The 72,089-nt window shown below is 41.1% G+C and overlaps 4 protein-coding genes across 4 annotated transcripts; 2 read left to right on the top strand and 2 right to left on the bottom strand.

Annotated features, from left to right (window-relative positions):
• The first annotated feature begins 12,671 nt into the window (after positions 1–12,671).
• atf3 (activating transcription factor 3) lies at positions 12,672–18,880 on the top strand. The gene is made up of 4 exons (XM_039782573.1): positions 12,672–12,818; positions 14,815–15,073; positions 15,411–15,518; positions 15,975–18,880. Exons 2-4 carry the CDS (start codon positions 14,816–14,818, stop codon positions 16,284–16,286), a joined length of 678 nt encoding a protein of 225 aa, XP_039638507.1. The 5' UTR covers positions 12,672–12,818; position 14,815; the 3' UTR covers positions 16,287–18,880.
• Positions 18,881–37,595: 18,715 nt separating this feature from the next.
• On the bottom strand, positions 37,596–41,071 carry batf3 (basic leucine zipper transcription factor, ATF-like 3). Its single transcript, XM_039782500.1, has 4 exons — positions 40,939–41,071; positions 39,980–40,081; positions 39,108–39,152; positions 37,596–37,840 (listed from the first exon to the last, which is right to left on the bottom strand). The coding sequence occupies exons 1-4, from the start codon at positions 41,020–41,022 to the stop codon at positions 37,685–37,687; spliced, it is 387 nt and encodes a 128-aa protein (XP_039638434.1). The 5' UTR covers positions 41,023–41,071; the 3' UTR covers positions 37,596–37,684.
• A 3,109-nt stretch (positions 41,072–44,180) lies between these two features.
• Positions 44,181–52,526, bottom strand: nsl1 (NSL1 component of MIS12 kinetochore complex). The gene is made up of 6 exons (XM_039782277.1): positions 52,213–52,526; positions 51,017–51,089; positions 50,723–50,856; positions 46,711–46,765; positions 45,331–45,398; positions 44,181–44,826 (listed from the first exon to the last, which is right to left on the bottom strand). The coding sequence occupies exons 1-6, from the start codon at positions 52,399–52,401 to the stop codon at positions 44,587–44,589; spliced, it is 759 nt and encodes a 252-aa protein (XP_039638211.1). The 5' UTR covers positions 52,402–52,526; the 3' UTR covers positions 44,181–44,586.
• A 44-nt stretch (positions 52,527–52,570) lies between these two features.
• On the top strand, positions 52,571–65,886 carry tatdn3 (TatD DNase domain containing 3). Its single transcript, XM_039782278.1, is given in 12 exon segments — positions 52,571–52,701; positions 53,135–53,167; positions 53,611–53,684; positions 55,541–55,625; positions 57,106–57,168; positions 59,293–59,402; positions 62,870–62,925; positions 63,010–63,122; positions 64,203–64,283; positions 64,722–64,779; positions 65,600–65,732; positions 65,734–65,886. Coding segments are annotated over 12 exon segments (909 nt in total). The 5' UTR covers positions 52,571–52,644; the 3' UTR covers positions 65,780–65,886.
• The last annotated feature ends 6,203 nt before the right edge of the window (positions 65,887–72,089 follow it).

Genomic DNA, 72,089 nt, shown 5'->3' with positions numbered 1-72,089 from the left:
ATATGGAATGTTTTTCAAGCCATTTGATAATAAAATGCCTAAAAATATGTACCCCATTTGGGAAAGACATGAACGTTGCCAAGGAAAACAATCATCTTGTAGAGCCGACATCCTATTTTCTATCTGACTGTTCACCAACTGTCTTCGTCATCCTGAAACCAAAACACAACTAATGTAGAGGATGACTTAATTTCATTCCTGCTACCTAAAAACAGCCCAACATTGACTGATGTTACTACTTTTAAGTTACATAACATAGGGTAGGATTTGGCCGGCTTTGATCTGCTGCTCTAGTCACAGAGACTGAGGGGGAATGACACAAAGTTAAACTTATTTTATTATTATTTTATTCAGGGATTTTGAGCAGTATTCAGGTCCTGGTTTAAACCCTTGTGTTGTCTTCCCGTAGACCATGAACTTGTTGTCCTTCTGGGTCAAAATTGAAAAATGAACTTTTGTTGGCGCTTTTTCCGACGTTTTTTCGCTGCTTTTGACACATTTTAAAATGTTTTTGTGACTTTTTTCCGTTTCTTTTTTTTATTCATGGTCAGTGAACCTAATTTAAATGATTATCAATTATTTTGACTAATAATTAAGATCAGAGGATGTTGAATGGATCACAGTTTATGTCAAAACCATTTCATTTTTTTCTTTAAATGCTATAAAATGTAATAAAGCACCCCAAATTCAATGGAATTAAATCATTCATTTTACCTGTGAAGAATGTTTTATGGCTTCCATACAATGTACATCCATGCATCCATGTAATTTTTGGCAATATGGATGAAAGAAACCCATATTTCTGATATAAAAATCTTTGAAAATGGGTCAAAGTTGTCCCGAGGACAACACAAGGGTTAAGGTTTCATCGAGCACACAGAGGCTTATTGCTAATGCAGTGAGGCCATCAGACACGAGGAGATGTGAACACAGCTGACCGTTGACTGTATTCTCTGAAAGCTGTCGTGTTCTCAGCTCTTCTCGGTGTTACGGTCGGTCCTCAGCTCGCCTTGCAGCTCCGTTTCAGCAACGCAGAGAGTTACCGGGAAGCTGTGAATCACTCAGATCGAAAATGCAAATGATCCCGGCCGGCTGCGTTTACCACATTAACATGAGCTGCGATGCAATGCATTATCCATCCATCCATCCATCCATCCATCCATCCATCCATCCATCCATCCACCCATCCATCCACCCATCCATCCATCCATCCACCCGCCTCTTCTCAGTGGCATGATGCTGGGGGAGGGAGAGAGGGAATGAGAGGGAATGAGAGAGGGAGGGAGGGAGGGAGAAGAGGGGGATTTCCCGGACCCCCCGTGACAAGAAGAAGAGGAGAAGGAGGAGGAGGAGGAGGAGGAGGAGGAGGAAGAGCTTCCCGGAAAGAATGACGCAACCTGGACCTAAAGGAAAAGAGGGGGAGGGGGACACTTACAACCCAAATAATAGAAAGTAAAATGAAAGAAAATATTTCAAAAAAGAAAAAAAAAAGTGATATAAAAGAGTCCTCATTTCATTTCGGTGTGTTATTGTTTTAGATCTGAATGTATTTATTAAAATGTGATCAAATCTAACTACTATTACAGATTAGTAATTAATATTCACAGTTGAATTAGAAGTACTCCATTTATAATACCTATGAATACTATTTTATTTATTTATATATATATATATATATATATATATATATAATGAATTATGCATATCCTACACATATTATAACTAATGCTAAATCTATATTATGGGCTATATTTGATTTTATATCATATTTGATTTATAAAATAATGAATTAATTGCCTCATATTTTTGTAACTTTGCAGCATAAATATATAGATTATCGTGTTGATGTCTCCTCCTCCTCCTCCTCCTCCTCTTTTATTCTCAGCAGGAGCGGATTACATCACCCTCTTCCTTTCCGGGAAATAATGCCCTTCATCCTCTCAGTGGCTTTACCGGGCAACCAGCAGGGAACCAGGAAAACAGACACCGGGTTAGGGTGTACGGGAAGCGTCCTCTCCTCATCCTCCTCTTCACCAACAACACTTCTCATCATCACCATCAGCCCTTTTATTTCATCATCCGAACATTTCAAAACTGCAGTCTCAGGAAACAACCGTAGAACAGCCAATCCTTTGTTTCCTGGACTCTGTGGCTGGAGGGCTGGATGAGTCCACAACAGCAGAGATCTTCAACAGGGGGTCCGGGACCCCTAGGGCAGGGGTGTCAAACTTGATTTCATGAAGGGCCACACTGGAAAATGAGAATCACATCCAGGGCCAGCCATGTAAAGTTTATTGATATGGGCCGGAACCGCGACGGAGGTGATAAAAAAAAAAAAGGACCTGTTGGCAGTTACCGGGGACTTTTTTTCATAATGGAAAACCAAAAAAAGGCGAGTAGAGTCGAGCCGAGTCGAGCAGGTACCATGTGATGGAAAAACGCCAAAAGGTAGCCATCCACAGGTCCAGTTAATCCTAAGGATTCACTCAGCCACATGTTTAACAATTAAACATGATCTATTAAAGGTGCCATCAACAACTTCTTAGTGCCTCCCCCCTTTTCCGCTAAAGCCCAAAAATGATCTCCTAAGCCCCTCCCCCCACAAGGGAGAATGAATGCATGTATATGAGCAGTGATTGACACACAGTTAGACACCCCTACTGCATCTTTAAATCATGGCAACAATCATTTTAAAAGCTTAGTATTATATGCATTAAAAATGTATGGCTTTAGGACACCCACATATTATTGTAGGCCCAGTTGAATTTGCAACTTAATTGTATAAAACATAGGAGGTCCCTGCTCCATCTCTCTTTCAGTTAAGGCACATGTGTCAAACTCAAGGCCCACGGGCCAAATCTGGCCCCTCGCAGATTATGATCTGGCCCCATATCAATTTAGGTTCACAATATATTTTGGCCCACCTAGTTTTTGTCACTTTTTCTAACGTTTTTCTCACTTTTGCCGAAGTTTTTGTAATTTTTTCTGACGTTTTTGCCACTTTTTACGCCGTTTTTGGGCCCTTCTTTTCTATAATGGTTGAGGAACTTTTTCCTGACTTCTTTAGGACTTTATGTGGACCAAACTGTAAGTGAGAAGACCATATGACACATTGATGTGATTCTCATTTTCCAGTGTGGCCCTTAGTGAAGTTGAGTTTGACACCCCTGAGTTAAGGGGTCCTTGGGTTAAATTTTTTTTAAAACCAGTGCACTATAGCAACCTGCAAACACATTACAAAACCAATTTGGTTTAAATAGCTGACACATTATCGTGTGTGGGCTGTCTCTGTAGAAATCAAATAAAAAAGGGACAGTTGAGACATTCAGAAAGATGTCGAAGAAAGAAACCACATGCACACACTGCTTCCAAACTAGCTACGGCGACTTAATGAGGGCATAACGTTTGAACAACAAAGCTATATAAAATGTCAACTATCAATGTGATATGTCCTCATAAAGATAAGATAAGATAAGATAAGATATACTTTATTAATCCCACACTGGGGAAGTTCTTGTGCTACAGCAGCTCAATTTTTTTTTCACAAGCAATAATAATAATAACACAAATACATATTAAGTAGACATAGGAGAAACAATATACATAAAGTATAAGAAATAGAAAATATAGAATTAGTTATAATAATAATAGTAATAAAACACCCTTATATATTAACAGACAGTATATAAACACAGATATACAGATGAGTAAGGTGCAGATGAATAGAAATGACATATTGCACAGTTGGCGGTAACACAGAGTGATAAATAAATAAATATGTATAGTGCAGAATATTGTCCAGTGATGGCTCATATTGATAAAAAAATCACACCGACTACCCGGCTCCTTTTTCCTTTCACTTTCTCTTCTTCTTTCTTTATAAGAAACTCCCTGATATCCCGATTCTGTTCCCTCATAGTGAAACTTAACTGCTCTGATATCATCTGTGGACTGAAAGTCCACAAATCAAAAAACACACTCTGCAGTCCATGAAGAGAAATAACAGCTGGCAGCAGGTGAAAGTGAGAGTACGTTGGTGGTTAGCCTAGTGTGGTTTTCTTTTTTTTTGGCCTGCGGTCTCCTCCAAGTTTGAATTGAATGTGTTTATTTAAGACTCAAGGTTCCCAGCTGATAGAAAAAAAAAAAAAACGTTTTCTTTTTCCTTGTCCCGAGGGAAACACAACTTTAAAAGATAAAAATAGAACCAGTGAGAAAACCGCAGACTCAACTCCAGTGGTTAAAAACAGGCCTTTGATTGTTTCTGGTAGTGTTTGTCTCTTACATTTGGCTAATGAGATGACTTTATGTTGCTTCTTACAGTTTATTCAGCATTGTGTGATTTACTGAACATTAGGCAACACTGACATAGCTTGAAAATGATTTTTACATCTTCTTATATTTTCCTTTTAACGGTATCTCCATATGACTGATCCCCATGTGTCGCATATCAAAATGTTCAGAACAAACTCAGCTTTCTGTGGAGTGACGCGCAAATGTGTCCTAGAGCAGTGTGTTAAGAGATCATTTAGCCCTAAAGCTGAAAAGTTGAAGTTCGCTTTCTGAAATTCCTCAAATCTCGTGAAGGTGGAAACATGTAAAAATGTTGCTGTGGTGCCTGGAATGACTTTACAAAAGTGTTAGGTTTTACAAAAGTAGTGTGATGTATGAATAAAATAATAAATACATGTATAGTAAATATCTAAAACTATATTTTGTAACATAGCTTTTTGAGTGTTGTCTCTTAATACTATTGATAATCTGTGCAATTCCACTACTGTGCAATACCTGTATACTGTGCAATATCATTACTGTCATTGTCCAATATCTATTACTCATTGAATATGATCACCACTATTGGACAATATTCAAATAATGTGCAATAACCCACACTGCATATCACAGTGTATATAAACCATACTTATTTTTTAATATGTATATAGTGTCCCAACAGTGCACCTTACCCCCCTTTTTTTGCACCACATATTTTATTCCATGTTATGTTTTTTACATACATGTTGGCACTGGAAAAGGAGTTGCTTTTAATCTCATTGCACATGTGTATGGTGACGATAAAAGGCATTCTATTCTGTTCTATCCCTACATAAATAATGTCAAAATAATATGACAACCATCTGTTTTGAGTTTTTTTAAATCTTGGCAAACAAACACAGGAGTTTGTTGGGTGTGAACACACAGAGCTCGCTAAGAAACCCTTCAAATATAAAAATAGAGAATGTGATATTTAGCCGGCGGGTTAGCGCTCCGATCATACGGTATTAATAGTCAACAGGGTCAGCGATGACTTCACGTCGCAGCATCAATCTGGATACCACACTGACCTCTTAAACCTTTCAACACTGTCTGCCTGCTGAGAGAGAGAGAGAGAGAGAGAGAGAGAGTTCTGTATTCTGTTGTCATTTCCATGGTAAATGTTTTTTAATTGGTGTATTCTATAATTTGTAATCTGTTTTTATCCGTTCATCTTTTTTTTGTCTGCCACATTTCGTGCTGATGTCTTTGACAAGGCCTCTGTTGCAAAAGAGCTTTCCAGCCTCCAGGCACTTAGACTATGGCTACATTTACATTGCTACGTTTTGATTTAAAAATGAATATCTTTTTGCTATGTTTAGACCTCGCATTCCCCCTGCTCTGGCGTTTCTGAGCCCCTAAAACCGGAGACATTTGAAAACACTTCTCACCCCGTTTTGGTTTGGAATCTGCGGGGGTTGTTGTTGCGGTCTCAAACGGAGACCTTTGGCAACACCGACGCTGACGCCAATGTTTTGCCGCTTGATTGGGTCTTATCTAGCCTGGATGCCAGCCGAACTTAGCCCCGCCCACAACATCTGAGGTCGGGAAGTTCGGTCTGGACTTGATCCGTTGTGGAGCAACTATGCTCCAACCAGAGGTGTTCGGACCAATCGAAATGTCAGGGGGCGGGCGTTATACGATGACGGACAGATGATCGACAGTAACGTAATCAACCACGTCACCAAAAGAGTGCTCGGGTTGAATTCGTTTACAACAAAGATGGCTGCCGCTGGAGAATTGAGATGTGCAGATTCCGCCATCGCGTCTCTTCCAGAAGATATCGACAGCGCATTCATTTTAAAAAGAGGATCAGAGAACCGTGTATACACATCGCCACACCTGTCCGCACGACACGGAAACTGCCGCCTCTGCCTTTGCTCTGTCGAAGCCTGCCTTTGACTCGCAGCTTCTGTGACGTCTGTCTCCGTTGCTCTGATTGGTTGGAGGTCTATCCAATTGAGTGCAGAGGCGTTTTCTCTCCTGGTTCGGTTGGAGCACGCCCCATAATCACAACCCAATGGAGCGGCATCAGACTCATGTTCTGACTAGAATCGGAGTATGACCACGTCAGGCTACTTCTGACCTCGTTTTGGTTTGGAATCTGCGGGGGTTGTTGTTGAAAACGGAGACCTTTGGCAACACCGACACTGACGCCAATGTTTTGCCCCCTGATTGGGTCTTATGGGTCACGACGTCTCGTTCTCTGAGACTAACTACCAGCAACGGGCGGAGCATACACGCTGCCTCCTGTTGATGCCCAGTATACCAGACTGTTGATGAGATGTGCGATTTGGGGCGTGTTAGTTTAAACGGACATTAGTTCTTCTACTGGAGCTAAAAGTACTTGTGTGCACAGAGATGGGTTTTGGCTCAAAACTCTGTTTAATAACCAAAACGTAGCGATGTAAATGCAGCCTTATTTCAACACAACTACCATTTCCGTTTTTAAAACACATAACTTTAGCGTCCACACTCGTCTGGGGTTTTGAAACTCCTAAAATGGAGACTTTTGAAGCAGGTGCTGCCGTTTTAACTTTTAGAACTCTGGGATTGCGTTTTAGTCTGGACGGGCAGAAACGGATAATTTTGAAAACGATGACACAGACACGCTGATGATCCAACTAATGTAACTTTAAGTTTACTTAGCTCAACCCTTTCCTCCGAAGTAGCCTATTACATTCTCATACAACTAAACTGCATTCTCAATTACGTTTTGAAGTAAACGTATTTCCTCCCGGGTTATTTTTGGTTTAACACATCCTGCTCGTAATTGACAAAGCCGTTTAGTTGTATGAGAACATAGCTTTTAAGAGACAGGGCTGCTTAGCTGAGTCTTTAATTTCCCCCACTAAACTGCTAATAACAAAACCAGTATGACTTTGTATCCAGCCTGGTCTCACAGAATTCCGTGAAATGATCACGAATTGTTAACAGCTGATTACGTGGTGGTGGCACGGCAGACAATGCCAATGTAAAGTCAATGAGAAGATGACGTAGCATTAGGAGCGACTACGGAAAGCCCGAAAATCCACGTAGGGAGGTTGGTTGGGGGTGGATGGGTCAAACAACACAGGACTTACACCCAGGAGACCGGGGATCGTGTCCCGCGTGTCACGCCCACCCACGACCTTCTCCTTAACTTACGGGGCCGTGTTTATTTCACAGAATTCTTCCGTGGGCCCATCGCGATTTTTGAGTAAAAGGGCAGTGTTCATTTCACGGAATTCTGTGAGATCCGGTTGTTATATCCGTCAATACTCTACATCATTTCCCACACACACACGCGCCTGACGCTGTCACCGCAGTTTCACATGAATCAAAAGCAGAAGAAAATCAGAACTGAAAACATGAAGTGGAGCTCCTGCTCTGTGAGCTCTGACATACTGTCACATATGCATATGTTGTGAACATATTTAGCAGACGCAGATAGAAAGTGACGTGTGAATCAATGGTTGTTAATACATGTCGTTCGCCAGCAACTGCTTTGACTGAGGCTCAGACACATGACACCTGCAACGTATGGTGTCTAGTTAATTATAAAATGTTTGCGTGCCTAAAATTCCAAAAGGTCTTTTTCATCTTTTGAATGATGTTATTTCCGCATAACTATGCCTTACAATTGCGCCTTAAAAACACCCCAGTTAAACTGTTGTTGGCTTCACAATCACAGTTTGAGGTTAAAGGGCTGAGGGCAGAGAGATAAGATGAAATCTGGGTCTGGGATCCTCCCTTAGGTTGAGTTACACAAACGAAAATGGAAACAATCTCATATTTTGTGTTTGCGTAAGGGTTTCCACTGTATAAGGCCGGCTGTATATTTCAGCAGGGGAACACTGTTTGTTTAAATATTAACTGTTTTATGGCTTTTTACTGCAGGCTCCTAAGCACCATGGCATCACAGTTACACAAACACACACACACACACACACACACACACACACACACACACACATACACACACACACACACAATGCGAAGGCTTTCCATAATGGGAAAATATCATGGAGGTGTTTTCAGAACTTAGTCAAGGCTTCTCCGGAAACAAGGCATGGTCCAGGGTGGGTAAAAACACACAGACACAGACAGACGCACACACACACACACACACATGCACACGTACACACACACACACACACGCACACACAACGCGAAGGCTTTCCATAATGGGAAGATATCATGGAGGTGTTTTCAGAACTTAGTCAAGGCTTCTCTGGAAACAAGGCATGGTCCAGGGTGGGTAAAAAAACACAGAGACACACACACAACTACACACACACACACACACACACGCACATACGCATACACCACATAGATAGCTGGAAGTTTCTACATCAGTCCTGCTACAAGTCATATTTCCTCTTGTGCAATTCATTTCAAGTAAAGCCATGACCCCTCATTACACCACCGTGTGGAGGGTTGATTTTGACATTTCACAATTCCTACCCAACTCCTTATGCAACTTTGCTACTGAGAAAGACTGGATTTAGCGAAAGTGAAAGTTGAACCTTTTTGGTTGTAGACAGACGAAACTGGAAGTTTCGAGATTACCACAGCCGAAGGCTTTTGAGCGGGAAATGACAGGAAATGGATGACGAGGAAGGAAAAGAAAGAAAGAAGGGGATGGCAGAGGAGGAAAGAGCTCAATGTACTCATAAAATATCGTAATAATAATACCAGCCGGTGGTTTACTAGTTCTTTTGAAGCTGGAAGAGTGGTCAAGAGTTTGTAGCTTGTTTGTTCAAAAAGAACAGAAAAGAGACGGTGCGGTCGCAGATTTTGGAGCATATTTTAGGCATATTTTGGTTAAACAAAATGTTTATCGTAACATATTCATGAGTTTTTTCCCCGCGGGTGAAAACGGTTTGAATTCTGTAACCGACATATAAATTCAAGTTAAGCGAAGTTGCTGTTCTATATGAAGGATAAAACCACTTTTTTTTTTCTGTCAACAAAAGATTATTCTTTCGGCAGTTTATATTTCATAAGACCAGTCCAGATGTACTTTTGTAAACATGTTTTTTTTTCCTGATAAATCACATCCGCACAAGCACTGTTTAAAGAATCCCAAAGCGAATGCAAAAAACCACATTGAAGCGCTGTCAAGAGCATGCCAAACAGACAAAAATATTAATAACTCTGAAGCCATATTGTCAAAGAAGAAGATAATGGCCAACCATGCAGAAGCCTGGAAAACCCAGAAGCCTACCAGCTGCAATGAGGGATTTAACCCATAGGCTTAATTCACGGGGGGGATGGGGGTGTTACAATCCCCCTCAATAATCCATTCTGGGGGTTTTCTGTTGCTTTTTTGGACATTTTGTTGCATTTTCAATGTTTTTCTTGCATTTTTCGAGGGATTTTTGGGACTATTTTTTCGACATCTTTGTTGCCTTTTAAGAGTTTTTTTTTTGTTCAACGTTTTTTCCCCCCCCCCAAGGTTTTTGTCTCTTTTTTTTTTTAGTTTATTTAAAACAATCTTTTCAATGTTTTTTCATCGCTTTTCTCAATACGTGCATATACCTGTCCCGGGACCTCCCTAGATAGTTAGAGATCTCAACCCCCCCCCCCCAAATTACCTGATATCCAATCGGTACATAAACTCCAGTACTTTCCAATACTGATACCAGCATTTTAGGCAGTATCGGAGGCTTTTTACATTACATTATTACATTTCATGTCATCTAGCTAATGCTTTTATCCAAAGTGACTTATAATTGCTGTATATGTCAGAGGTCACACACCTCTGGAGCAAATAGGGGTTAAGTGTCTCAGGGACACACTGGTTGATGTATCACAGTGGGAATTGAACCCAGATCTCCCACACCAAAGGCACAGGTCATATCCACTGCGCCATCACAACCACGCTTTGCCGATACTGGTATCGGTATCGGAACATCTGTAATATTTTCGGTTAGAAACTACTCACTGCCCCTCTCAGAAAATCCACCATCTTTCTCAGCAGGTGAGTAAACAAGATCAACAAATGAAGACCAATTAAGACACAAAGAGGAGCTGTAGATCACAGTGAAGCCATCGGGCTGCGACAACATGCTTCAAACCACGCCAGATCCTGAGCATCTTGCGTCCAGTGAATTAAACGTATACCTACCTGCCAGCTGATCTTCAGGATCACTTCGCTCCTTTGGAGGGATCATGTCACCGCTGATGAACTAAATTGACTTTATGAAATCAGCTGAAGGAAGGAAAAAGAGCCGATCACACGTCTCTCTGTCCAACCTCCCAGTTTTATAGCTCGGCCGATGCGATGTCACCACAGAATAGATAACCGATGGGTGTCACTCTGCTCGGACAGCGTTTTTCACCCGTTGGTGTGGAATGACTGGAATGGAAGTCCACGTCAGTGTCAAAACGCAGAGAGCAACAGGAAGAGGGAGAAGAGTTAGTACTTGTTTATGCACTAACCATTCAGCCTCTTTTTTCCTTCTTTATGTTAAATAGATATATGTATGTGTGTGTGTGTTTGTTTGTGTGTATGTATGTGTGTGTGTATGTGTGTGTTTGTGGATGTAGGTGTGTGTATGTATGTGTGTATGTGTGTGTATATATGTATGTGTGTGTATGTGTGTGTATATATGTATGTGTGTGTATATATGTATGTATGTATGTACTATGTATGAGTGTGTATGGATGTATATGTATGTATGTGTGTATGTATGTATGTATGTATATATATGTATGTATGTATGTGTGTGTATGTATGTATGTATGTATGTATGAGTGTGTATGTATGTATATGTATGTGTGTGTGTATGTATGTATATGTGTGTGTGTGTGTATGTATGTATGGATGTATGTATGTGTGCGTGTGTGTATGTATGTATATGTGTGTGTATGTATGTGTGTGTATGAGTGTGTGTGTTCATTAGTTTTATTCACCTTTTTGAATGTTGTTCATAAGAAGAACTTTATTCCTCTGAAGTTTTAGGGAGAAGAGGGGAGGAAAGAGAGGATGGAGTGAGGAAGAAATACTGAGATACTGCGAGAGAAAGAAGAGGGATGAGAAGGGGAGGAGGAAAGATGGAGGAGAGGAACGGAAAAGAAAGAAACTTCGGAGAGGAAGACGATTGGGGAGAGAGAAAAAATACGAGCTGAGAAAGGGGGAGAGGGACGGACATGAAAGGAAGACAGAGGAAGGAAGAGATAGAAGAGGGGGTGAAATGAATGAATGAAAGAAAAAATAGGAAGAGGGAAAGAGAGCAAGTGGCCTGATGGAGAGATGGAAGGAAAGGTGTAAAAGTTATAAGACAGTGAGGGAGTAAGGAAAGGAGCAGAGAGAGAATGAAAGGGGTGGGAATGGGGGAGGATGAAAAAAGAAAGGAGGAGGAAGGGATGGAAAGGGAGGAAGAAGGAGGAGAGATGAGTAACAGAAAAATGATGTAGAGGCAAAGAGAATAACAGTGGTGAGACAATGATGGAATGGATGTTTCTAGAATGATGGAGGGATGGAAAGAAGGATGGAAAAGGAGAGGTGGGGACGAGGGACTGTATGGGATGGGGGGAGGAGTTGGGAAAGGGGGAGGGAATAACAAGGAAGAAGGATACAAGGATGGATGGTAAAGGAAATAAAGAGAGGGGAAGGAAGAGGAAACTAAAGAAATGAAAGGGAAAAATAAAAGGGAGGGGGGTCAAGGGATGGAAAGAAAGAGGGAAAGGAGACAAGGGGGTATATAGGGTAGAACTGGAAAATAATGGGGTAGAGAGAGAGAAAAAGAAAGGAGGAAGAGGATGAAATGAAAGAAACAAAAGTGAAAGAAGGGGCATGGCAATGATGGAGGGATCTAAGTAGAAGAGGAAGAACCTGGGAGATGAAAAGAATAAAAGACTGCGAGGAAAAGAGGAAAAGAGAATGAGATGGAGGAAAGAAGGAAGGAAGGAAAAGAGAGAAAGAAGAGTGGGGGGGGGAGAAAAACGTGGACAACAATGAGGAAAAGAGAGAAAAAAAGAAAATGTAAATGACAGAGAAAGAGGGTGAAACTAAATAAACGGAACAGAAAGAAGGGGCATGGCAATGATGCCGGGATCTAAAAAGAAAGGAGTGAGGAAAAGAATGTGAGGAGATGGAGGAAGGAAGGAAGGAAGGAAGGAAATAAGGAAAAAAAAGAGAGAAAAAAAGGGAGGGGGCGGGGGAAGCCTGCCCTGTTATGGCAGAGCAGCTCGGAGGTTGCTCGATTGCATCATTGCAGGATAATCTTTCTATAAATAGGATGACGTCACCCCTGTGCTCTCCCTCCCTCCTTCCTCCCTCCCTTCTCTAGTAACATTCCTGCTTGCGTCACCACGCCACGCCTCCGTCCATGCCGTCCAGCCGCCATATAAGCGGGTGATGCAACGCAGCGGGCCACAAGCGCAACTTTATCATTACGCAGCAACAAGGAAGCGAGAGGCACACACCACACACACACACAGAGAAGAGTGAAGCGACTATAAGAGGTTGTTTTCTCTGCGCGCCTACTTCATCTGAACCCTGTCACCCGAAGCTTCAACAGGTTGGTTGGACTTTTATTCCTTTTTGGGGAGTTTTTTTTCTTCTTCTTTGAGTGGGAGAAGAGCGCTGTTGTTGACGGTCGTTGCTCCGGTTTGTAGAGCAGAGAAGTCCCGGCGCTGTCCCGGGACTGTTTACAACTTCTAAACGGGCTTCTAGGCTATTACACACATTGACTTATGAATTACTAATGTATATTTTGGCTTAAATTTCAGCAATGATTTGTGATTATAAAGCTGTTTTTATTTTTATTATTTTTATTATTATTATTATTATTATTATTATTATTATATATAACACTTTTGAGAGATTTTACTCTGATGTGGTTTCTTCTGCTCGGTCATTGTTTAAGCAATATAATAACTTAGAAAACATGAAGATCTATTCCTATCTATTTAAGATCGATTTTTTTCAGGATGTAGGTTTTCACAAATTTTCTAAATGATAGCCTAAACCACAAATATATATCAGAACCTGAGACATATTAAGGAAAATAACTGACAACTGTGAATCAGCATGGTGAGACCCTTTTGGAGATATTATAGGGAGAATAACTTTTATTTGAATGACACACTTTGCCGTTCTATATGAATGCGTTTGTTTTGGTCTCAAAGAGCTGATAAGACCATAATTATTTTATCAAGCTGTAAGTCAATGATTCTCTATGAGTCACTCCTCTGATTAGATAACCCATTCACACCTACAGTATTAATGACTCTCTTTAATTGTTTATGGCGGTTTTGACAAAAGGCAAATATTTGTTCATGTTCAGGGTGATTCTCCACTAAAGCACATTGGCCTCTGTGGCCATAAATGATTGCTTCAGATCTGCATGCTATCTTGGCATTTAAATACACGCAACAACTTTTTGTTTGTATAATTTTTTAGATCAGTATTACTCTGCAAGAAAAAAAAAACCTCTCTCTAATCTCTCCATGGTTTCTTAATGACTTCTCCCAGTTCTTAATAAGTTGATAGTACCATGCTTTCATGTATTTTAAATCACCTATAATAGGCTATAAGTAACTTAGTGTGAGTTTGTGCTATACTTCATATTAAGCAAAAAACTGACTTGTTTTATTGTTTTTAATCCTTTATGTTATCACTATAATATCTTTATAGACACTAGACTTTTCATTGTACTTTTTCATAAAGCAATCTTGTATTATTATTTTTTTTACATTATATGTTTGTAAATTGTATTATTTGTAGCTGTAGTATTTATATATATATATATATATATATATATATATATATATATATATATATATATATATATATATATATATATATATATATATATATCTTCTTTTTAAATGTCTACCTAGAGCACACTGACAAGACCTGGGTGACAGCCACTGACATGATAATAATTCATTCATTCAACCTTTATTTATGCCATCGAGTCAAATTACAAAAGACGACAGCAAAACAACAACACAGAAAAGAATACAGCATCTTAAAGATTTTATTATTATGTCTACCTACTTCAACAGGGGGGTCCAGGACCCCTATAGGGGGTCCTCAGAGTCTCTGCAGGGGGAGCCTCGAAATTATTGTTAATCTTTGACAATTTAAAAAAAATAAAATAAAATGTCATATCATATTATTAGCAAATCTAAATCCCCACTGATGATAGGCTTACTGACCTATAGGTAAGGTAGTCTCTAAAGTAGCCATCCACAGATACAGTTCATCGTGAGGATTCACTGAGCCACATACACAAGTATGTAACTTATAAAATCATACCGACAATTATTATTTTAATAGCTTAGTATTCTATGCACTAAAAAGGTATATAAAGGCCTTAGACTGCCCTATACTTAATTGTATGCCCAGTTTAATATGCAACTTCATTTTATACAATATATGTAGTAGGGGGTGCCTGCTCTGTCTCTCTTTCAGTTAAGGAGTCCTTGTCTTAAACGTTGAAGACCCCTGACTTAGAACACACTGACAAGATCTGCCATGCTGATAATCTCTGACTCTTGTGTTTCCAGAATGATGCTGCAGCACTCGGGTCCCTCGCTGGCTGACATCAGCTGCTCGGCTATGGTGCCCTGCCTGTCGCCGCCAGGCACGCTCACCCTGGACGACTTCACCAACTTCACCCCGCTGGTGAAAGAAGAGCTGCGGCTGGCCATCCAGACCAAGCGTCAGTCCAACGGGCTCAGCGCAGACATCAGCTCAGACGGCGCCAGCTCCAGCTCGGACCGAGCCTCGGAGCACCACGCCTGCGGATCTGGAGTCAGGAGAGAGGTGAGGCAGAGGGAAACTACAGCTGTTTTGTTTTTTAGCTTTTAGAAATGTTCTGATACCGAAGCCTCCGATACTGCCTAAAATGCTGGTATCGGTAGATAGTACTGGAGTTTATGCACCGATCCGATACCACGTCATTTAGCCCCGAAGAAAAATCTACTTTAAAGTAGTTTATTGTTTATGTTCTTTTTCCGTTATGACTGACTGTCAAACTGGAGAATAAAATAAAGTTCTGGCATTCATTGTTTGTGTTTGTCAAAGAGTTTCACCTGAGCCAGGCCATACAACAAAAATACTGGTGAAATACTGACAGTTTATATTTCTCTCTGGTTCTCAGATCACACCTCAGGAGCACGAAAGGAGGAAGAGACGGAGAGAGAGGAACAAGATCGCGGCTGCCAAATGCCGCAACAAGAAGAAGGAGAAGACTGAGACTCTGCAGCAGGTAATTTTCAACCTCCATCAATTTAATCATCATCAAATACTTGTTTAAAAAAAAGATATCCTACAGAATGAAGAAAAAAATCTGAGTTTTAAAAAGTTTGGTTCAGACCCTCGCAAAAATGACACTATAATCTTTTTCGAATGATACGAAAATGATAATTCCCTCCAATATCGTGAGTTATATCGCAATCACAATATCAGTCAAAATTATCACAATTAGATATTTTCATCATCGTGCAGCCCTGATGTAGAACTCATCTATGGCTTATTTAAGTTTACCTTTTTTTTATCTTTTCTAAGGCACTTTGCTGCTCCTGTACAGAGATGCTTCTATATGTTTTGCTCTTGCTGTACAATTTGTGGTGGTTTTTAACATATCTGGCTAAAGTACAAAGCTTTCACATCCAACATAAAAGAGCAGCATGAATTGATTCTTCCTTCTCTCTTTGTTCTGCAGGAGTCTGAGAAACTGGAGACCGTCAACGCCGACCTGAAGGCTCAGATCGAGGAGCTGAAGCAGCAGAAGCAGCAGCTGGTCTACATGCTCAACCTGCACCGGCCGACCTGCATCGTCCGAGCCCAAAACGGCCAAACGCCCGAGGACGAGAGGAACCTCTTCATCCAACACATCAAGGAGAGCACCTTACAACTGCACGACCTCACCACCTCCATCACATCCGCCTCCTCGTCTTCATCCGTCTCCACGTTGGCGCCTCTGGACGGAGGGCGTCTGACCCTCGACCACATTCACTGTCCCGGTCACCTATGAGCCACCTGTTGTGTCTCTGCTACTTTTCAAAGACTTGCGATGCCTCCATCCTGCTTCCACCTGTTTTCGAGAGGCTGGTTGGAGCCTCAGCATAGACGAGCTAAGAATGACAGAATGACATATCGTAAACGCCATTCGGATGACTCCTCAGTCTCATTCACTGTCCACAAAGCTGCTAGAGAGAGAGAGAGAGAGAGAGAGAGAGAGAGAGAGAGAGAGAGAGTGGCACAAAGTGACCTCATCACCTCCCTCTCCATGAAACCGTAGCTGCTGATTGGACACAAAGTACACGACAGCACCTTGACATGCATTATGTTTATTTTATATTTTTTGAACATTACAAACCGTCGAACGGCCAAGGACAGATGCCAAAGCACTAAAACACAAAACAGACCCTTTTTTTTTTATTTACTGATATTTTTTGAATAGATGAAAGTCCAGTTTTTGTACCAAAGCAGAGCGTGATTTCAAGGTGATCAAGGCACATAATTTAAAAGTTCACCCTCAAAGAAAGTAGACGCAGATTGACCGTGTGAGTGTGTACCGAGTGTGTTTGAGACACTGACTTTAAAAAGAAGACATTGTTTGTGCTCAGTGTATAAAAAAAGTATATTTATTAAATAACAACTGTATGATTTGTCATTGCCGTTTCAACCCTGTCTGCTTGTACAACAAAAACTAGGGCTGGGTGATATGGAGAAAATCAAATATCCCAAAATGTTTGACCCCGTACCTCGATATCGATATTGCAGGGTTGACAAAATATTTACACAGAGATTTGTGAAAAATAGTCATCAGTAATGTGCATATAATGACCACGTGGTTAAAGGCAAATAAAAGAACAGTTAGTACAGTCTGGTAAGTGCAGAAAATGACATCACTTTACTGTAATGCAGCCTTCAAAACCAGGAAAAGAAAATACTTTTGTCATATTACGATCTTACAATTACCAAATCTAACAACCTATCTAGTCTCATATCATGATATTGATATAATATCGATATATTGCCCAGCCCTAACATGAATTTGCTGCTACTACTAACCACTCAGGACCTATGCTTGCTGTAGAAGTGTTTTTTTTTTGTTTTTTTTGTAATGGCCTCATATTTAAGAGCTAATCTTTAAGAGCTAACATCTCAGAAAAGTCAGGTTGTCTGCTATTAGGGCAGAAGTAGTGGTTACAAAAGGGAAATGTACTTTGCAGGCAGGGTTTATAATTCTGCACTTATGAAAAAGCTTAGTAAAAAAATACAATATACGCATATATGCAGATGATACCTTACTATTCTTAACAATTTGAAATTTGATGTCAAGCAAAATTGACCCCAGAAAAAAAATAATTTATATAATTTCACACTTACTTATCTTTCACTTACGTATTTATCATTGCGTTCCATCTTAAGGTAAACATAGCTAGTGTTGCTTTTATACATCTTCTGTGACGGTGAAGCTCCACAAGTATGAGTGTTTGTTTTCTACTTAAAATCTCGTATATTCTTATCGGCTGCGCATTAACTCTGTGCTACTGTATGTAAACACCAGATGCCTCCTTTGGTCTTGGACAGGGCAAAACAAAGATTGTTATTTTATAAAAAAAAAAAAAAGAAATTGTATTTTTATTATTAAGATTAGGTTTGGAAGTTGTGTTCACTAGATATCATTAGCTAGGTATCAGAAGTGTTGCGTCAGCTTTCGGCTGGTCCTTTAACGCGCCTGACTCTGAAGTTATGCAAGATGATGTAATGTTATACTGTGTTATGAACTTTATAAGTATCCAGACTTCAACTCACTGCCAAATATTTCTTCCTTCTTCCACTCCCCCCTTTTGCCTCTCTGTGGCCTGTTCACTTCAGAGTGAAATCATCTTTCGAGAGAAGTGTGGTGTATTGCACACTTCTCATTTCTTGTCAATAACTAATCGAAGCATCAATCTAAAGTGTCCATCAACAGCCAATCATCTGCGAGCAAGACACTGAAACTCTCTTCTCCCTCAGTCATTGCAATTCAGCAGCACATCAAAAGGGAAACTCAGCTCATCAGTATTTCAATAAAACATAATATAGAAAACATAATGTTAGCATCTTTATCTCAAAGGTTTTTGTCGCTAATAGGAAATGTTTTCAGTTCACAACGGAAGAGTAATAATTTATGTATGAACAGCACATCACGGTCACAACGAGGACTGGAGTTTTACATATTATGTTTGCATGGTAGAAGAAGGTTTTAATATTATTTGTCGTGTGTCTTATGAAAGCAAAGAACTTGAGAGTCACACGGTTAAAGGGACGCAGGCGTCTGCGTGTGTTCATGTGTTGTTTTTTGTGGTTGTTCATTGTCCCGTTGCTGGTCATGGCTAGATAGCTTTTAAGCACTGAGTTCTATATTCTATCGTGCCTACTTCTAGTGGGGGCAGTTTTTGTTTTGTTTTTCTCTGTAGCTGCTCGACTGTTGGAGCATCATATAGCCCGGATGAATAAACCGTAGGCTGTAAGGTACAACTGCACTGCTGCCACCAATGTGTACTTCCATCTTTGTGATCGGTCAACTTTTGTTTTTGATACTTCATCAATTAAAAATATGTATTGCCAATGTAACCGCTCATGGTGTCGTCGTTTTCTTTCTTTTTTTTTTAAATAGTCTGGTAACACTTTGCTTTTAGGACCTAGGACCCTATCCCCATTGGATTCATTATAATAATGTTTAGTGCTAAATAATGCTGTTAAACTAGAGGTTCTGATGTAATTCATATCTCCCCCCCCTTTCCTGTCTACAGCTGTCCTGTCTATTAAAGGCTAAAATGGCCAAAGAATTATAAAAAAAAAAAAAAGAGTTTGTTCTTAAGATGACAGGCTTAAATAATTACTTAGCCTCTCTGCAGCTGTTGGCTTCAGTTTTTTGTTTTTAATACACAGAAGTCTGGTGGGACTGGGATGAAATAATTCTTGTCTCTAATACAGATGATGCTGAGTCATTAATAAATTAGTCATGAAAAAAAAGATGTATTTTTTCACGAGTCCACTATGTTAGCAGTCATGTAGTTACTTGAGCTTGTTTGTTAGCTTGATGGATAGTTAATTACCTTGCTTGCTAATTCCACCCAACATGCTATCATGCTACACAGTGGTTACTGAAAATGAACCGAACATACTAATATGGCGAGAGCGCAGTGCTTTTCTAAACTGTGATAAGAGTGTGTAAATGAAACATTAAGTTGTTAACTTCACTAATTTAGTGGCCAGCTGGCTTGCTAGTTAGCTAGCTTGCTCGCTAGGAGGCTCAGTTCTCATCTGTATTAGAGAAAAGAATCACATCATCCGATGTTTAAAGTAAATAAAATAGCTTTGCCATCCTAGATATGTATGAGGAAAAACACAATATTTCCTCAGAATATACTAATTTTAAAAATGCATTCCCAGATAAATACAAGGAAGATATGTTATGGGAAATAAACTTTTATTTTGGTGGGTCATCCCTTCAGGCATGCCTTTTTCACAAGTAGAAAACCTACATAATGTGAGTTCACCTACAAATGTCCTGCATGTTAACTGTTAACATGTTAAGAGCAGCTGTGTTTGAGCTAAAGAGAGAGAGAGAGAGAGAGAGAGAGAGAGAGACAAGACTGGACATGTCAGCTGTTCAGAGACAGAGAGAAGGACAGAGAGAGAGAGAGAGAGAGAGAGAGAGAGAGAGAGAGAGAGAGGATATTACTTCACCGCTGTTATCTGTGAAGATAAGCTGTGAAATACTCTTCAGAGAACAACAAACCCTCTGACCCACACTAATATCACCACTGGATGTACAGAAATGTACAACACACACTCAATGAACAAAATATTCGACAACTTTTAATTTTTGAAGGGTTAGCTTTTACAAAAAAGGCTCATTTCGTCTCTTATACATTTAATTTTTGCTATGTATTCCTTGTGTTTATCAAGAGTTATGGCAGGTTTTGTCAAGTTAGACATACATGCAGTCATTGGTAAAAATGACAAAAATGGTGTGGAACATAAAAATGCTTTTTAAGGGCTCATTCAAACATAGAATGAACCAAATTTGGTGAATACTTGATGAAATACCCAGAAGATGTGCAGTGGTGGAATGTAACTAAATCGCTACATATAATTTGTACGTAAAGGAATATTTTGCAGATTTTAATCCAGCTCTGTGTCATGGCAGTGTGTGAAGTGTGATTAGATGTATGGTATGTCACGGAGCTCCGAGATAAGATAACGCGTCACGGAGGTCCTCTAAGATGTCCCGAAATGCGTCGTTTCACGTTATTTGGCAGGTTTCAGCTTCTCTGTGCTCCCAAAGGCAAGCAGCATAGTGTTCATCTAAACACACTGCCCACACAAAGATGACACAGAGCTGGATTTAAATCTGCAAAATACACTTTTTGAGTTACTTTACTAGCATTTCCATTTCATGCAACTTTATGCTACTCCACTACAGTACATCTCAGAGGGAAATATTGCACTTTTTACTTCACGACATTTGTTTGACAGCTTTACTTAATACTTTTAATTAATTAATTAATTCAATATAAATCAACTAATATGTGTGTGTCATGCTGTGTCATTATAGATTAGGCTAAAAAATAACAAAAATTAGCTCCACTTTTACCAGCAACATTAAAGTGACACATAGTTGTTAAAAGTCTGTTAATGACCCGATTGCACAACCAGCTAATTGCCTTGTAGCGGTAAACCCTGCCCTCCTCTCTTACTGTACCAACCTTAAACAAACAAAGAGAATCACTTGATCCAGGTTTGTCCGTTTCTGCTTGAAAGTCAAAATCTCATGCAATGTTACCCCACCCATCTAGTACGCAAAGTAGTTACGCAAAGATATGAAAGCAGGCACTGAAATACGTCAGAACGGTTGTCGATATTGTGCCGCTGTTGTCATGAGTTTCTATAGTAATTCTAACAGATATAATGCCAATTGACACTGGATTCCACATCATCTTTAGATCGTTCTCCATCTTATGAAGTCAGTTTGTCTAATATCGAGTCCTAAAACGTATATCATTTCATTAAAGCATAAAAGACTAGAAGAAAGTTCATTGAGTTCAGACATGTTCATACTTTAAAGACTATGCCCTGGGTAACATCCACAACAACCACAGCACTGTGAGAACATGGGCGGTGTTCTGTTTGCTGAAGGGAAATGTTTCAACCTGCTTCGATATTGTTACACAGCTGGTATGTTAATTATAACTTATAACATAACCAGGAATCACATTCCCCCTCTACTCTCCTCTGCTTTCATCCTCTACCTTAAAAAATGTTGGCTTCCAAAATTTAAGCAGGGCTTTTTTATCACGTTACATTATATGCATCTACAAATTGTTGTGGATTTGGCTAAAACTAACCAATGAGAACACAACCACCACACCAGAGGAGAAACAAATAAGTAGATAATAATGTATCTGGTTATGGCATGCTTGCTTTCAGAGGTGAGCCAAGGTTCAGCTGCCAGTTCTGAATTCTTTAATGAAATGTTTTGATGGGAAGCAGGAACATTGGCGGCGTGAACACGATCTGACTCGAAAGCATTTGGAACTTTTCTTTTGATTGGATGAAACACAAACTCATCAGATCATTATATTTAAGTGTTTTCATCAATGCAGTGATGGGTAGTGTTGCATAAGTCTCAGAAGCAGATTGTTAAGGTGTGTTCAGAACAAATGCGAAGCAAAGTTTCACCTTGGGTTATTCGCACGAATACGGAGTATTATTTCACAACTCGCAATTATTCGCTTACGTTAGTTACGTTGCGATATTAGTTAGTTGGTAACATGGTTCATAGTAAAGTACAACCGACAGCTGGAATCAAGTAACAATACATATCTTCAGAGTGTGACATCATGGTGGGGGATGCGCAGGATTTCCCCCCTTTTTGGTCTACATATCCCTGCCTCTGCTGAATTAGTCAAGTAAAGTCAAGTTTATTTATATAGCACATTTACGCCAATGCAGGGATGCTAGAATCGGTGTGATGCTTTCTCTTTTCCTTATGCCAGTCAGAAGTCACGCTGCAGCATTTTGCACCAGCTGTAGGTGAGACAAAGAGGACTGGCAGTGAATTGCATAATCAAGCTTGGAGGAGATTAATGCAATGGTGACTTCATGTCATGTCATCAGAAGACAGGATGGCCTTCAGTTTAGCAATCTTCCTGAGTTGAAAAAAGCAACTTTTCACCACTGAATTGATCTGCTTCTCAAGACGAAGTGATGAATCAAAGATGACACCAAGAAATCCTGGCATGGGCGTGCAGGTTAAGAGACAGCGGACCCAGGTGGCTAGCTACGCTCGCTGTGGTGTTAGGGGGACCAAAAAGAATCTCCTCTGTTTTGGAGTCATTCAAGTGATTAATGCTACTTCACCAACAGACCAGATATTATATACGTAAATGACAAGTTAAGTTTAGGAAAAAGATTGTGGTTTGGATTAACCCTTGTGTTATCTTCCCGTCAACCATGCAACTTTTTGTTTTTCTGGGTCAAAATTAAAATGTTTTTGTCACATTATCTGAGTTTTTTGTTGATTTTTCCCCCCCCTTTTTCTGACATTTTTGTCACATTTTTCGACGTTCACTCATACATTTTTCTTCAAATGCTATAAGATCGGATAAAACAACCAAATTCAATAAAAGTATAGTGAACTGATCATTTGTGAAGAGCGTTGTATGGAACCATCAATGTTATTATTATTCTTATTTTTTTGATAATTTGGTTGAAAGAAACACAAAGTTCTGTTATAGAAACCTTTTGAAAAAAAGGACAATAGGAGGGTTAAAATGCTCCCGAGGAACAGACGAGCATTTCCTGGGTGAAAGTATTTTGTTTTCGCCACATAGTGAACTCCGCTCTCCGGCTTCAAAGCACTCTGTTTCATGTTGACACCGCTTTGGGCTATTTTATCTTGAGATTATTTTCAATTGATATATATTGAAGTGCATAAATTGTCCAAGAATATTGAGATTGAGATGTGGTGCGAAAGATACGTGTCGTGAGCCCAGTTTTGACACTCAAGTGCCTTACACTCAGAGGGAGGAGAAGTACAATTGGTTCCCACTTGACGCGGAAGCAGAAGTGGGAAATTTCACACACACACACACACACACACACACACACACCCTGATACAGAACAGTGCCGTTTATTCTCGGGTCAGCTCCAGGTCACTCGCTCACTGAGGCCACTGTAAGTCTCGCAAGGGTTTCGTACCGGGAACTTTTTTTACAGTTTTTACCACTAACTTTCGTCGCATTGATTACTCACCAGGATGCTCCCAGCTAGTTTTTGTCTTTGTTCCACTGAAGTGAAACCTGAAAGCTAGAAGTACTGTGGCCTGTGGTCCCAGACCAACCGTTTGCCATCCTTCACGGAATATTGGCCAATATGTGACCAGGGCGTGCACACACACACCCACCCACCCACCCACACACACACACACACATACACATACACTTACACATACACACACACACCCACCCACCCACACACACACACACATACACATACACTTACACATACACACACACACACACACACACACACACACATACACATACACTTACACATACACACACACACACACACACACACACACACACACACACATACACATACACATACCAACACACACACACACACACACACACACACACACACACACACACACACACACACACACCGGTTTGTGGCACTATCTTTGTGGGGTCCCGTCATTGACATAATGCATTCCCTAGCCCCTTACCCTAACCTTAACCATCACAACTAAATGCCTAACCTTAACCCTTACCCTCACCTTAACCATCACCACTAAATGTCTAACCTTAACCCTTACCCTAACCTTAACCATCACAACTAAATGCCTAACCTTAACCCTTACCCTCACCTTAACCATCACAACTAAATGCCTAACCTTAACCCTTACCCTCACCTTAACCATCACAACTAAATGCCTAACCTTAACCCTTACCCTCACCTTAACCATCACCACTAAATGTCTAACCTTAACCCTTAACCTCACCTTAACCATCACAACTAAATGCCTAACCTTAACCCTTACCCTCACCTTAACCATCACAACTAAATGCCTAACCTTAACCCTTACCCTCACCTTAACCATCACCACTAAATGCCTAACCTTAACCCTTACCCTCACCTTAACCATCACCACTAAATGTCTAACCTTAACCCTTACCCTAACCTTAACCATCACAACTAAATGCCTAACCTTAACCCTTACCCTCACCTTAACCATCACCACTAAATGCCTAACCTTAACCCTTACTCTAACCTTAACCATCACAACTAAATGCCTAACCTTAACCCTTACCCTAACCTTAACCATCACAACTAACCATAACCATAACCTAATTCTAACCCTAATCCTACAACCAAGTCTTAACCCTCAAACAGCCCTTTAAACTTGTGGGGTCCAGCATTTTTGCCCCACAAAGCTGTCGGGACCCCACAAGTACACTGGACTCCCGGTTTTTGGACCCCACGACCCCCCCCCCCCCTACACACACACACACACACACACACACACATACACACACTGAGGCAAGATGCTTTCAGGAGAAACTGATGCAACTCAGTGACAACCGGAGGCAAGGTGACTGATGCAACGGCGGTGTCATAATCCTTGACCAGCAACATCCTGTGCGATGGGGGGGTCAAAGATCACCGCTGAACACACATGCACAGAGACTCGGAGGTGTTAAAAGTTCATCACATTGATCACAGACGCCGGAACCACCAGGTAAAACAAAAGTCGTTGTGCATGCCGGGGGAATGACACTTCAGAAGTGCTTATTTACATATTAACAGAGTATGAGGAACATACTGTACATGCCTGTTTGAAGGAAGTTGCACTGAACTGAAAAGAAATAACAAACATTATTAGTGAGGCATGATGTGCCTTTAAAGTGCCTTTACAGAGACAAGGAAGTAAAACAGGCAATACAATCATGGATAAACACTGGGCAGGGGAAAATAAACGGAAGAAGGAAGGCAAAAACTAATCAGGCAAAGGCTAAAACAATCTGTCAAACAATTGCGTGAAACAAGATAAGTTAAGATAAGATAAGAAAATCAAAGAAGTACAAAGAAGAACATAGTAAGAGCAATAAAACAAACACAAGAGGACAAGGAAGTGAACCTATTCTGGGTTTTCAAAGAGTTCCTGGGTGCATAAAGGGACTCTGATGGGGAAAACCAATTATCTTACAGTTAGATGTTGTCCGTGTTGCGTAACTGCTGAGGCTGCAGTGACAAAGTCCTAATTTCACACCGGCCTCCCACTAAACATTGCCAATCGTTTTTGTTGCAATGCAACGACCACGACACGAGATTGTCCGTTTGTTTAACCCTCTGAGGACTCCTTTTTAAACTCTTACTCAAAAAGCGATATAACAACATTGCATTTCAGATATTTATTTACAATTTTAATCATATACGTATAACTTAAGGCCTTGGTAAATAATAATAATTAATACTGTTTATTGAAATTACAATCTGTTAGAAATCACAACACACAGGCCTGAAATACACACACACATGCTCAGGACCTATTCATGCACAAACGGAGAGATGTCAGTGAGCGGGCTGCCAGTGCTGGCCCAGCACCCTGAGCAGTTGGGGGGTACGGTGCCTTGCTCAAGAGCACCTGGCAGTGCCCAGGAGGTGAACTGGCCTCTCTCCAGCTACCAATCCACACTCTGTACTTCAGTCCGTACTGGGACTTGAACCAGCAACCCTCCGGTCCCCAACCCAAGTCCCTACGGACTGAGCTACTTCCACCCTCCAAACTCACTTCAAGCACCCAAACCATTCCAACAACACATCATAAGTTAAGGTTTGTTTTCAAAAAGAGATTTGAGGACTTTCAAAAAGCCTTCATCAACGTTTCAGCTTTAGCGCCAAGTTATTTCTTTACACATTGCTCTAGAAAAAATGTGGGCATCACTATACGGAACGCTGAGTTTGTTCTGAACATTTTGATATGAAAAACATGGGGATCAGTTATATGGAGATGCCTTAAAAAGGTAAATTTAAGAAGATACAGTATGTGAAAATGCTCTTAGACCTTAGAGGGTTAATTCTGTGCAAATGTGCATGTCCTTAATCTGCACTGAATACATTTCCTTTTGGTACTTTAAGTACATCTTCCTGATTATACTTACATACTTTTACTTAACCCTCTGAGGTCTAAGGGCATTTGTCTCGATTTTTACATATGTTCTTAAATTATGCCCATATTATGAAAAAAAATCACTTTTTTTCTGGGATTTGGGGTGTTATTTTGTGTCTCTGGTGCTTCCACACGCATACAAACTTTGAAAAAAAAAACATCCATGGTGTTTTGAGTGAGATACGGTTTCTGAATGATTCCTGCCTTCAGTCTCCGGGTGAGCTGGTCAAAATCTGCAGGGCCGTCTACATCATCAGCCGAAACATTTGGTGTGTGCTAACCACTTTAGCTAATACCACATTAGCTAGCTGTTTCTCCAACTTCGGTCAGTACAAGGCAGGATTAGCCGGGAGACTTCTTCTAAACGAGGGAGCACTTCACACTTTGCGTGGAATACCTGCAGACGAGGGACATGTAAGTAGTTCTATACAATTTATTTTGTAGATTAGGGTGAACTCGTTTGTGTTGTAGCAGTGTTTTGCCATTGAGAACGAGGTGGCTAACCGCTAGCAGCGCTAGCTTCTAGCTAGTAGTCCTTACCTAGCTACTGCGCATGTGCACCTCCCAACAAAGATGGGATAGAAGTGTGATGCCTCACTCTGTAGCTAAAACAGAGAGCTCAACACATAGGGTGAAAAGAGGAGCTGCAGCAATGTGCAGAACAACAAAAATATGGTGTTTTTTGAAAATTAAACCATGTAAACCTATTCTGATATAACCTCTAAATACAATTATGAACCTGAAAATTAGTATAATATGGGCACTTTAAGGGTATTTCCATATAACCTGATCCCTATGTGTTGTCCAAGAGCAATGAGGAAAGACATCATTTGGCCCTAAAGCTGAAAAGTTGAAGTTTGCTTTTTGGAATTCCTCGAATCTCGTAAAAGGTGAAAACATGTACATTTTGTAACATGGCTTTTTGAGTAGGAGTGTTGTCTGATGTCCAAACACCTTTGGACACTCCGGCGTGTCCTTCGCCCTCAGAGGGTTAAGTAACATTATCAATGCAGGACTTTTACTTGTGATGGAGTACTTTTTACAGTGTGGTATTTAACTTCTATACAGTATGTGAATACTTCCTCCACCACTGCTCGAATCCATCAAAAGAACAACATTTCTAAAGATAATGACTTGCATTGCAACATTCAGCAACAAACTTTTCTTAACATGCAAACTTAATGTGCTCGGTATTTTGTAACTTCCTGAGGATGTTACTTAAACTTTCATGGAGATAATCTTTGGGCTTTGGCCAGTAAAATATCACACCACACAGGGGAGCATGAGTGCGAGAAAACAAAACATCCAATAGCTTTTGTAATCATTTAGTGAGAAGTACAGCTGTGATGCTTATCCCAAAGCTTTCATGCATCACAAAAGCCATAAAACTCTTAAATGGAACTGCTCTTAACAATACACAACCCTGTGATGAAATATATCCGCACTCCTGTGTTACTCTTCCAGAGAAGTTATTATGAATAGGCTATCCTCCACAATTCATCGGAAGTGTTTGGAGAGGGTGTGTATGCGCTGGTCTGTTTTATGTGTGTGTGTGTGTGTGTGTGTGTGTGTGTGTGTGTGTGTGTGTGTGTGTGTGTGTGCGTGCATGCATGCGTGTGTGTAATTGGACTCATAATAACATTCACTTTCTTCCTGGTTTGTGTGTGTTGCTGTGTGATTTGTATTATTATTAATCGTTTCACTTATGTTTACATTGGCATATTTTCATGCACATTTTGAATTATCGCATTAGAAAAGCTGAATGGAAGCGTCAGAACTCGATAAAATTCCCACAATTGCGCAAAAAAAGGTGGACAAATGAGGACAAAAGACGCACTGGCGAGTCAGAGCGATGTTTAACAACGCTCCCACTCAAAAAGCGAGATTACAAAATTTTAGATATTTATTTACTATTTCATTCATATATTACGCTACTTCTGTGAACCCAAGACTTCTGTAAACTCATTTCAAGTTCCAAAACAATTGAGTATCAATAGATTAAAAATAACGTGACCATTTCACGAACTGCCGTGAGACCGGGTTGTATATGCAAATACACTTAAAAGGAGAATTCAAGAAGATGTGTAAACATGCCCTTACAGCTCATAGGGTTAATCAAAAAAAAAAAAAAAAAAAGAGTTGATTTGCCAGAAGTAGAAACTGTGTGTGTGTGCTGAAGAGAAACGCTGCACACTGTAAAGTCACTGTGGCATGTGCGCTGGGTGTGTATATGTCAATATATGTGCATGGGAACGTGTCTTCCTGCATGTCTGTGTCTTTATTGTGTCCTTTTGTTTATGCTGTGTGTGTCTGTGTAGGCTCGCTCATGACTACTGGGTTACTTCCTGCAGCCAGCAGTATTTCCTGGGTTGCTAGGCGACCAGTGTTGTCATGACGGTGGTGATTTCAGAGCTCATTTAGAAACTGACCTGAGCTCAGTTGAGTTTCACAATGACTCTGCGCCTGCGGAAAGTCTGGGGCGTTGAACGAGTGAAACCAGATACTGTACACAAACACGGAGCGTTTGTTTTACCCTGCTTCTAGACCCAGGCGGGTGGAGATAGACGCAGCAGCTGTGTCTTTGTTGCCCTTGTGTGAAAAGCACACAGATCCAACTCTGCTGTGTTTTATAGTCATTTTCCAAGCTTTTCTTTTGACACTCTCACCTGTGGTGTGTATCCGGTTCGACAAGCCCCACCCACCTGGTGCTCACCAAGGTGAAAAATAAACAAACACACCCTGAAAAGCAGGTTGACAAAGCATTTTGAGCAACGTCTCCTGGGAGGATCAAGCGCATTCGCTGGAGATTAGCTCAAACCTGGCTTCCTGTGGGGGTCATCTAGAAACTTTTCTTGTTGCATAACGGCAATGTTTTGTCTCCTCAATCCAGCAGCGCGACTCAATCTGTTCATTCAGGCTGTGAAAGGGCAACACCTTCTGTTGGATCCTGCACCAATCGGAGTTAATTTGATAATAAGATACATAGAATATGGCCAAAAGTCTTTGGACATTCAAACATTTTACCCAACATCTCAGTATAAAAACCTCTTTACCAAGAAAGTCTCCAAGTAACACTTACTGATGTTTGTACAAATAAAACATGGTAGTGCAGAATGACCATAGACAGTATATAACCTGGACCACCAGACCCCGTGTCTCTGGACGGAGACCAGTGAAGGATATTTGAAGCACTTTTCCGGTGAGCGCTGAGCGTTACTGAGCAGCCTCCAACTGAGAGAGACGACATAGATGTGACGTGAGCAACCTGTCTGAAAGTGTGAAGTCTTCTGGTAGCTGTGCCGAGAGAAATCTCAATCATTCCCAATCTTACAGAGACGGAGAGCGTAGGTATATGTAAGGAGATAACATAGACACAGGCTAATATTGCTAACTAAAATGCTAGTTAACATTAGTAATGAAACTTCTCCTGTACTATACGGTAATTCCTCTACTGTGTGACAGTAAGTCTCGTTGTTATGACCCAATCGTTAGCCTATTTTTATAAAAGCGTCTGCTACGGAGCCATAACGTGAGGTACAAGGTAATGGAGCCTTTTATACATTGTCGTGTTTCTTTAGAAATAAACAACGGACAAATAGAGTCTTTAAATGCTTCAGATGTAAAGTTATTCGCTGTCAAAGTGACGCCAAAATGAATGGCAGTCAATGAAATGCTAATGGGAGGTGATGGCTTGGTAGCATCAAAATGGCGCCATAGGAGCTACGTCTTCCGGGGAGAGGCTTACCCCCTTGAGAATGACTCTGGTACAGTCCAAGACCAATAGAAATGCTTTATTGTCTATAAAAGTATAAAACATAGGAAAGTAACTTGGCATTAGCCAAATGTCACTGATTATAAAACATTATTGGCTAATTTAGCTTTAGGTTCTTCCAAAATTGTCCAGCTCTTTGATTTTAGAACAGATATATTGTGCATTTTTAATAGTATTTTTTATTGTAAATTGCTATATTTTGTGTCTTGATGCTGCAGTACGTGTTTTTTACTGTCATTTTTTTTAATCTTGCACCAAAACAGTGAAGCGAGTTCCTTGTATGGGGAAAACCTGAAATAACTCTGATTCTGATGTTAGCTTTCAAACAATTGAATTTTTTTTCCAGTCGGGAACTCCAGTCCGAATGTGAGAAGAGCATTTGAGGATTCTGGCGATGCCTTCAGAGCAGCTTCTGTCAGACAGCTTTCTGGGTTTTTAAAAGACTGCCAGGTATATATGTTTTCAGGGACAGTTTGCCGTACCACATAGACAGGGAAGGCATGATGGGGAAAGTGACTCTGATTCTCCACTGGGAGGCAATATTACGAAACCCACTATGGCCACGCCAAGACCCGCCCTTCAGTAGCATTTATTGCCAGGCGTCCATGCTTACGCAAGGTAATGTGACCCCATTGGTACAGGTCCTATCCCCTAACCAATCGGCTATCCTAAACTTAACCACTCAAGGTCAAATGCCTAACCCCAACCAATCAAGCTGCTTCATAGGGGCGGGTCTTGGCGTGGCCATAGTGGGATTCGTAAATTTGCCACCGGGAGCGTTTGTGCTGTGTTCCGGTTTTGTTCCGTCCTCCACCGCGCGCCGTACCACACCCGGAGCGTCTCTCAGAAGCGGAGCGTCTTGCTGCCCGACTCGCAGATTTGATGGAAGATAGGGGTAAGAGGGTGAACGACACGCATCAAAAGTCAAACCGAGCCAGGAACACCGTGTGCATGGACGTCGTTGGGGGGCTGAAGCTACCCTATAATGTTCCTCAGCCCCCCCAAATAATAATTAGATTTCGATAAAAAATTTTTTACAGTGCACTCTGTATCACTCACTACGTTAATCAATCTTCCTGTCCCATTCATGTGTCTACGAGCTAACATTACAGTAGCTTTTGTTCAACAGGAGGAGGAATGGAAGAAGAGAATATGTCTGTCTCTTTTTACGTGGGACAACCCAGTGTAATTCTGCTAAATACAACATCACAGTCATTATTCATTTCACTTGTTTTCATTTTCAACAAATTGTATGCTCGAATACAATACACAATACACATTTCTATAGGCTCAGTCTGCCACTTTAAAAAAAAATAAAATAATAATTCCAGTGCTGGTTCCGTGGTATCAGAATTTTGGATAGTCATCACGGAAACAATAAATGGTCATGTGACAAGGGCTGGGAAGATTGGCAGAACAGGCAGCCAAGTGACTGTACTCTGATCCAGTGGAAATCACAATAGTCAGATTGACAGCACTCTAGCCCAATGAATCGGGGGGGCACCAAGGGGCGGGGCAATCATATTTTAGGCTGGGGGGGGTGCCACCCCCTTGCCCCCCTTCTAGCCACGCCTCTGGCCACACATTTATTTTTTATTTTTATTTATATTTTTTTGCTGCTTTTAAATGTATCCCTGTACGGTGTCCTTGAGTGCCGAGAAAGGCGCTTTTAAAGAAAATGTATTATTATTATTATTATTATTATTATTATTATTACATTTATCCTTCATAAAAACAGATGATCAGCTCTATGAATCACTATGTAACGTTCAGCGGGCTCAACATGGTGAAACATTTTCACTAATTAACCTCTGACACAGACAAAGCAGAGCAGTTTGGACTATTTTCACCAACCGAGCACAATTAGCATATATATTTTATGTTTAATGAATAAATGAAGTTTTTGCTGCTGTTTTGGTCAAAAAGCGATGTTACACCGTTACATTTTTATTTTAGACATATATTATACTATATATACATATTTATTTACCAATGTATTCATATATCACACACCTTTTGTGAACCTAACACATTTGTTAACTCATTCCAGACACCAAAACGTCTTTACATGTTTTCACCTTTACAAGATTTGAGTAAATCCAAAAAAACGAACTTCAACTTTTCAGCTTTAGGGCCAAATGATCTCTTTACTCATTGCTCTAGGACAAATTTGGGCGTCACTATACAGAAAGCTGAGTTTGTTCTGAACATTTTGATATGCTACACATGGGAATCAGTTATAAAATGCCCAAAGACCTCAGAGGGTTAAAGTTATTCCACTAGTTCTGACATAAATATCCGGGCCAATTTTCTGTATCACATCTAACAGCAATTATATCCTATTCTTATTTACTATTATGATGATTTATGAATGATCTTTTTGTAGTCACAAAGGCCTGTCATGTCTCCATCCCCAGACCAGCTGTCCGTTCTACACTGGAGCGTCAAAGGAAGCGTTTTTGATTCCTTCCAAGAATTTATAAAAAGGCCTTCGAAGAATAATCGTCAGTCCACTGAAATGATCCAGTTCCGTAGTTGGTTTGCGTCAGCGTCTTCTACATCGAGATTAAGTTTTTATTCAGTGTGGAAGAGGAAGGAAAAAATGTAAAAGAAATCCCCGACCAGTTTGATTGTGGTCAAATTTAGGGAACTATTCCCTTCAGCGATCGTCCTCCCAACGCAACCAAACCACAGCTCTTGGGTGCTGGTGCAGGTGACAGAGTTTACACGTCTGTGACTTCCTAATTACCTCGAAAGCGTCAGTAAAACGAGTAACATCCCAGAAGAACACAATTCATCATGTTGGTCCGCAATCACAGGAAACGTATGACACATTTACGTTTTTTTTTTTTGCAGTTTCCATACATCAGTTACGAGAATGCTGACTATATTCATCACTTTGTTTTCTGGTAACATTTCGACAACTTGTTGTGGTTTTTGAGTCTAATTTGGCTTCTGTATGTGTCATAATTCATTTTTTCTATGTTTTCATACACTTTTTAAATGATTAAAAACAAGTTCAACAGTAGCCTATTGTAATTGCATTATGTTTGATGACCTATATGAGAACAATTATTGAAATTCAGTCAGGAACCATCTCAACCATTTATTGCAACAAATGGAAATACAGTTATACAGGGCGATGAAGGCTCTGTTCTGATGACGCTCCCTGGATCAGCGAAGCTGCATGCTAAGATGACACAGGGAGCAAGCTGGTGAGACCCCCCCGTACACAAGAGTGGGCCCAATCCAAGACATCAAAACTATTTCAGACATAGTTATGATGACACCCAAAACCGGGTTTTTAAAGTGGACCGCCTGATGTTAAAATGGCTGTGAAGGAAGGGACAGTTGGGTTTAATAAAAGAAGAACGGGACAAGAATGGGACAGTTGGGTTTAGATAAAGAAGAACAGGACGGTTGGGTTTAGGAAAAGAAGAACGGGACAGTTGGGTTTAGATAAAGAAGAACGGGACAGTTGGGTTTAGGAAAAGAAGAACGGGACAAGAATGGGACAGTTGGGTTTAGATAAAGAAGAACGGGACGGTTGGGTTTAGGAAAAGAAGAACGGGACAGTTGGGTTTAGGAAAAGAAGAACGGGACAGTTGGGTTTAGGAAAAGAAGAACGGGACAGTTGGGTTTAGGAAAAGAAGAACGGGACAGTTGGGTTTAGATAAAGAAGAACGGGACAGTTGGGTTTAGGAAAAGAAGAACGGGACAGTTGGGTTTAGGAAAAGAAGAACGGGACAGTTGGGTTTAGATAAAGAAGAACGGGACAGTTGGGTTTAGGAAAAGAAGAACGGGACAAGAATGGGACAGTTGGGTTTAGATAAAGAAGAACGGGACGGTTGGGTTTAGGAAAAGAAGAACGGGACAGTTGGGTTTAGGAAAAGAAGAACGGGACAGTTGGGTTTAGATAAAGAAGAACGGGACAGTTGGGTTTAGGAAAAGAAGAACGGACAGTTGGGTTTTAGATAAAGAAGAACGGGGACAGTTGGGTTTAGGAAAAGAAGAACGGGACAGTTGGGTTTAGATAAAGAAGAACGGGACAGTTGGGTTTAGGAAAAGAAGAACGGGACAAGAATGGGACAGTTGGGTTTAGATAAAGAAGAACGGGACGGTTGGTTTAGGGAAAAGAAGAACGGGACAGTTGGGTTTAGGAAAAGAAGAACGGGACAGTTGGGTTTAGATAAAGAAGAACGGGACAGTTGGGTTTAGGAAAAGAAGAACGGGACAGTTGGGTTTAGGAAAAGAAGAACGGGACAGTTGGGTTTAGGAAACATGACTCGCAGGACACAAACCACGTCCTATGTTTTTTTACCCATCCACCACGCGAACCACCCTCCTTACGCGGAATTTCGGGCTTTCATACTACTCGCTACCGTTGTCCCTCTTAATTCTGCACCCTCCGCCGGACAAACAGCCAACCCCAGGAGGTGGCTAACCCTGCTGTCCATCTCCCGGGCTCTCATCCGTTCTGTCGGCAAAGAATTCTCTCAGTGGGGCCGGTTGCTCCATCCGCCGATAAGCGCCGCCCAAGACGACTGTGATTGGTTTGAAGAAATGCCGATAAACCAGAGCACGTTATTCTCCCATCCCAGAATGCTGTGTGGACTAGCCAGACCCTCCTCCGCAGCGCTGTGGAGGAAGGTCTGGCAATGCGATACTATAGGGCCTTATGTTTTCATGCTTCAGTTTTCGTGTCTTACTTTGTAAGTCATTTCTCCCGTGTCATGTCTTGTTTGTGTGTTTTCCCGCCTCTGTGATTGTCTGCCCCGCCCTGATGGGTTCCACCTGTTCCTGAGCCCTCCGGTCACCTGTCCCTCGTTACTACCCTCGTCACCATGTGGATTTAGTCTCTGTGCTTTCTTTGTCTGTTGTTCGATCGCTTGTCTTTTCCTGCGTCATTCCCTGTGTCTCTCCCAGTGTGCTTTTGCTTTTCAACGTGTTATTTCCCTGCGCTTTGGATTTTGTGTCAGATCTTCCGTTACATGTTCCCAGATTACCTGTCTGATTCTGGGCACTTTTTGTCTGTAAGCCGTTTTCAATGAATGAATCTTAATAATCTTCTCAATTCCTCCACGTCTCTACACTCTGCACTTTTGGGTCCGAGCCTGCAATTCCAAGTTGTATCAAGCATGAATACATTATTTTTAACATGTATATAACATATACATGTTCAGTCATCAGTTCCTTTGAGCTATTCCACAGTCTCGGATGAAAACAAAGGGTGACCATGCCTTCTCCGTTGTGGCCCCCGAGACTCTGGAACAATCTTCCCATTCGTATTAGGTCCTCCTCTACTGCCCGAGATCTTTAAGTCTCGTCTTAAACCGCATTTTTATTCTTTGGCGTATGATTTAGTTTAGGGAGATTTGTATATTAGTGTGTTGTCTGTATGAGAACATCCCCAAAGACCCCACACATCCTGCGTATGCGCTCTTTAACCTCCTCCCCTCTGGCAGGCGCTACAGATCCCTGCGCACAAAAAACAACCAGACATAAGAACAGCTTCTTTCCCACGGCCATCACTCTACTGAACGGCCGATAAGTGGGGTCACCCCCACTTTGGCCACTCACCTACACTCACCCGCTTCTCTACACATTACATACTTATCATTCCAATATGCATCTTGCACACTACTTTGCACTATTACTTTTTGCACCTTACATCCCACTCCATGTGTACTTGTCTTGTTATAATGTCTTATTTGTATATTTGTATTTTTGTATATTATGTTGACATGTGCCTATATGTATATTGTTGTCTCTATTGTACAGTATGTTACTACTACATGTCTATTTATTGAATGTATAGAGAGTTATCACCTACCGAAGTCAAATTCCTTGTGTATGTAAGTATACTTGGCCAATAAAACAGATTCTGATGTTCATTGTGTCTATATTTTGATTGTCTTCCTTTGTTTTTATAACATAATATAACTTTGTACAGCACTTTGTTCAGCCTAGGTTGTTTTTAAATGTGCTCTATAAATAAATTGACTTGACTCGCAGTTTCTAGACCCTTTGTGAAGATTGCAGTGTTAGGAAGTGGCGCGACTGTTGGCTAAAACCTCCAGCACGAGTGTTTTCAGAGCAAAAGTATGTCGCTGTTTTGTTACTACCACATATTATTACATCATACGTTGATTACGTTTTTCTTAGAAATATACATAAATCATGAATAATAAAGACTGAAAATGTCATAATCCAATATAGTATAGATCATTATTTTTTTCAATCTGATTTGCTGCAACTTTACAAACAACTTTATTTTTCAACAAAAAACATATTAATTATGCCAGTGCAGTTTTTATTCATGTATCATGTTTGTTAGTAAAATATAATAAATATAATATAAGGAACATATGGAATATGAACAAGTAGGCCTACATTATTAATAATATTGATAATAATACAATGTACTGACATGAGCTGCAAAATAAAAGCTTTAGCCAGCAGAGGACACTCTTCACTGAGAGTATACACACCTGTTCCCCTCTTCCACACAATCCCCCCTCCCTCTATTAATCTCTGAGCATGGTGAACAGCGCCCTCCGTTGGTTCACTGATGCATTTTCTTTTTACATAGTCTTACAATTAAGTGCTTCCAACCTTGAAGGTACAATTTCCCGACAACAAGAAAGTGCAAGTACATTAGCTTTAAATAAGACAAACTACAAAGAGCCATTTGAAAGTGCAGCTGTCATTTAAATTTTTATTTATTTTTCTATCCAAGGATCAGTCGGAAGAGTTGTGTTTTTTAGCCTGCTGCTGAAGATGTGTAGGCTTTTTTTCGGGCTGTCCTGATGACGAGGGCTCATTTTTACCATTTAGGAGCCGGGACAGCAAACAGTTGGGATTTCGTTGAGGGATTGGGTGTCCCTCGCTGTGACTGAGGGTAGAAACATAGCTGGTTGTTTCAACGTTTAAGAAAAGTACTCCTTAACTGAAAGAGAGACAGAGCAGGGACCCCCTATTACATCTATTGTATGAAATTAAGTTGCATATTAAACTGGACCTACAATAAAGTGTAGGGCAGCCTAAAGCCTTTACATACCTTTTTAGTGCATAGAATACTAAGCCATTAAAATCATAATTGTCGGCATGATTTTATAAGTTACACACACATGTGGCTCAGTGAATCCTCACTGTATCTGTGGATGGCTACCTTAGAGACTACCTTACCTATAGGTCAGTAAGCCTATCATTAATGTTTTTTTGTTTTTGTTTTACAATAGGCTGATTTAATTTAGCTAATAATATGATTCATGTTAAGACATAACTTAAAAAAAATTAGCAATAATTTGGTGGCCCCTGGGCAGTAACTCTGAAGACCCCCTAGGGGTCCGGGGCCCCCTGTTGAAGATCTCTGCTTCAGACATAAAGTTACACTGCTCATCCCTGCAGACAGAACCATTACTCGTAGCCCCAGACGCAGCGTGCCGCCGTGGCGTTCGGCTGCAGACTGGACGACGTGGAGCAGGCAAAGGAGCAGTGCATGATGGGACAGAAGGGCTCGTGGGCCCTGAGAGTCTCGGACAGCAGGCGCTGCTCCTCATGCAGAGAGTCCACCTGCAGACAAATCAACAAGCAGAGATTGACTTTACCTGGGGTTCATTTTTCTTTTTTGTGTTCAGTTTGTTTTTAGAAGTTGTTGTTAATGCACTCTGCGTCTTGGTTCACAGATGAAGTAAAGATTTGTTGTGTAAAAATGAAATGCACACTAGTGCAGTATATGGTGACGGCAGAAGAACACTGAACAAGAACATGGCGACGTGATCTAACGGATTACTGAACGGGCCTACTGGGCACAGGCGCAGGGGCCAGGAGTGCCAGGGGTCCTGACTCACATGTTGCTAAAAAACACACACACAAAGAGGCGTTAAATGACCAGAAACTGACACAAAATGACTACAAACGACCAAAATTACTACAAAGAGACCCAAGACGGCTAAATAGATACAAGACAAACACGCATAACGACTAAAAACAAATGCAAAACGACTACAAAGAGAAGGAAAATGACCACAGAGACCCAAAGTTACTACAAAGAGATGCAAAATGACTAGCCTGGTCCTACCAGACTCTGGTCCACTAACCTGGTCCTACCAGACTCTGGTAGACTAACCTGGTCCTACCAGACTCTGGTCCACTAGCCTGGTCCTACCAGACTCTGGTACATTTCATTAGTCCAGAGAGTCTGGGCTCTCTCCATTGACAAGTGTTAACTTCCTTGAAGTAGTACTTGAAACAGTACTCTGTTGAAGTTTAAAACTATTGGATCTGCCCAGAGCCACTCTGGATCTGCCAGAACCAATCGCTAACGCTTAGCATCGGTAGCGTTAGGCGATTTTTATATATATAAAAAAATTATATATATATATATATATATATATATATATAAAAATGTTGTATGTATATATATATATAATGGCTAAATTATCACAGAGATGTGAAACGACTTACAATACATAGAAAACTGACGCAAAAAGATGCAAAACCAACAGGAAAAGATGCAAAACGACCAAACAATAGATGCAAAACAACCAGAGATGCATAAGGACTACAACGAGACTGGAAATTACTAAAAATCAATGCAAAACTTATACAAAGGGCAGCAAAATAAGCAGGGGCCCATTGTCTCATAATCCATCCACAATCCCAGCAGGGACCAATGATATCTAGGGACGGGTATTGGAAACTAGCAATAGCTATAAATGCTGTGATGCTGTACATTGGAGATTAGTTGTACACGTGTCTACGTCTTAGCATCTGTCCCTATTCAAATAAACAGGAAATGAAAAAATTTATATCCAAGATGAATACATGTTGTAGATACCTCTCTCTTCAGCTTTCGGTTCCTCTGCTCCAACTGCTCGCAGGCCTGGAGGAGGAAGAGGAAAAATAAAAGGGAGGAGAGAAGAAGAGAACAGGGAGAGGCAGGAATGATGAATGGAAGAATGAAGGGTTTAAAGGTCCCATGGCATGAAAATTTCACTTTATGAGGTTTTTTAATATTAATATGAGTTCCCCGAGCCTGCCTATGGTCCCCCAGTGGCTAGAAATGGCGATAGGTGTAAACCGAGCCCTGGGTATCCTGCTCTGCCTCAGGGGCGATTCTACGATAAGACACGCAATGTGACTCGCATACAGTGCCTTGCAAAAGTGTTAACCCCCCCTAAAAAGGGTCTAAAATCGCCCATGCTCGGGATACATTCTTTTTTCCTACTCTTATCCTAACCTTAAAGGGGATGCCCCTAAATTTGACACATCAAAATGAGATTACAGTGAAAACAGTTGTACAATGTCTTCAGTGGCTCTGCAGAAGTTCTTAGTTTGAAAAAAATGATTCCCGATACCATGTGGGATATCTCCCATTGTGATTGAGACTCTGCTCAATCAATACTTGGAACTTAAATTCAACATATTTCTGCCTCTGCAGTAAGGAATTTGCTCATTTTAAACTAAATCTGGTGTCTTGTTAGAGCTACAAATTCATAGAAGTGCATAACTCTTAGTGAGGAACAGAAAACTATGTCCTCACTCTCTGAGTCTATAATTGGTGCTCACAAAGGTGGAAGTACAAGAACATGCACACGCGCACACACACACACACACACACACACACACACACACACACACACACACACACACACACACACACACACACACACACACACACACACACACACACACACACACACACAGTACCTCATGCAGAAGGTCAGCTCTCTGTATTTGCCTCTTCCGGCTCTTCTGGGCTGAGACTCTGTTCTTCTCTCTCTTCAGCCTCCTGCCTTCATCCACTGAACCCTGAAAAACATTCAAATATCTAAAAGGAACTACACCTATGTTATATATGTTGCTGAGTTGTTGCTGTTGTTGTTATGTGTGCTTACATTATCCAAAATGTATCTAACAATGCCCAAACCCAGAGAAATCAGTCCTTTTATTCAAGGTAACGCTCAATAACATTTGGTCGCCTGTTAATGGCGCCATATCCCCTTTTGTGCATGTGTCAGTGTTGTGGTTCTCTAACCCCTAACACCCTGAACCCTGAACCCTATCCCCTAACCCCCTAACCCTAAACCCTAATCCTAACACCCTAAGCCCTAACACCCTAAACCCTAACCCTAACACCCTAATCCATCTGCCCTTGGCTTCCCATTAACTACTCAGTCGTCGGACGAAGCATCGAGGTGACTTTTTTTTATACCTAACCCTGTTCCGTTTGTTATGGAGAGGAGAACTTAATTCGTCTCCCGGTAAAATCCTCCCGAACACTGAAGGAAGCTTCAGAAAATGATATATTGTGCATTGAAAATCTCAGTATTCTATTCATTCAATCAGCAAGTCCCATTTTTGTAGTTTAAAATGTTAACCCATGAATATGTTGTTGAGGTTTTATACGCGTCATTGCAACCACACTTCCATTTTCATTGTTTTGGCAGCAATAAATTCAATCTGAGCCCTCACAGACAATCATTTAACTCTCACACACAATAGTGTTGATAGTGAGCCCTGTGGTGACTACAGAGATCACCCTCTGTCTGTTAGCACAACCCTGACCTTTGCCCTCTCTTTGGGATCGGCTGCAGGTTGAACCAGAATGATGATAAGATAAGATAAGATAATAAAGACACTATAACACAGCATCAGTTGGATCTTACCTCACATTGTTCACAGATGAGATCATTCTTGCTATTCTTCTGAGGAGACTGGCAGGAAGAATCACAGTCTGACATCACAGACATTACACATTCACATTAAAAATCGGAGAAAAAAACAGGAAGGTATCCTGCACGCGGGCTCTGTCCGAATATAAAGAGAGTTACTGTATTTGTGGAGTGGGCATCCAGTCTGGAGAAGTTTAAAATAAACCTAGGTAGAAAACAGGCTGCAGTTTCACTTCAGCTTTCTTTTCACTTTTCAATTCCGCTGCTGTTTGAGAAGAAGCAGCGAGGGCAATTCACATAAGTCATATGACACAGGGCACAGTTGACCAGGGCACTTTATGGACTGACAGAACACATCATTGAACCACATCGTTACCTGCAGTGGTGTAGTCTGCCTTTGGGGAAGTGGGGGCATATCATAGTGGGGGGTCTGGATGTCCTCCCCCAGGGAAGTTTTGAGCGTCAGCAACTTCATTTTTGTTGCATTTGGATACGCTTTAATGCACCAATTTACGGTGGAAATACCTTTATTTAGCCTATGCAAAGACAAAGAACATAGATGTCCATTCAAAATATATCAAAAATGTAATGGAAAGTATTTTGTCGTGGGTCTAAATGGGAATCCTGGAGCTTTCTTAGTGGGTATACTGCACATACCTGCGTATCACGTAGACTACACCGCTGGTTACCTGCTCCTTCATCATGATTATGTTGTTTCAGGGTTTCCCCCAGTGTATTTCTGGTGGCTCAATAGCTACAGACACAGAAATGGCACATCCTAAGGAAAGCTCATTGTGGGACTGGCTCTAGTGGCTGTAATTCTGCACCAAGGCTGAATTTTGGGAAAATTAGGGGACCACTAAGGTCTATATAAAAGAGACTTCAGATACAGTATTAGGGGACCACTAAGGCCTATATAAAAGATACTTCAGATACAGTATTAGGGGACCACTAAGGTCTATATAAAAGAGACTTCAGATACAGTATCAGAGGACCACTAAGGTCTATATAAAAGAGACTTCAGATACAGTATTAGGGGACCACTAAGGTCTATATAAAAGAGACTTCAGATACAGTATTAGGGGACCACTAAGGTCTATATAAAAGAGACTTCAGATACAGTATTAGGGGACCACTCAGGTCTATATAAAAGAGACTTCAGATACAGTATTAGGGGACCACTAAAGTCTATGTAAAAGAGACCTCAGATACAGTATTAGGGGACCACTAAGGTCTATATAAAAGAGACTTCAGATACAGTATTAGGGGACCACTAAGGCCTATATAAAAGCATCCAAAGAGCACCATGTCATGGGACCTTTAACAACTTTTCTGAGTTTATTTGGACTTAATACCACATACACCGTCTTGCTGCTATAAATACTCTCTAGATCGCTGTTTCCCCAACCTCTTTTCTCTCATTAAGTAGTCTCGCATTGCCAGACCTTCCTCCACAGCACTGCGGAGGAGAGTCTGGCTAATCCACACGGTATTCCGGGATGAGAGAAAAACATGCTCTGGTTTATTGGCATTTCTTTAAACCAATCACAATCGCCGGACGGAGCAACGGTGCTGCTGCGAAATATGCTCAGGAAGGAACTTGTTCTGGTGGAACATGTGGACGTTGAAAAGTTGTTTTACCCCCAATTTCCACCGGCTGCATAACGGCTCCGAACGGCAGTGGAGTCATTAGGTTTCCATTAGAGTCAATGTGTGTATTTCCACTGACTGCAGAACGGCTGCGTTAAGACTCCAGCACAGCTCCGGCAGCTGACACGCAGCGGAGCCGGTCTGCAGCCGTTCTGCATCCAGTGGAAATCTGGAGTCAGTTGTGCGACAGAAAACTCCGATTGGACAGATAGTCTAGCTAGCTGTCTGGATTTACCCTGCAGAGATCTGAGGAGCAGTTAACCATAGTCCTCACAAATCCACCAGTTTAAAATTACAACACAAAGAAAGAGGAAGGTAAGATATAATCATTAAGTAAACTGACTGTCATATATTTATAGATATTTCATATTATATTCAATGCACGATAGCAGTACAGAAGAACTGATAAACTGTATAATTAACCCAAATAATGACTGCAGTAACTGCAGGATGTTTGTGTAAAACAAGTGCTTTGGATTAATTCAAGCAGAATAGTTTTATTTATTTATTTTTTTAGGAACTTGTAATACATTTCTTTGTATGTTTTTATTTTTAACAATCATACATACTTAGGCTTTTTTTCCCCTTGACAAATTCTGTGTTTTCTCTTGTTGTTTTAACTGTGAATTTTAGATTTTAAAAAAATAAACATTTTAATTTGTCCTCTGCATTTAAAGGTGACGTAAGTAAGCCTTATAAAACTAACTTTCTGTCACATCTGCTGAAACTGACCCTATGTTCCAGTAGAACTACATGAAGCAGGTCATTAAAAAATAAATCCGGCTCCCCTGGCACCACCTACAGCCTGGAGTGAGATTGGCAAAAATCCACAGCTCCCTGTTCAGATGCACCAATCAGGGCCAGGGGGGGTGTCTAACTGCGTGTCAATCACTGCTCATGCACACACATTCATTCTCCCTTGTGGGGGGAGGGGCTTAGGAGACCGCTTTGGGCTTTAGCGGAAAGGGGGGAGGGACTGAGAAGTTGTCGATGTTTAGTCCTGTTTCACAATCCTACAGACCTACAAAGTAGTAGAAGCAGCTGCAGGCAGCTTTATTTGTACAGTACTAGTAGTATTTCAAAGTGCTTAACATAAAACATTCAAGAGCAGTTAAAACCATCAGTGTGTTGTCTTCCCGTTGACTATGCAACTTTATTTTTTTTCTGGGTCAAAATTTAAAATTAAAACGTTTAAAAGTTTTGGTCGTTTTTTTTTCAACACTTCAGTCACATTTTTGAAGCTTTTTCCGACATTGGTCACTTTTTCAATTTGTTTTTTTCAAAGGCTCTAAGATTAAAGATAAAACACCAAAATTCAATGAAAGCATCGGACTGATCATTTATTTTACTTGTGAAGAGCGTTGTTGGGTACCATCCACGTTACTTTAAAAAAATAATTATTATTTGGTTGAGAGAAACCCAAATTTCTGATATAGAAACTTTTAGAAAATGGGTCAAATTTGACACGAGGACAACAGGAGGGTTAAAAAAGAAAATATAAAAATTGCTTAAATAGAATGAGACAGGTATGAAATACAAGAATAAAAGTTTCAGACCTGGGGACCAACTCTGACCTAGCATACATGTTTACTATTAATCCATTACTTTATTTATTCACACAGGTGATGGTTTCATTAGAAAAATCATTTTTTAAAAGGAAATAACAGTAAATATTCTCTGATTCCAGCTTGTTAAATGTGAATATTGTTCTAGTGTCTTCTCTCCTCTGTGACAGTAAACTGAATATCTTTGAGTTGTGGACAAAACAAGACATTTGAGGACGTCGTCTTGGGCTTTTGGGAAAAAAAATTTCACAATTTTCTGACATTTTAGAGATCAAACAACTAATCGATGAAATAATTTACAGACTATTCATCCATAAAAACAATCGTTTGTTGCAACCCTAGCGTGTAAAATCATAAGTCCTCTGCCCAGCGGCATAACTCAGTCGGTTCACCACTGACGTTTCCGTGGTCATGGTAGCAGGAAGTGTCACTGTGGCGTGCCCTCTGCCACAGGTTTCTTACTGGGCGGCCTATAGCACACTGCGGCGGCTGCTTCCTCTAAAACTCTCTTGATTGGCTGCCTGTTCCTTGTTGTGCCGTTCACTGGAGGCAGCGCGGCGTCTGATTGGCCGTTCACTTCTCTGTCAATCTCCATAGTGGCTTGGCTCGGTGTCATGTTGAGGATCTTACAGAGGCCTTCGGCTTGTTCCTGAAGCTTGTTGATTGACTACAGCCAAAAGAAAATACAAATAAAAATACATGTGCCAATAAAGCATCAATAGATCCAGCTATAAAACTGGTTTGGTGTGTTCTAGTGTGTGCAACGTGATACCATGACTTTGCGTAAACATACACGCCACTTTCTAAAGCCAAGTGGCGTGTTATCTTCGCATTTTGAGCGTCGTACACGACGGACGGGTTGGGTTTAGGAAACGTGACACGCGGGACCCGATCCTCGGTCTCCTGAGTGAAAGTCCTGTGTTGTTTGACCCATCCTCCACCCTGACCAACCACCCTACGCGGATTTTCGCCCTTTCATACTACTCGCTACGGCGTCAATTCACACGCAATCGCAAGGTAATGTAAGCCAATGGAGGCCAAACGGCGTTGATAAACACGCTAAAAAGCGATTATGCGTCTTGATAACACGCCAATAATGGCATACGAATTGGAGTGTCATACATACGCCACTTTATGAGATCAATCTGAGGTGTGTGTGTGTGTGTGTTACCTTTATGACCCGGATGGCCTGCTTCACCATCCCGGGAGCTGCTGCTGACAGGTTGTTCATGATGCTCTCTGGTCACACACAAACAAAAAAAAAAAAACAAAAAAAACAAAAAACACACACACACACACACACACACACACACACACACACACACACACACACACACAGTGTTGTTACACACTAGGGCTGGGAAGCCTTCAAAAAGGTTTGACAGCGGTACCTGTACCAATGCCAGTAGTGTGACTTCAATACCGGTTCCTAAACATTACATTTTTTTCCCCCCATACCAATTTTATGAATCAAAAAGAAATTATAACATGACAGCATTTAATGTATGTCTGTGTATGTATATGGGTATATGTATGTGTATGAATATGGGTATAAGTACATGTGTGTGTATATGGGTTTATGTATGTATGTATGTATGTATGTTATGTATGTATGTATGTATGTATGTATGTATATATATATATATATATATATATATATATATATATATATATATATATATATATATATACATATATATACATATACATATATCTACATATATTTTTTTGATTTTCAGTGTTTTTTGTATTTTACTTCATTGTTGTCGGTTGTGTTGTTGTTGGTTTTTTTCAGGAAAAGCCCTTTATAAAGTACACCTTATTGGATCTTGGTAGAAGCGTGCTGCGTGCTTATTGGCTCCCTGTTGCTGATGAGATTTGCTCCTCAGTTATTGAAATTGGGTATCGAATGACAAGGCACTTTTCCCGATACCAGATACTTTGGAGGCGGTTCGGCCGGTACCTAAAAAGTACTGAATTGGGCGCCCGGCCCCGGGTTCCACTGGGTCAACTAACTGCGTCCGGTTTGTTTGTTCCGCAATTCAGGGCAACAAGCATCGAGTGGAAAACGTATTATAAAGAAATCGACTTAGTGTGGCGAAATTTGGGAACCTTTGACACGATTCTGAGATACTAACGCATTCAAACACTGATGCATGTTTGAATGTGTTTCCCTGCTACATTTGAATTCACACTTGGCTCCAAAAGTCTACTGAAACTCGCAAGGTGAACAAACAGCACTGATGCGTTTAGGCGTTTCCGTTCAGAGGGGGTGAAACTTTCAACTGTCCAGCTTAAAGAGAAGTAGCTCTTCCTGATTATCATATAGGAAGAACATGTATACCTAGGCCTAGGACAAAATAGGACAGGATTTTCTAACTGGTGCTCAAGAAATGAAGTGTGTTAATCAGAAATGAGAGGGTTTTTTTTTTCACACGCCTGTGTGTTGTAGATGAATACGACAGTGTCGACAGAACACGTTTCTGTTGATCCCGAACCCTGAAACATTGTGTACTGCGTGTGTACAAGCGATTAAAAAAAAAATAGCTACCTTGTTTGGGATCTTTGACCACCTCTTGAGGTTTGACTGCGTGCTCGTACAGCTCCTGAAAAACAAACAGCAGCAGATGTCAGAAAAAGCAGACAAAGGGACACATCGGCTCCGGATACTGCGGTTATAATGAGGTCTGTTTGATTTGTTTTCTCTTTGTGTATTTACATGTGTTAAACCTGTATTGAACGAGGAGTTTATTACACCTTTTTCCTAACTCGCAGTACACGTAAAGTTGGTCAACGGTCATTTAACAGGCTGAACATCAGTCTGTGGAGTCCTAATGGATGTTTTTGAGCTGTGGCTGTGGTCAACAGTCTGCAAACTTTCTGTGAAGTGCAGTTTTCGTCCCACTCAACTGTGATTGTTCCATAAAACTGAGCTGTCATGTGTGCCTCACATCCAACACCATCGACACACTTCACTGCACATTTATCAGCCCTTAAAAGGAACGCGGCGACTTATTGGGACTTTAGCTTATTCACCGTATCCCACAGAGTTAGATAAGTCCATACATACCCTTCTCATCTCGTCGTAACTCTGTCTGACGCCCTCACCGCTAGCCTAGCTTAGCACAGATCCTGGAGGTAACCGGCTCCATCTAGCCTAGCTTAGCACAGATCCTGGAGGTAACCGGCTCCATCTAGCCTAGCTTAGCACAGATCCTGGAGGTAACCAGCTCCATCTAGCCTAGCTTAGCACAGATCCTGGAGGTAACCAGCTCCATCTAGCCTAGCTTAGCACAGATCCTGGAGGTAACCAGCTCCATCTAGCCTAGCTTAGCACAGATCCTGGAGGTAACCGGCTCCATCTAGCCGAGCATAGCACAGATCCTGGAGGTAACCGGCTACATCTAGCCTAGCTTAGCACAGATCCTGGAGGTAACCAGCTCCATCTAGCCGACCTTAGCACAGATCCTGGAGGATCCTGCTCCATCTAGCCTAGCTTAGCACAGATCCTGGAGGTAACCGGCTCCATCTAGCCTAGCTTAGCACAGATCCTGGCGGTAACCGGCTCCATCTAGCCTAGCTTAGCACAGATCCTGGAGGTAACCGGCTCCATCTAGCCTACTGCTCCCAATAAGTGACAAAATAACGCCAACATGTTCCTATTTACATGATGGGATTTGCAGAGTCACAGCATGTACAAATAACAAGGTCACATGACACACAGCCATCTTCTAACCGTATACACACTGGGGACTATATTCTCAGAAGGGCGAAGCACTGCTACTTCTGCTACTTGGGCGGAGTGATTAGTGCTGTTGTTACTCCCTGCTCCTCACCACGGGGCTTCTCGGGTGCTGTGAGCAAATATGAGTGACTATACAAATCCCAACATGTAAATAGGCAGTCCCTCCAGAAAAACCTGTTTATGCGATCACATAATTCAATGCATAATCAGCCAAAGTCCGCATATTTATGCGGGGGGGCGCATTTTTTCCAAATATGCCGCACTTTCGCTGCATAAAAGTCACATATATCTTAGCCAGAGGTGTCAAGTAACGAAGTACAAATACTTTGTTACCTTACTTAAGTAGAAATTTTGGGTATCTATACTTTACTGGAGTAATTATTTTACAGTATACTTTTTACTTCTACTCCTTACATTTTCACGCAATTATCTGTACTTTCTACTCCTTACATTTTAAAAATAGCCTCGTTACTCCTATTTCAGTTCGGCTTGTTTTCATTCCGGCTCGTCATTGTTCAAAAACAAAAAAAACCAAAAAAACTATCCAGATCGCTCCATCCGGAGAGAGTGAATGTGATTGTGGTTGGATGAGAAGTATAAACATATACCATTCCGACACCCTATTGGTTTGTACGCGATCCATCGCACCTGCACAGACCCGGTGCTAATACAGCACCGGTGCCTTAACGACCGTTATCTACCGGACCGAAATAACGCGGATTTCGGTGCCTTATTTAGGTGCCACTTAAATAACTGCGCGCTTCTCTCTGATGCTCCGAAAACGGACGTTAGAGGGAACTGAAACATCGCCGCACGGGACGCTAGTTAACACTACAGTTGGCAGCAGGTAACGTTAGCCTAGCGTTAGCTAGCAGCTGGAGTAAACACGGTTAAAATGCTGAGAACTAAACGGTGTAAAAGTGTGTCTGTATTTTACTGGAGAGGATTCTAACTCCAGACTGTAGCTGCCCTTGTCTGAAAAACACAGAAGAGATGTGTCACCTTTTTCAGCCCTTCTGAGTCTGCAGGTATGATTTTAATATAACCTTAGCTATTATAGTCATTATGGCCTTTAGAAAAATGTTTTTTGTGGAAGTGGGGTTTTGTCCCCACGTTTTGGGGTTAAGCTTTTGTCCTTAATGGCATTACATCAGAGGGTCTTCAATGTTTTTTAAGCCAAGGACCCCTTACGCTAAAGTGAGATGTAGCAGGGACCCCCTACTACATATTGTATGAAATTAAGTTGCATATTAAACTGGGCCTACAATAACTGTTAGGGCAACCTGAAGCCTTCTTACATACCCTTTTTTCATAAGCTATTAAAATATTAATGTTGGCATGATTTTATAAATCATATTTGAATGTTACATATGTGGCACAGTAAATCTAGGATTAACTGTATCTGTGGGCTGATATCTTAGTGACTACCTAACCTATAGGCCAGTAAGCCTATCATCAGTGGGAATTTATATTTGCTAATAATATATTGGAATTATGTTAAGGCATTTTCATTTTTTTTTCTTTTTAACCCTTGTGTTGTCCTTTGGGTCCCAGTGACCCGAAGGACAACACAAGGATTATGTACTTCCGTTTACTTTGTTGAGAATTGCTCTCTAAACCCTGTTTCTTGTAAAGTAAGTAAAGTTTATTTCTAGAACACAGTTCTAGACACAGTTTAAGCTGACCAAAATGCTGTACAAACAAGAACTAAGGTGCTGTATTAACCCTTGTTTAGAGAGCAATTCTCAACAAAGTAAACGGAAGTACATAACCCTTGTGTTGCCCTTCGTGTCACTGGGACCCGAAGGACAACACAAGGGTTAAAGACTCAAAAATTTACAATAATTTGGAGGCCCCCCTGCAATGACTCTGAGGACCTCCTGTTGAAGATCTCTGCCTTACATTACTTTTACTTTTATACTTTAAGTAGTTTTGAAACCAGTACTTTTACACTTTTACTTAAGTAAAAAGCTTGAGTTGATACTTCAACTTCTACAAAAGTATTTTCAAACCCTAGTATCTGTACTTCTACTTGAGTAATGAATGTGAATACTTTTGACACCTCTGATTGTAAAATGTTGCGTTTACTTCACACAAGAGCAGCCATTTTCCCTCGTTGCCATGGGAACGTTATGAAGTGACGTAATTACGAGACGTGAACATCATCAAAAAGCAGGGTGTTGGGGGGAATCACTTTTTTTTCTCTTTTTGATCAAACCGCAGTTTTTGCAAATTCCCGCAATTTCATCGCATAAAATTGCATAAATATTCCGCATATTCCATCGCATTTTTTAAGAAAACGTGCCGCATAATCAAGGATTTTTGACCGCAACAATCACAAAAAAACGAATTTTTCTGGAAGGACTGATTAGGAAAATGTTGCCGTTATTTTGTCAGTTATTGGGAGCAGTAGGCTAGATGGAGCCGGTTACCTCCAGGATCTGTGCTAAGCTAGGCTAGATGGAGCCGGTTACCTCCAGGATCTGTGCTAAGCTAGGCTAGATGGAGCCGGTTACCTCCAGGATCTGTGCTAAGCTAGGCTAGATGGAGCCGGTTACCTCCAGGATCTGTGCTAAGCTAGGCTAGATGGAGCAGGTTACCTCCAGGATCTGTGCTAAGCTAGGCTAGATGGAGAAGGTTACCTCCAGGATCTGTGCTAAGCTAGGCTAGCGGTGAGGGCGTCAGACAGAGTTACAACACGCACGGAGATGAGAAGGGTATGTATGGACTTATCTAACTCTGGGGGATACGTTGAATAAGACAAAGTCCAAATAAGTCGTTGTTCCTTTAATGAAGACAAAGACACTGCGACACCCACCATGACTTTACGTTCAGCTTTGAGGGAGCGGACCGCATGAGTCAGGATCTGCGTTGGGTACCCACGCCGCCTCGTGGCGGTCTCAACAATGGTGTCATCCAGCAGGTTTTCCAGATTCAGAGCCTCGTCCTCGGCTGAGTGTTGGCGGTGGAGGGAGAGGAGGAACATTAAAGTTCATTAAATAGAGCTGGACTTTAGATGACATGACCACTTTTTACTGATTGAGGATGCAATGTAAACCTTAAGCTCCTAAAACTAATTATATAGAGTTTGAAGAGGCATAGCATGAATCACCTTCAACATCAGGTGCCTCATCCCAAGTCTGTCCGTTCACCAACACGTTGTCCTGAACAGCGGCTTCAAAATTCTGCGCAGATACAAACAATGTTCACGACTGAACACAGTTTCAACAAACAAAAAAGCTGCAGCCATCATCAGATCACATCAAACTAAACGTCCATAATTCAGCTACAATACATTATACACATTCATATAAACATTCCCACAGCCCTATGTTCCCACATTTCTAGGATTTTTCCAAAATGAGCTCTTGTGTTCCTACATTTCCCTTCAATTTGAGCCCTATCCTCCCACAACATGTTTTAGGGGAATAAAATCTGATACAAATTTATGAAAAAGGAAATGTGGGAACATAGGGCCTAATTTTGGAATAACAAAAATCTTAGAAATGTGGGAAGTGTGGGAACATAGGGCCTAATTATGAAAAAAGTCTTAGAAATGCGGGAATAGAGCTGGGCAATATATCGATATTCTATCGATATCGTGATATGAGACCAGATATCGTCTTAGATTTTGGATATCGTAATATGGCATAAGTGTTGTCTTTTCCTGGTTTTAAAGGCTGCATTACAGTAAAGTGATGTACTTTTCTGAACTTACAAGACTGTTCTAGCTGTTCTATTATTTGCCCACTTATTTATTATATCCACATTACTGATGATTATTTAGCTAAAATCTCATTGTGTAAATATTTTGTGAAAGCACCGATAGTCAACACTACAATATCGTTGCGGTATCGATATCGAGGTATTTGGTCAAAAATATCGTGATATTTGATTTTTTATGTGGGAACATAGGGCCTAATTTAGAAAAAAAAAGTCTTAGAAATGTGGGAACATAGGGCTGTGGGAACACATAGGCACGCTCCCCCTCTATTACCTTTTAGCCGAAATTACAATTTGAACGTAACAAGTTTTTAAAGGGCCTTTAATCGGGTTTCTGCTGGTGTGTACGAACGCTGAAGCAAAGCAAACATTAAATACGCCATTCTTCGAACGGGATTTGGTGTGAAGTTCTCTGAGCCAGAGAGAGACAACGCTGCGTGCTTGTGGTAACACAAGTCTGTCTTAAAGTCGGTTGACACTTGACAGGAACAGTTAGCTAATTGCTGTATTATCTCTATATATATCTATGTATTATCTCAAACAAATGGTACAGTTAACGTCCGTAACGTTAGGATGGAGACAAACCGCCAGCAGCTCCTGCAGTAAAACTCGCTTCGTGTCCTCCGCCATGCCCGTCTGTCCGTCGAGAGCCGTCTTCAAAATGTCTTTGTATTTATCCAGCTGCTCGATTACTTGTTTCTTAGACGTCACTTGTACTCTGTACTCCTGATTTGGTTCATCACTGGGTAAAGATTCGCTCTGTTCGGGCTCCATCTTTACCGCCAAACTTTGTTTATATTTTTTTGACGCAAAACCGGAATTGAATACGTAACGTCCTGGTGCGACTGCCAATGTTACCCCCGGGAACAACAATTCCAGCGTGGCAGAAGAGTTCCGCCCCGTCGTAAGCTATGTTTTTCAAAGACAAAATGGCCAAATGTCCCAGTTTTTTATATACTGTCTATGAGTTTTCCAGTATAGTTTGCGCTCTTAGCTCTCATTATTTTAACGTTTTCGATGGAGTATGGCTTCGTTGACTGTCACTGTCATATATCGGCCCGTGAGTTTGAAGAGGTAAGCCGCGCTAAGTTGACGTTAAACAACCTAAACACGTAGGGTTGTTTTAAAAGTATTTGGCTCTCGGGCGCCCAGATATCCCAGTTGGTAGAGCGGGCGCCCATATATAGAGGTTTCCTCCTCGACGCAGCGGCTGCGGGTTCGACTCCGACCTGCGGCCCTTTGCTTCATGTCATTCCCCCTCTCTCTCCCCTTTCATGTCTTCAGCTGTCCTGTCAAAAAAGGCCTAAAAAAAAATAGGTATTTCGCTCTCATGTCATTACATCCGTTGTAGACTGCTATACTGTGTATTAATGTCACACATATTCACGTTTATTTATAACAGCTGTATGTTGACCACAACACACGCTGTTAGCATTTATCATCATTTCAGTTGTTAGCTACAGTTTTTCTTAAATAGTAAACATTATTTATTTTTTTGTCTTTGCAGGATCTAGAGGATGTGATCCAAAGGACCAGGGAGGTAACTTATAGTTCAATCACAAATAACATACTGCTACACGTGTGTGTGTGTGTGTGTGTGTTCTTGTTTAACTATATTCGTGAGGTCCAATAAACCGGGAGTCCAGTATAACTGTAGGGTCCCGACAGCTTTGTGGGGCCAAAATGCTGGACCCCACAACTTTAAAGGGCTGTTTGATGGTTAAGACTTGGTTTTAGGATTAGGGTTAGAATTAGGTTATGGTGAGGGTAAGGGTTAAGGTTAGGCATTTAGTTGTGATGGTTAAGGTTAGGGCAAAGGGCTAGGGAATGCATTATGTCACTGACAGGTCCCCACAAAGATAGTGCCACAAACCTGTGTGTGTGTGTGTGTGTGTGTATGTGTGTGTGTGTGTGTGTGTGTGTGTGTGTGTGTGTGTGTGTGTGTGTGTGTGTGTGTGTGTGTGTGTGTGTGTGTGTGTGTAGGCTGGGGTAAAGACTTTGGTTGCAGTTACAGAAGAAGCCAGAGAGTTTGACAGAGTTCTCCAGCTGCAGGAACGGTCTGTATGTCTTCACTGTTATGTAATCAGTCTTAGGAAATACATAGTGTCTGTCTCGTAAAATATGATATAGTGTGTGATGTAGATAAACTTGTACAGTCAGCCAGTCTTTACTTAGATGAATAGAATGACATTGCGATATGATTCACGATATTGGAGGGAATGATCATTTTTGTATCGTTATTCTCATTTTCATTGAAACATATTCAAATGAAAATGACTATAGTGTGATTTTTTTGCGAGGATCTGTACCAACCAAAGATCTTTTCTTTAGTCTGTAGGATACAATTTGTAGGCCGGGAGCATTTCTGCAGCACCACAATGCTTATTTCAGACTGGATTGACACATATTTTGCCTTTAACAAATATTGGGCACCCCCTGCGATAAGGATATTGCACTAGTCTCGGAAAGTGCCAGTAAGGGCCTCTGGGATGTATTATATCAGTATTGGACTAGTCCGGCTAGTCCACACAGCATTTTGGATGGGTAAAAACACGTGCTCTGGTTTACCATACCTAGATATTGGCATGGGGTACTTTCAGTTAGACTAATAGCTGGTTTGATTTGCATTGAGAGATGATCTTATGGAAAGTACCCCATGCCAATCTCTAGGTATGGTGAAGGGCATGTGATGATGTTGGGGGGCTATTTTAATTCCAAAGGCCAAGGGAACTTTATCAGGATGCATAGTATCCTGATCCATGAAATAACTGGCCTATAAAAATAATAAAACGTCTGCAAGAACATTTATTTATTAACGATACATTATTCATTCACAAAAAAAATTGGTGTCCTTTTTTAAAGGTTGGACTTTTCCTATTTTTTTTAATTAAGGCATTAAGATCAATTTCCAAAAGATGATTTTTTGTATTCCTCTTTTTAGTCAACTTTAGCCTGGGTGTATTCACTTATGCTGAGCACTGTAAATGATTAGATAAATTAATGAATACAAATGAATGCATGTTCTGCCTGCAGAATATGTGGTTAGGTAAAAGGAAAAAAAAGATAGTCAGGTATAATGCATGCAATCCTTTTTTTGGGTGGTCTCACTACCTCATTCTGCATTGTCATTTAAACCAGTGTTTCTCACTAACTTATTTTCAATAATGTATCCCCTTTGAATTTTTTTAATTTATTTTTTTCAACCACCTTACCAACACAAAACATTTTTTGAAAAAAAAGTCTATATAAAGATCTGCAAGCGCTGGCAGTGATTGATTTACTAAACAACAGCCTTGTAACTGAAGTCCTTTAAATGCATATTTCAAATGTTTAGAATCCATCACTGCATTCATTCATTATTATAGTAGAATTATTTGAGGAATTATTCATGACATATTTTTAAATGAGCATTTTGCAAAAATCTCACGTACCCCCTGCAGTACTCCAGAGTACCCCTAGGGTGCGTACAACAATTTGTTTTCTTTGGCAAAATAACTATGCTCTCTATTCTTTGGCTGCACACCCATTCCCTGTGGTGCACTATCCACATATGTACCTGTCGTGTGTTAATGGTGAAATAGCTTTCACTAGAGGTGTGCGTACAACCATTTGAGAAACACTGAGCTTATTTCATTTTAAAAGCTGTTCCTATGTCTTTGCATATTAACTGGAGAGTTAGCTGCAGACACTGTATCTGTTAGACGAACAGAGACAAAAGTATAATGTCTTAACTAAAAGAAATGGCAAAAGTGAAGTTCCAGAACCTTTCAGACTTTACCGACACTAAGTGCAGAACTTAAATGTACGATGTAAAGCCTAAAAACTGTTGACACAGTTCCCGTACAGCTGCTCTCAGCTGGAGAGCGTTGTATTTATTATTCAGGGTGTTACCGTTGGAATTCTCTTCTCACAGTTATCCGGATCTGGTGGCTCCATGTTTCGGCATCCATCCGCTGCAGGGTGGCGAGGGCCCCGCGCAGCGCAGCGTGAAGCCTCAGGTAGTAAAACAGGCCGCGCCTCATCCCTCTTTTGATTATTTTACTTAGTAGATTCAGAGAGAAACTGTAGCCAGCCTGCTCAGTGGTGTCCCAGGTGAGGAAAACACAAATCGAGGGAGTTCAGAGTGTGAGACAGACAGAGGGAGGGAGGGTGGGACTCTGAGAGGAGATGAAGGTGTATTTGTTTTTTTCTTTTAAAGTACTCATATTGTGCTTTTTGGCTTTTTCCCTTTCCTGTATTGTGTTATACTGTATATCTTTTTTGTGCACGTTTTTAGGTTTACAAAGTGAAAAAGCCCTTAGTCCCCCCAAAGGGACTTACCATCTCCAACAGAAAACACTGTTCACAAACTGCTCCAAACAGCTCTATTGTAGTCCAGCCTTTACTTCAGAGACAAACGTGGTCACTTTGTAACACACGTTATAATGCTCGCCTAGCTGCTAGCGTGGCACACCCTCATACTCTGCTTCTGACTGGCTAGTAGTCCTTACCTAGGTACTGTCAGGGCACGCCCTCATACTCTGCTTCTGACTGGCTAGTAGTCCTTACCTAGGTACTGTCAGGGCACGCTCTCATACTCTGCTTCTGACTGGCTAGTAGTCCTTACCTAGGTACTGTCAGGGCACGCTCTCATACTCTGCTTCTGACTGGCTAGTAGTCCTTACCTAGGTACTGCGCATGTGTGACTCCCAACAAAGATGGAACAGAAGTGCGATGCCTCACTCTGTAGCTAAAACAGAGAGCTCAACACACAGGGTGAAAAGAGGAGCTGCAGCAATGTGCAGTACAACAAAAATCTGGTGTTTCTTTGAAAATTAAACCATGTAAACCTATTCTGATATAACCTCTAAATACAATTATGAACCTGAAAATGAGCATAATATGAGCACTTTAAGCTACGGTATGATTGAAAGTACAAAAATGTATACAACGTGTCCTCTAGAGTAGCTAGAATATTAAACCCCCGGGGCTTTTATGCCTCTCACAATCCTTGAAAAATCCTTCAAGGTTTGTGGACTTTGGAAGCACAAAGTAGACTGAAGCTCACCAGAAATACCCATCATTTTTTAGAAGGGAAACTGACTTTTACTCTGGTTTTTATGTCATCGTGCATTCTTATTTTGTTGTGTTTCCTACTGTTGTTTTCTCTGAACAAGGTCCTCATGTGATAAAATAGATCCCATAAAAGAGAATAGAGAGAACATGTGAAGAAAATTCAAACAAGCTGCCGATTGGAGTTCCAGAAAGCAACTAAATGTAGCAATTTAAAGAGAGTTAAGATGCAAATTGACTTTTTAAAAGTCGGTTGAACACCCGGTGTTTTAATAGTTATAATAAAGAGATACATTCACATTTGTTTTCTTTGGGAAAATAACTATGCTCTCTACACACCCATTCCCTGTGGTGCACTATCCACATATGTACCTGTCGTGTGTTAATGGTGAAATAGCTGCTGAATGAATGATGTCTTTCCCACAGGAGCTGGCTGCTGCCCTTCCACAATTCTTCAAACACAGGGAACGCCTCGTCGCTATCGGAGAGGTAAACTGCACACACACACACACACACACACACACACACACACACACACACAAAAGTTTGTATTTCTATCTTTTGAATGGCAAGTTTGGTTTCAACTAAAGAATAAAAGTTATTTGCAAGTACTGTAGATGTGAACTGAGTTAGCACCAGAGTAGTCTATATATCCACCACGTTCCACTTCCAGGATTGCTCCGTTGCCGACAGAAATCCCGACGGATGTAACTAATTTCTGCCCGATATCCGTCACCTTTCGCTTTCTTTGTGTTGGCATTTTCTACTCCGGTGGATTTGTGAGGACTATGGTTAACTGCTCCTCAGATCTCTGCAGGGTAAATCCAGACAGCTAGCTAGACTATCTGTCCAATCTGAGTTTTCTGCTGCACGACTAAAACTACTTTTGAACGTACACGTTCCACCAAAAGTTCCTTCCCGTGGTTCCGTCCGGTGCTTAGTACCGCCCAAGACGATTGTGATTGGTTTAAAGAAATGCCAATAAACCAGAGCACGTTTTTCTCCCATCCCGGAATACTGTGTGGACTAGCCAGACCCTCCTCCGTGGCGCTGTGGAGGAAGGTCCGGCAATGCGAGACTACCACCAAAGTAGTTGAGTCTCAAATACCACTTGAAGATATTCAATTTAAAGTACATTTAAAACAGATGAAAATTTCAATTTTTTATCAATTTTTAATCGATTGCCATCCCTAATTTCTATACCTGTTGGACCAATACTGACATAATACATCCCAGAGGCCCTTACTGTCACCTTAACACAATCCCTCCTTAACCTTTGAACAGCTCTTCAAAGGAGTGGCTCTCAAGGTCTCAAACTCCAATTAGTCCTCCACACCACCATTTTAGACACATTGTTGCATCCATTGTAATACACGACTGTCTCCGTTCATACAGAATTAAGATTACACAGGCTTCCACACATGTGGCTGCACCATCCCCAGTGGGGGAATTTTTTTCACTCTGTTGTTTTTCAAACAACAGCTTTTCAAAGACAGAGGACAAGGTGTCCTCACTCTCAAGGTCTCAAACTCCAAATGGTCCTCCACCAGCGTTCACAAAGAGATCAGAGATCACACAGGCTTCAATGAAACGACAGCCCATTATCACACAGTCGTATGCACAAAGTTAACAAATCCTAACTTTAATGTGACTGCTGGTAAAGTAAAGTAGTTAAAACTCCCAACTGACCTTCTGACCTTGTGAGGAAAAGTAAATGAGCACTGAGCAGCGTTGGTCACAACACACACACACACACACACACACACACACACACACACACACACACACACATATACACACACACACACCAGAGTTAGGTTGCATATTAACAATACTGCAAGATAAGCTAACCGATGCCGTAGGCGCATGCATATATACACCCATTTACAAAGCAAAACAACCTAATTTAATACTACTACTACAAGGTACCTTAGTTAGAGATAAAATGCAAAATAAACTCACTCGGACGCTGTTTCACCAATTCTAATTTTAAAATAGAGCTTAGTTGCCTTTTAGTTTGACATATCCATCAGTTAGTCATCATGTAAAATAATTTTAAAAAGCATAGTTTCTTTTGAAAAACATGATTATAAGTGGAGCTAGTAGTTTATCTTTATGTTAACAACATCACTGAAAGCCTGAAAACACTAAACTGGCTGATTCCACACACACACACACACACACACACACACACACCCTTCATTCTGTCTCTGCCTGTTGAGGAATGTGTGTGTTTGTCAGAGCAGATTTCAGGCACCGCAGGGCTAAGTCAACAGTCCCAGAGTCCCATTTCCATAACTGTTATTTTTATGGATCGGGTTGGAAGCACAGTGAGATCTGCCCCCACTGCTTTTTTCTGATTCGGATTCTAAAGACTTGATTTGACTTGAAAGCGAAAGTTTTTGACCTGTAAAATCGTTAAAAAAACAAACACAAAATGAAGACCGCACTAGGCAGCCATTAGCTAGCTACACATCTGTAATTGTCATTGCGTAATATTTATAGTGACCATTAGAAGGACATTTGAGCAACTAATCTTTCTAATAAAACCACAACACAGCTAATGGCTCCTGGGATACTACAAGTGATATCGTTGTCTACTCTTGTTTCCAGATTGGTTTAGACTTCACGCCGTGGTGTGCTCCCACTCAGCAGGACCGAGACGGCCAGATATACGTCTTCGTTAAGCAGCTAAACATCGCCAAGAAGCTTGACCTGCCTGTGTGAGACCAGTAGGAGAGAATAATACCGTTGCATGTTTTTCACTTCTATTTTATTTATTGTCCTGCTGCTGAACCAGAGAGGTTGGTTTTCATAGATTCAATTCATTTTTATTGATTGTGTCAAATCATAACAAAAGTTATCTTGGGACACTTTACAGGTAGAGTAGGTCTAGAACACACTCAGACACACTTACAGTAGTCTGGCATAGCCAGACCTTCCTACCGGCGCTGCGGTGGAAGGTCTGGCTAGTCCACACAGCATTCCGGGATGGGACAAAAATGTGCTCTGGTTTATTGGCATTTCTTTCAACCAATCCCAATCGTCATGGCTAAGCTCCGCATGGAGCCGCTGCAAAATAGCCTCAGGAAGGACCTCGTTTTGGTGGAACGTGTACGTTTTTAAAAGTGGTTTTAGTCATGCGACAGAAAACTCAGACTGGACAGATAGTCTAGCTAGCTGTCTGGATTTACCCTGCAGAGATCTGAGGAGCAGTTAACCATAGTCCTCACAAATCCACCAGAGGTTAGAACGCCAACACAAAGGAAGAGGAAGGGGACGGACATCAGCGAAAAGACAGGCATCCGGCGGCATGTCCTGCCTCATCGGAGCAATCCCGGAAGTGGAACGTCGTGGATATAGACTACACTTACAGAGACCCAACAATCACCCCCCCCCCCACAAGGGCAAGCATTTGGATAAAGTGGTTAGAAACAGTGCTGCCACCATTTAGCTAACTTATTTTCATGGTGTGGTGGACATTTATATGTAGCAGAGTGAGTAAAGATGTCTTCAATAACGAAAGATGAGGAAACTCAAACTCTCTTTGTTTGTTTCATTACTTTTAAGCAGAAACGCAACTTTCACAAAACATCAGAGTGCCATGTGGAAGAGTCATAAGTATTATTGCTTGAGAGTGGACAGCTGGTTTCACCACACTGCTGCAGAATGCAGAGAAAGAGCTCTCAAAGTACATGCAGAATGTTAGCATCCTTCTTACACAGAAAGAGGAACACTCAAAAGAGGAAGCACCCACATGGTCATAAGTTGAACCTTTAAAACAGGAACCGTCTAAGCGCGCTTGTGTCTGGGTGTGATAATGTCTCACATTGTTGCAGTGTTATGCAGATGCTGACGCGATTAAATATAACAAAAATAGTTTTCCGTTTGCTCTTAGTAACCTTTTTCAATACAACAGTGTTCTTGTGTTCTTGTTTCAAGTAAGCATAATTCATAACTATAAACATTTTCCATTACAATGGTAGGAAGTGATTATACGGTACAAGCACTAATTGTCCCTTAGGCATGCATGAGTGACTGAGTGGAAAACCAATAACAACATAGTTGATTCAAATGTATACTAAAAAATAAATAAATCACAAATTACATGGGGAAATTACGGTGGCCCTGAAGGACAAAACACAACGACATTTCAGAAAACGCCACAGTGTTGTTGTTTTGTGAAATGTTGTAGCCTTGGATGCCGGCCGAACGAAGCCCCGCCCACAACATCTGAGGTCGGGAAGTTCGGTCTGGACTTGATCCGTTGTGGAGCAACTATGCTCCAACCAGAGCTGTTTGGACCAATCAAAATTGTCAGGGCGGGCTTTATACGATGACGGATGGATGATCAACAGTAACGTAATCAACCACGTCACCAAAGAGCGCTTGGGTTGAATTTATTTACAACAAAGATGGCTGCCATCGCGTCTGTTATGGAAGATATCGAACAGAGAACCGCGATCACGTACGCATAGTGTTGTTTTGGTCAACGCAAATTATGACTAAATATCGTCGTCAACGAACCGTTATCACGTGACGAAAACGAGACGCAACGTAAATGCTGGTCCTGTGACGATGACTACAATTAAATGTATAATGCAACGTTGTTGACGAATAAAAACGAGAGAGTGAGACGAGTGTAAACGACAACAAACTAAATGAAGTCTGACACAGGAAAGCTGGGACCGATGGCCGGCCAGCTAGCCGGAGTTCGTCCTTGGGAGAAAAAGAATAAACAGCATTTGGAAAAACGTTCATTACATAGAAGTGGAAAAGAAAACGCAGTGTGTTGTGGAAAAAGATGGGGAGAAATGCGGCCACAAAATCACAAGAAAAAACACCACGAACCTTAAGAGACATCTCAAACCATTCCATAATGAAACTGAGGTAAGTCAAGACCTTAACGTAACGTTGCTTTCTATTTTAGAAAGCTAATGCCAGCTCATGAGGCTGTGGTTAACGTGTCTCATTTTAACGTTAGCTTTAGACGCTAGCCACTGGAGCTGAAAACGACGGAGACAAACGTGTGTGTGTGTGTTCTTGTTTAACTATATTTGTGGGGTCCAAAAATCGGGAGTCCAATATACTTGTGGGGTCCCGACAGCTGTGTGGGAACCCACAAGTTTAAAGGGCTGTTTGAAGGTTAAGACTTGGTTTTAGGATTAGGGATATAATTAGGTTATGGTTAGGGTGAGGGTAAGGGTAAGGTTAGGCATTTAGTTGTGATGGTTAAGGTGAGGGTAAGGGGCTAGGGAATGCATTATGTCAATGACGGGTCCCCACAAAGATAGTGCCACAAACCTGTGTGTGTGTGTGTGTGTGTGTGTGTGTGTGTGTGTGTGTGTGTTGTGTGTGTGTGTGTGTGTGTGTGTGTGTGTGTGTGTGTGTGTGTGTGTGTGTGTGTGTGTGTGTGTGTGTGTGTGTGTGTTAGTTCCTATCTGACTGACTGTGTGTAGTAAGCATCCCTTGTTGGCCAACATTTTGGTTTTGTCTATACTACTAGGTACTTATACTATATTGACTGGATTAAATAGAATTCTATTATTAAAAAGAGACTAAAATACAATTTTCACTGACTAAAACTAGACTAAATGTCATCAAAACTAGTCTAAAATAGTCATGGATAATTCTTACTAAAATAAGACTAAAATGCTCAGACTTTTAGTCGACTGAAACTTGATTAGACTAAAAAGTGTATGAACGTGACTAAAACTAATAACGACTAAAATGACAGCTTGACACAAAGACTAGACTAAAACTCAAATTAAAACCGGCCGCCAAAAACAACACTCCTCGTGTATACACATCGCCACACCCGTCCGCACGACACGGAAACTGCCGCCTCTGCCTTTGCTCTGTCGAAGCCTGCCTTTGACTCGCAGCTTCTGTGACGTCTGTCTCCGCTGCTCTGATTGGTTGGAGGTCTATCCAGTTGAGTGCAGAGGCATTTTCTCTCCTGGTTCGGTTGAAACACGCCCCATAATCACAGCCCAGTGGAGCAGCATCAGACTCATGTTCTGACTAGAATCGGAGTATGACCACGTCAGGCTAGACATTTGTGAAATGTTGTTATCAGAAATGTGATTGTCTTTTGTGAAATGTCGTTGTGTTTTGGCCTTCAGACTAGCAGCCGTAACTATCCACCAATTGTTCTACTGACTCTTTTTGTTTCCCGTTTTCTGCACAGGAACGTCCACTCCCGATCAGCTGCGAAGGTCGTCATAGCGACCATGAGAGAACAAGGTGGGTGTCCCGCTCTACTTTGTACATTTCCACGGCTGCAAAACCCACGTTTTGGCGTGCCGCGTGTTGTGATTGGTCCGTCAGGTGTCAGTCGGGCTCTGCTTCATAACTTTGCGGGGAAGCCGGCGGTAGCTCTGGAGGGCGTGAAGGCCGGATTCCTGTTCTCCTTTCCCCCCGCTGTCTGCAGGAACCAACAGGTCAGTGTGAAATCACACTTCTCGTGGGTTTGATCATTTTGAAAAGATGTTACAGATTATGTATTTTAGGAGCTATAAGGATAAAAAAACAAAACCGAAAACAATTATTGAGCCGTTGTTCCATAAAAACCTTCCCTCGTCAGTACGAGCGTCCATTTTGCGGTTAGGTGTATCTTATGGCATTTATGATTATATAGGTAGGGTAAATCCTTGGGGAATTTACTATATGTTCAAGACAAAGAAGTTAATATGTGCTTAAGCACCCAAATGAGTGCATACATCATCATCACAATGGTCTTTGGTCTCATGATTGTGCAACAGAAACGTTCATGTCTGCATTTTTCCTGCATTTTTTGCAATCCATAAAACTTGAGCTGAACTTTGGCTCTGCTGCAGCCATATACAATATGCAGATGAAGTCTAGTATGTTCTCTCTGCCACGTGATGCACTATTGGTGAAGAAACCCACCCAACTTATAGAATGCACACTGTTTAGCAGTAGGAAACGACATGTGAATGAGTAGTGTGCAAGTTGAATTTCAGTTTGATACTACCTAACAATGCCTCTATATGACCTACAGAAGCAATCAGAGAGAAGATTGGCTATTTCTATAAAGTTATTCTTAATGCTTCTGCCCGGGTCAGATTCCCGCCAAATCAAACCAAAACGGTTTACGCCACACATTGTTTACAATTTTCCAGTCAAAGTTTGGCAGTGAGTCGTACGTTAGCCAGTTAAAAGGAATCAGGAGAAGATTTAATTTTGTGGTTCGGGCTGATACTGGGGCAGAATTAGCAAAGCGAAAAGGAAAATAATTGAAGTTAGAAAAAAAAAAGCTAAACGTGACAGTGGTAGGGCCCGGGCGAAAAGATGAGACAACCTTGGTCACTCATTCAACAGATGGAAAGAATTAAAAAAACGATCCTAAATTGGTAGCAGATCTGTAGTTTGAATGAGACATAAGGATAATGGTAATGGTAACAGTAATGGACAATTCCGCTTCCAACCTGTAGGGGGATCGAAGCGGAAAATCAGTCCAATATAATGACGATAACACAGATTTTATTACCACCATACAGAGAGACAAACTGATCAAGCAGATCCCGCTGGAACACATCTGTCTCGAAACTGACTCTCCTGCACTGGGGCTCGACAAGCATGTACGTTTCAAAATGTTTACATTTCATCATGTTTAAAGAGCCCATATTATACTTCTTTTCAACAGCATATTTGTACTCTCGGGGTCTCCTAGATAAGGCTTACATGCTTTGATGTTCAAAAAACATATTATGTTTCTCATACTGAGCTGCAGCTCCTCTGTTTGAAACACTCTGTGGTTTCCTGAAAAGCACAACTCTGTTGTGATTGGTCAGCTGGCCTACTCTGTTGTGATTGGTCAATCAAATTCAAACAAGCCACTGGGCAGACTGTGCTTGCTCAGGAAGCAGCTATGGGCAGAGTGAATTTTTTTTTGTACTTTGTACATCTATTACATACACAAAAAAAACTGGTTAACACACTTAAAGATGAAAAAAAAAATAGGTGCTCATTAAATTGTGCCACACAGCTGCTTCTCCATGTTTTTTTCTGTCTCCCAGGTGAGGAACGAGCCCTGTAACATCGTTCTGTCCTGCCGGTACATCGCTGACATCAAAGGTCTGTCGTCACAAACTGTTCAGCTCGTCACCGCTCAAAATGCACACAGACTTTTCCCCAAAGTTGACACTCGCGTGCAGTACACATGTTTCTGAAATGCAATGTTTGGCCTGAGGGTGGCAGCAGAGGCAACTCAAAGAAAGGAGTTATCGGCTTATCATTTCATCACTATAGGCTGTGCTTTGTGAGGGCGCTTTCACACCTGCAGGTCTCGGTACGCTTTCAATCAAACTCTGGAGTGGTTAGTTTGTGGTGAGAACGTGATCCGACCTTGCACCGCGCCAACTATATTTATATTCCCCCAGTCTGAGCTAATGTCTGCTGTAGTCAGGTGTGCTTCGCAATATGCGATGCGGCAGAGCATACTAACTGTAGAAGACAGCAGTTAAGCTCCGCGTCCGTCACTCACATTTCCGTGGTCAAACCAGCCGCCGCTAAAGTTGGAGACAGACACCGGCAGAGCAGAGCGAAGTGTAGGCGACCAGAGCAGATGTAGCAACTTCGCTCATGAAACAATGTCTGATTAAATTTAAATGAAATGAGCTGATTTGACCATTAAGTCATAGTCCATAACACAGGACCTTTTTCCTGTATTAACTTTCTTGCTCCTGCCCTAGACACATCTGGCCAATAAGAGGAGGGAACGTTTTTGCGTGATTTGAAATGACACGTGTGCATGTGCTAGTTGCAAAAGAGCTGTCTGCAGTCAAATTGAGGAAGTGGTTAAAAGTACTCCAGATGACCTCTTGATGCACAGAAGGTTAAGCTTAAGTCATTAAAATAGTGTAGGCCTTATGGCATAAAAGTGCATTTTTTAAAGGTTACGAGAACAAGAAGAGGAAGTTACAGTTACACCACAAAGATGCCCCAACCCTGACGTGTGTGGTGTATGAAGATAGCAGTTTCTGGCTAGAGACAGACGAGGACACCGCCCTGCAAGAAGAGGATAAGAACAGTGCAGAACGGGGCTCACAACTTGACCGAGACTTTGCTGACCTGAGCTCCGTACACTCGTGTCTGAAGCTAGGGAAACTTAGTGTCATTTGTGAACCCACATATGTGTTGTAAACTTAACTGCTGGACTTAATAAACTTTGCTTGACTTGAATCTATCATCTCAGATTTGCTCTTTGAGTCCTGGTGTCATAAGTCCCATCAACAGACGTGCGGGAATTAGGCCCTGTTTACACAAATACGCTTGCAGGTGAAAACGACAAAATATTTGATCAGATGTGCCTTTCGTTTAGACGACGATGGCATTTTTGGGGCATAAAAACGCAAAAAAGTGATGCCACCCTCCAGAGTGGAAATCATAAAAACGCTCCACCGCGTGCGTGTACGCGCGTGTGTGTGTGTGCCGTGCGCCCCGCATTTGTGTGTGTGCGCCGTGTGTGTGTGCCGCGTGCGTGTCTGTGTGTGCATTGTTTGGAGCAATAACTCCACCTCCTCGTCTATCCAGACAAAATTGTCAGCTTTAGTTGTTCGCTTCGCGCTACAAGGGAGAGGAGAGGGAGACAAGTAGAAGGAAGTAGAAGGAAGGTTCTACGCAGGCGCGCAGACTTTGTGGACTCGCATTTCACACACTATTGCGTCACCATATGAACGCAGATTTCCCCCCCATAACGCTTGTGTAAATGCGGAATAAAAAGTGGGAACGCCACGCCACTTTTGCCTTTTCTCTTCAGATTGTTTCAGTCTAAACATACCCTTAGTGTGGTTTAAATAATTGGAGTCAGATCCGGATACGGCCTTCGGGCCAGTATTTTCAACAATAATTCCTTACAGTACGCTTGGATTTTTCCACGTGTAACTAAAACTGAATCAAGAGGAAACCGCTCCAAGTTTACAAACTCATCAACTGATTCGGACCAGAATGAACTATAGGTGTGAAAACACCTTTAGACTCTGCTGCATTCTGAGCTTAATACTAACTTTAGCATGCTAACAAACCGTTTTACCACATAATGCACAGTGACGCTAATGATAGCAAGATAGCATGCTCTATTATCATTTAGCCCAATCACAGCTAGGGCTGAAAAAGAGTTAGTCGTGCGTAATTACACTGGTTAAGATATTTTACTCTGGACCAAAGTTTTGGACTAATAGGACAACCGTAACTCAAGTTACACAGAAATATACATATACAGGAATATTTCACTATGATGTATTCTGTTCTGTGTTTATGGAAATAAAACACTGAAAGTTGAAGTGTTGGTCAGCTCCAATGTGTATTTCAATCAGGAGAGACTTTGCACATATGCAAAGGTTCATTGTTCATATGCATAATGAAATGTGAGTCCAGACACTGGTGGTGGCGGTGAACGAGCCCGAAGACCAGACCGAAGGAGCAGATGGAGCGGTCTGCCGGAGGAGGACCCAGGGTGCCGCGGGTGACGATGACCGGAGGTGGAAGAGGAGGAGGAGGGTCCCACGCTTTGCCTGAAATGACAGCTGACAGCAGCAGGGAGAGAAACAGATTTAAAGCAGGGATGTAATGTTGTGATTGGCGCCGGGAAGTTCATGGCCGATTCTGAATGGTTTAACTGAAAAGAGAACGCCTCTAAACAGCTGATTTTTGTTTTTTTAGGGAAGAGAGAGCGGTGATTGAAGTTATTTGAAGTCTTCCTGAAAGAATTTACGCTGAGCTCCATTAGTTGTTTTAGCTTGTGGGTTCTCGTCAGGCTACGGCCGCCTACACCAGCTGCGATTCATCTGGAAGAGAAGGAAAGAGGTATTACAGACAGAATATTTAGATTATATTCTCGATGAATCGATTAGTTGTTTGATCTATAAAATGTCCGAAAAATGGTGAAAACAATCCGTTTTGCCTAAAGCCCAAGATGACGTCCTCAAATGACTTGTTTTATTCCACAACTCAAAGATATTCAGTTTACTGTCACAGAGGAGAGAAGAAAGTAGAACAATATTCACATTTAGGAAGCCTGAACCAGAGAATTATTTACTTTTCATTAAAAAAAGACTTGAACCGATTAATCGACTATGAAAACACTTGCAGACTCATTTAATAGTTGGCAACTAATCGATTCATCTTTGCAGCTCTACTTTCATTCCAGTTTTTCTATACACACAAAAGAAATACAGTCATCAAATCTATAATGCCACTGGACAAATATCACAGCATAGCTTTGTAGGAGTGTGCAAAAATAAATTGATTCACAATCGAATTGTGATTCAAGCTCTAATGATTCAAAATCGATTCATAGAATTCCAAAAATCAATTAATATTTTTTAATAAAAAAATACAATATATATATATATATATTTTATATATTTTTTATTTTATTTTTATGTCTACTGCAATCACATGGGAAAAGTAACTACATTTATATATTGTGAATCGTTTTTTTAATCGAGAATCGATTTTGAATCGATCTTGAGCCTAAAAATTTATATTGAATCGAATCGTGACATTTTCTGAATCGTGCACTTTTTAGAAACTACATTAATCTGTGTAAGTCCCTGTGGGAATGTTGTAGATTTAAATATTGAGCATCACCTCCCTCCAGGCCCTCAGTATAATTTTTTTTTTTAATTAATTATAGACATTTTTAAATAATTATAGACATTGACACACACACACACACACACACACACTGTAACTTCCCAAAGAGACATTAGGTCTACAGGGATATATTTCAGTAAAATCTCCAAAAACAAGCCTTCTCACAGCTCTCTTCGAAGTGCCTTCTCTGCAGGAGCGTGGAGGGGGGCGGCCGGTCGCCGCGGCCCGCCCTGCGCTCCGGCCCGCCGGTCAGAGCGCTGAGGAGCACCGGGCTGGTCCGCAGGTGACTCCTGTAATGCCTCCTCTGGGTCCTCTCCCAGGACTGCTGGGGAGTCATCTCCACCTGACACCACGTCTCCCTCTGCCGGTTCAGCTCCAGGAGAGCCCGCTGCTCTTCAGGTCCCGACATTGTGTTTTTTTTTCTTTGGTGTAGCCTGTTTTTCTTGTTATGAAGTTATTTATACAGTCTGTGGTTATAAATTATCCAAAGTGTAGTCACTGTAGTGATCCTGCTGTTTCCATGGCAAAGCGAAACCTGAAGAAGAGCGCCAAAGATCTTTTATGTTTGGAGGGATGAGCTACTCCATCCAGAGTTTAAAACACATACCCATATAGGCCCATTTCGAAAATACCTTTTATCTCCAAAATTATAGAAAAAATTGTTGCTAAACAGCTCACTACTGTTCTGAATGCACACAACATTTTAGACAAATTTCAATCTGGTTTCCGTCAGAAACACTCAACTGAAACCGCTCTTCTTAGAGTGTCCAACGATTTATTAATGTCCTCTGACAAGGGTCAATGCTCTGTTTTGGTGCTGCTGGATCTTAGTGCCGCTTTTGATACAGTGGATCATAACATCATGCTTGAAAGACTTAAGCATTGGGTTGGTATCTCAGGAAGCGCCCTGGATTGGTTCACCTCATATCTATCAGACAGAAGTTTCTCGGTGTATCTTGGCCCCTATTCCTCAGAAACCGCGGCCCTTTCCTGTGGGGTTCCGCAGGGCTCTGTGTTAGGTCCACTTTTATTTGCATTGTACATGCTCCCCCTGGGACATATAATTAGCCAAGTTGGAGATATTTCTTATCACTTATATGCAGATGACATCCAGCTGTATGTCTCTTTTGAGCCAGAAGACACTGACAAAGTGTTGAAATTGCTTAGATGTTTCACTTTGATTAAGGATTGGCTCGCAAATAACTTTCTACAGCTCAATGAAAATAAGACCGAAGTCATTATTGTTGCTCCGGACCCTATAGTTTTCGAAGATTAATTCGGCTGCTGGGCTCCTTGTCCTCAGCTGTTCATTCCAAACTGAAAAATCTTGGTGTAATATTTGATAATAACATGTACTTGGATCAACATATTAAATCTCTGACTCGCACATGTTTCTTTCAATTAAGAAACATTGCCAAAATTAGAGGAACTGTTTCACATTCTGAGCTTGAGATGATTATTCATGCTTTTATTTCATCTCGGCTTGACTACTGCAATTCTATTTTCACCTGTCTCAGCAAATCGTCACAGGACCGTTTACAACTAGTCCAGAATTCTGCTGCAAGGCTGCTAACCAGGTCTAGCAGGATGTCACACATTACTCCAGTTTTATACTCATTACATTGGCTTCCGATTAACTACAGGATCAAATTTAAAGTTTTGGTTCTGACTTATAAAGCTTTGCATGGTCAGGCTCGGTATATATCTCGGACCTGCTCCATATATCATACGCCCCACGGTCAATTGGCCCCCGTATTCTAACCAGGGATTACTGGTTGTTCCACGCACCCGTTTAAAGACTAGAGGTGACCGTTCCTTTGAAGCGGTGGCTCCAAACCTGTGGAATGCGCTTCCTATTGCCTTACGCTCTGCAGTCTCTGTTGAAGCTTTTAAAAAGCAGCTGAAGACGGACTTGTTTAAATTTGCTTTTGATTCATTCATGTAAAATGTTGCCTTTTAATGACTGTTTTTATTCTTTTATCTTTATTGTTGTATAATTCACTATGTTTTGTACAAATTTTTATCTTGTGAAGCACTTTGTGATTCTGTCTGTGAAAGGTGCTATATCAAATAAACTTATTATTATTATTATTATACCACAAGTTCTTTCTGTCTTATCAAAAGTTGGAGCTTTTGAGAAAGTTTTTTCTTCAATTATATAGCATTTCAAGATTTTTTTATTTATTAAAGAACACTGAAAACAGTGACAGAAATGTAAGGGAAAAAAACAACAAAAACGTCCAAAGAAATTGACAAAGACATTGGAAAAAGTGACAAAGAACTTTGTGAAAAGGGACAAAAGTGTCTTGTGGTTTTAATTTTAATATTCTGACCCAGAAAAACAAAAAGTTGCATCTTGCATGGTCGACGGGAAGACAACACAAGGGTTAAGATTAGATGGGCCCAAAAATACGGTATAATGCAATGAATCACATGCAAATGGTCTGTATTTATGTAGCACCTTTCTAGTGTTAATGACTACTCAAAGCACTTTTACATATTACAGGAACCATTCACACACATTCACACACTGGCCTAGGCTGCCATACAAGGTGCCACCTGCTCATCAGATAAACATTCACACACCCATAGCGCCGCATCAGGAGACATTCAGGGGTTAGTGTTTTGCCCAAGGACACTTTGACATGGGACTGCAGACTGCAGAGCCAGGGATCGAACCACCAAATTTCCAATAGGTAGACGACCGTTCTACCACCACGCTAAGCCACCCCTATTAGATTTTCTTTCAACACAGAGTATCTCCTTACAGCATACTCTTTCAACAACGTGGATAACACCCATTTATACAGTTTCTTTTAGGTGAACATTTGACCCGTTAAAAGGTGGTTGCTGTGTGATGATGTTCGTGTGTGTACGCGTGTACATCGCTGGCCAAAATGACAGGATTTATTACAATATCCGCTGAGAGCAAATTATTATTTCCCCTCTTGGTACCTGAAAACAGAGCCAGAGTGAGACTCCTCTCCTCTCAAACAAAAGCAACACGGAAGTCAGAGGTTATTTGATCCTCCTGAGCAGTGGTGTAGTCTACGTGATACGCAGGTATGCGCAGTATACCCACTAAGAAAGCTCCAGGAGTTCCATATACCCACTTAAAAATGCCCAATGACACGCACCAACATACTTTCCATTATATTTTTGATAAATTTGAATTGTCATCTGTGTTTTTCTTCTTCGCATAGGATATATAAAGGTATTTCCGCCATAAATTGGTGCATTTAGTGTATCCGAATACAGGAAATGAAGTCGTTGATGATCAAAACTTTCCTGGGGGAGGACACCCTGACCCCCCCCACTATGATATGGCCCCTCCCCCAAAGGCAGTTTGTGGCCAATATACAGTACAGTATACCCACTACAATACGTTAGACTACACCACTGCTCCCGTGATAGACCTACACACAACAGAGACATTCCTAGTGCAAAGAGTAGCTTATTGTAGCCTCAGTAGACCAGGAATGTACAGATTAATTTAGTCATTACAACCTGAGTAAATACTCCTTAATATCAAAAGTTTGCCATTTGATGCTATTTAAATATGTATACCAACCTTTCATTGCAGGTTTTTAATGTCCAATGTCAGATTTTGGGATTTTGCCTCGGCAAACAGTCCCCTGTAGAATATATATATATATATAAAAATGCATTGAAAGATATTTACTAATTAGAAAAATGCCACATTTCTCCATTTCAATGGTAATATTTCACTCTAGAAATCTTACTGGGGAGACTAGGAACGCCCTAAACTTCTCTCTAAAACAGTGAGC

The sequence above is a fragment of the Perca fluviatilis genome, chromosome 18 (genome assembly GCF_010015445.1).
Source record: "Perca fluviatilis chromosome 18, GENO_Pfluv_1.0, whole genome shotgun sequence".
NCBI classification, from domain to species: Eukaryota; Metazoa; Chordata; class Actinopteri; order Perciformes; family Percidae; genus Perca; species Perca fluviatilis.
This window is presented reverse-complemented; position numbering and strand designations above follow the sequence as displayed.

Coding starts and splice junctions, on each gene's coding strand:
- nsl1 (XM_039782277.1), bottom strand. CDS start 52,401: ATGGAGCCCGAACAGAGCGAATCTTTACCCAGTGATGAACCAAATCAG. Junction 50,857..51,016: donor TGAGGCACCTGATGTTGAAG/GTGATTCATGCT, acceptor GCCAACACTCAG/CCGAGGACGAGGCTCTGAAT. Junction 45,399..46,710: donor GGTCAAAGATCCCAAACAAG/GTAGCTATTTTT, acceptor GTGTGTGACCAG/AGAGCATCATGAACAACCTG.
- batf3 (XM_039782500.1), bottom strand. CDS start 41,022: ATGTCTGTGATGTCAGACTGTGATTCTTCCTGCCAGTCTCCTCAGAAG. Junction 40,082..40,938: donor TCATCTGTGAACAATGTGAG/GTAAGATCCAAC, acceptor AATGTTTTTCAG/GGTTCAGTGGATGAAGGCAG. Junction 37,841..39,107: donor ACCGAAAGCTGAAGAGAGAG/GTATCTACAACA, acceptor ATTTGTCTGCAG/GTGGACTCTCTGCATGAGGA.
- atf3 (XM_039782573.1), top strand. CDS start 14,816: ATGATGCTGCAGCACTCGGGTCCCTCGCTGGCTGACATCAGCTGCTCG. Junction 15,074..15,410: donor GATCTGGAGTCAGGAGAGAG/GTGAGGCAGAGG, acceptor TCTGGTTCTCAG/ATCACACCTCAGGAGCACGA. Junction 15,519..15,974: donor AGACTGAGACTCTGCAGCAG/GTAATTTTCAAC, acceptor TTTGTTCTGCAG/GAGTCTGAGAAACTGGAGAC.